At 40.8% G+C, this 72,089-nt stretch overlaps 3 protein-coding genes across 4 annotated transcripts; 1 reads left to right on the top strand and 2 right to left on the bottom strand.

The window, feature by feature from the left end:
• Positions 1 to 30,903: 30,903 nt before the first annotated feature.
• Positions 30,904 to 32,986, top strand: LOC131246669 (CASP-like protein 1F2). Its single transcript, XM_058247021.1, has 3 exons — positions 30,904 to 31,237; positions 31,321 to 31,444; positions 32,450 to 32,986. Exons 1-3 carry the CDS (start codon positions 31,014 to 31,016, stop codon positions 32,675 to 32,677), a joined length of 576 nt encoding a protein of 191 aa, XP_058103004.1. The 5' UTR covers positions 30,904 to 31,013; the 3' UTR covers positions 32,678 to 32,986.
• Positions 32,987 to 33,400: 414 nt separating this feature from the next.
• Positions 33,401 to 44,889, bottom strand: LOC131246668 (uncharacterized). The gene is made up of 12 exons (XM_058247020.1): positions 44,717 to 44,889; positions 43,446 to 43,688; positions 42,367 to 42,441; positions 42,234 to 42,292; positions 42,001 to 42,136; positions 41,151 to 41,247; positions 40,900 to 40,966; positions 38,229 to 38,327; positions 37,695 to 37,781; positions 37,064 to 37,218; positions 36,867 to 36,968; positions 33,401 to 33,913 (listed from the first exon to the last, which is right to left on the bottom strand). The coding sequence occupies exons 2-12, from the start codon at positions 43,651 to 43,653 to the stop codon at positions 33,742 to 33,744; spliced, it is 1,257 nt and encodes a 418-aa protein (XP_058103003.1). The 5' UTR covers positions 43,654 to 43,688; positions 44,717 to 44,889; the 3' UTR covers positions 33,401 to 33,741.
• A 4,683-nt stretch (positions 44,890 to 49,572) lies between these two features.
• Positions 49,573 to 63,454, bottom strand: LOC131246667 (zinc finger protein CONSTANS-LIKE 15). Of its 2 annotated transcripts, none has more exons than XM_058247019.1 (5): positions 62,418 to 63,453; positions 53,111 to 53,338; positions 50,523 to 50,809; positions 49,996 to 50,098; positions 49,573 to 49,824 (listed from the first exon to the last, which is right to left on the bottom strand). In XM_058247019.1, the coding sequence occupies exons 1-5, from the start codon at positions 63,246 to 63,248 to the stop codon at positions 49,807 to 49,809; spliced, it is 1,467 nt and encodes a 488-aa protein (XP_058103002.1). In that variant the 5' UTR covers positions 63,249 to 63,453; the 3' UTR covers positions 49,573 to 49,806. The 2 variants fall into 2 exon arrangements, with proteins under 2 accessions (XP_058103002.1, XP_058103001.1); XM_058247018.1 differs by lacking the exon at positions 49,573 to 49,824 and adding an exon at positions 49,849 to 49,890 and having other exon boundaries at positions 62,418 to 63,454.
• Positions 63,455 to 72,089: the final 8,635 nt, after the last annotated feature.

The following is a 72,089-nucleotide window of genomic DNA, read 5'->3' as shown; positions in this document are numbered from 1 at the left end:
CCTTGACCATTCTTATAAAGAAATGCTTACGTGATTGGCGCAAATTGGGACGCGGAGTGCCTACTGAGCAAACTGTGTGGGCCCCACCGTTATGTATGTTTCTTATCTACACTGTCCATCCATTTTATCAGCTCATTTGATGCTATAAGTCTAGAATTGAAGCATATCCAATGCTTAAGTGGACCACACCACAGGAAAATATTGGAATAGAACACCTACCGTTGAAAAGTACTTGGGGACACAGAAATTTTGGATCAAGCTGATATACATGTTTTCCTCTCATCCATTTTCACGTGACCTTATGAACAGGTTGGATTGCAAATAAACAGCACTGCAACAATGGATGCCGTTATCCCCGCACTTTCCCGTGGTGTGGTCCACTTGAGATTTAGATATGTTTTAATTCTGGGCTCGTGAAATAAAATGAGTTGATAAAAAGGATGGACGGTGTAGATAAGACACAAACACAACGGTGCCATAACATGAGCTAATAAAAAGGATAGACGGTGTAGATAAGACACAAACGTGCTATAAAATGAGCTGATAAAAAGGATGAACGGTGTAGATAAGACACAAACATCACGGTGGTCCCCACAGAGTTTACTCAGTGCGCATTCGGCCCTCCCTAAATTGTCCACTAGTGTGATTTATACTCTGATTGGGCTACATATAAGCAATGGCTCGAATAGTGAAATAAAGAGCTTTAGTGGCCCGCAGTGATGTCTGTGTCAAATCAACTCCGTCCATCAGTTGAGCCAGATAATTTTAAGACATGACAGCTTAAAAACCAGGCAGGAACAAAACTGAAGTGGGCCACACGCGGCAAAAAGTGGGATGCGAATATCCATCATTGAAAGTTTTTTGGAATTAATCATAAGTGCTCTCTAATTTTAGATTTGCCTTACTACGGAATGGACCTCATCAAGATGGGCCCCACGGAGCAGTTTTTCTCTCCACTGCACACGTGGTCCAATGGGAGTGCAAATCGCCCATAAGGAGCTACTCGCGCAAATCACGTAGCGATCCTACGTTTGCTTTCAACGCGGTGTTTCGATCCACCTTGACTACAACATGGACGGTGTTTGTAGTCATCTTCTCAACCATCCATCCGCAGGCCACAGATAGAAATTTTATGGCTGTCTCTCGACGAGAGTTTTGAAGCATGGTCCAGTACAACATGTAGACAAATGGGTATGGACCGTTGAAAAATGGGCCATGATTGTCCTTTAAAGAAGTGGGCCATGTATCATGTGTTAAATTACGGGTCACAAATCAGACTTACTGGACACATACATAGATTACACTCATTAGATTACAGTGATGGTTATCTGATACTATATGTTTAGGGACGTGGATTGCATGTGTGCTGAGTAAACTGTGTGGGGCCCACCATGATGTATGTGTATTGTCCATTCTGTTCATCTTTTTTACCATCTCATTTGAGAGCATGAGTCCGAAATTGAAACATATACAAAGCTCAAGTGGACCACACCACATGAAACAGTGGGGATAGTTACATCCACTGTTGAAGTCCTTCCTAGTGCACAGTGATGTTTATTTGTCATCCAATCTGATCATTAGTTCACACAAACATGGATGAAGAGAAAACACAAATATCAGCTTGATCCAAAACTTCTATAGCCCCGGAGAAATTTTCAATGGTCCACGTTCAATGCCCTTAAATTGAGCTTTGATTATGCTTCAATTTGGGCACATTCTTAAATTGAGATAGAAAAATGGATGGACGGCATGGATGAGGCACATACATCATGGTTGGCCCCCACAAAGTTTACTCATCACATGTATTGTTTATGTGTGTGGTTGTGATTATTTTTAAGCATGTTAACATCATTTGATTTAACATGATGTGGTAATGTATACATGTTGTTCCCACTTGGATGGACACATTGTGTTATAAATGAAAGTTGATTAAAGCGTTCAGTCACTTCTCCCACGAAGTAGTTGATAGTTCTTGTCCTTACAATAGGAGCAGCACATGATGAGAGCTGAGCATTAGCTAGGATTGACATGATCAGTCCAGCGGCGTAGAACTAAATAGGATCAGCCTTATATAAGATAATAGGGATAGACCCTAAGACAGTATAAGCCTTATACTTTATATTGTTATTTCAATTGTATGTTAGTTCCTTAGGTGACTTAACATCTGCTAATATTATGTATATATGTATGATGGTAGAGTGCACTACTTCATCATGCATCTCATGATCATGAGTATATAGAGATGGGTTAGTTAAAGATTATACGTGATTATATTACAGTGACTGTCAACGAAGAACTTATGCAACATGGCTAAATAAATGTACTATCTAATTTTATTGTATCGAAGCCTAAGGAAGTTTTCCAGTTGAAGTTTCTACCTTTCAATACCTATTTATTTTGTGCTTCATAGGCATGAGATACCAAGCTTTTTGGGACACATTTCTATAGTAAAATAAATGATTTTGAGTAATTTAATAACCATTGCACCTACTGAAAATTATCTCTAAGGCTATATGCTTGTCCAAGAAGGCTCCAAGGAGTCTGCACCACTCCCTTAGGATTTATTTAAGTACTATATGCATTACATTTTTTCCTTTGTCTGACTCTCTGCCAGGCACTGATCATTAAGCACCAAGCGCTGAGGTCCTTCTCACCAGGTAACAGACGCTAATATGCAGTTTGATGGATTAATCTTTTCACCATCTTTGATATATGAGACTACTAACAATGTTGGAATGATCAAGTTTATGTATGCTGCAAGATTACATGGCTATTTGAAACCCATGCATCTTAGTATACATGATATGTATCATTGTCTATTATTCAGATGCTCAATTTGCTATATCAAATGCCTATATGTAAAAGGCTATTGCTCGCACATTAACCTCATTGAAGATCTGGACACTTTGAAGATGAAGTCTTAATTTACATCTCGAAATATATTCGTTTCCTGAATCAATGAAAGCCTCTTGACAGAACATATTTGAATGCGTATCCTTATAGCAGAGTTAATAATATCAAAACCCTATTATAAATTAAATTTTTTTGTCAACGTGAATATTTTTGAAATATACATACACATTAAATATTAAATATTTTTCTATCTAGTTTTGATTAATTATGTTTGCATAAGAAATATGTTTCAACCAAACTTGGAAAGAAATCAAATGCAATTGGCCCATTGGGATTTGTGCACAAGCACACGTGAAATGACATATGCATGGTCAATTGTGAGTAGAACAATGGGAAGTGGTTAGAGATAGAATTTATTGTTATTAGTCTACCTTCTTCATAACATAGGCTACGATAATTTTAGATGTTTAATACTAATTTCTACTGGACAACGTTACATTTGCTATTATGGGAAGGATGTGGTATTCTCACAATAAAAATTTTCCACTGCCAACGGTATCTAATATGTGAAATCTAAAGTCGTTTGAATGAAGGGCTGCTGACATGGAAACTCTCTCATTTGATGTCAAATATTTACATTTTTTTAGTATTTTGTGCTGATTTTTTATTTCTTTTTTTGCTTGTAATTCTATAACTATTTGCCTTTTCCTCTCTTAATAACAAGTGATGAATAGTTCATGGATGTATATAAAACAATATCCTGTAGCACTTGGACTACTAAACTGAAAAGAAAAGAAAAAATTCTAAGGATACAAGCATGCAAGTGTCAATGACATTTGACCAACTCATTTTCGGCCTAGACGTACATTGTGGGGTCCACCTGTTTAACAACTTGGATCATGTGACCCTTGCTGCACACGTGGATTTGCACATGACACAGTTCTCTATTGAAATCATATATAAGGTTAGAGCTTAGTTATGAAACTTTTATTATAATTCTAAATGCAGACAAAGATATATAAGTGGATGGAAAGCAAAGAGAGATTTCTTTTTTGATTGATATGACAGAAAGAGTTCTCTTCTCTCCTTTAGTTGGGATCACATCTCTGCCGTAAATAAGATAATATTAATTCATAGAATTTTCATGAGATGTTCTCCGGTGCTCTCCAAGGACTGCTACTCGTTGCATTGGAACAGTTCATTAATCTAAACCAGATCCAACCCACAGTTTGGGTCTTCCATGAAAACATCACACTGATTTCATAAATATTAACCATTTGATAAATGGCCTCTAATACTATTGGTCAAGATCATTTATACAAAAATAGGTTTATTTAGAAATTTGATCTGTTTACCTTTTAGGGCCACCATGGATGTTGCTTATGACTTGAAATAACCACTTTTTTTAGGCAATCATAACCATGAAATCCGACGCTAGAAAAAAATGATTATAAGAAAAGGGCTAAATAAAAGATGGATTAGATCATCTTATCATAGCAATATGGCATGAGAGCGTACGAAATGTCTTTGGGGCTTAATGGACAGCTCAAATTATTTGAATAGACTGTCCAACTGAGCCTTTCCAATTAAAAGTACTGTAATTTATAGTGCTCAAAGAGATCATTCCTCAATTTTAATCATTATCGCTGTTAGAAAAAGAAAAAAAGAAAAAAGAGGAAAATTTTACATATTCATTTCCTATTTTGCATGCTCATTGCCAAAATAATAATAGAAAACATAGTAGATTTAGCACTAAATCTAATTTTTGCTACGTTGTTAACAACCAAACAACAAATATTACTGGGAAAAAAAATTAAAGAACTAAATCACCATGCATGAAAGTTGTGCAATTCAAGCGCACTGAATATTCCTTCATGCTGTCTTAAACCACAAGAGACTATATGGTTGAAACTGTAACTAGCTTATTTTAGTGACAACAATAAAAATATATAGAACAGTGATGCATTGTAGAAATTTATAAAGCGTTGTAGATACACACGAATCTATCTAGATAGCAGCTAATTATATGGCCTGCTTGGTTGCTTGGATTTTTATTAATGCATTGGAATCTAAATCACAATTATGTTGAAATTAAGGTAATTTAGAATCCACAATCGTATTCGGTTGAAATGTAGTAGAATGATAAAATCTTTCATTTGGGAGCTTGTATTTAGAATACATTGGAATTCTTTAATATATTATTTTTTTTCTCCGCACACACCCACACACCCCACGTGGCTGTGCACTCACGTCACAATAGGTCCTCGAACCCACAAGAATTCTTCAATATATTCATAGGACATAGATTTGATTGGCTAAATTAGCTTTCATTATATATATAATGGGATATTTCAGATCGAGTTGGGTCGAGTTACTAGGTAACTCAAACTCGACTTGGTTTGAGTTTGGATTGGGCGAAGCCCTACTTGGTTTGGACTGACTCACCCATTCGGTTAGAGTCAAGTCAAATCTGAATGAGTCGGACGAGTCAAGTTAGCCGGATCGAGTCGTCCGGTGCTCACCTCTACATAGAGTCTTATACTCTAATACAACAATACAAAGCCATGGACACATACATCCACATGCATGCCAAAGTACACCTGATAACCTCCTCCAAATTTTAATATAAAAGCTAAGTGCATGTTAAGATTCAAACCCCATAACAAATTCAAATCAACCCTAGGTATTGGAAATTTGAATTTAATATCGTCATTAATATGCGCACTTTGCGAAAACAAGTTCAACGGAAATAGAACAATAAAAGAAAGTGAATTTAATATCGTCATTAATATGCGCACTTTGCGAAAGCAAGTTCAACGGAAATAGAACAATAAAAGAAAGTAGAATAACCAAGTAATAAAGTAAGCAACCACATAATAAAAAATATTTTACGTGGAAGCCCTTTGTGAAAAAGAAAACAAAGCGGCAGAAATCAACTATAATAAAAACCTTAAAGATAAGTACTTCTGTATATATAATACTATCAATCTAGGAAAGAAACTCTAATCATTGATCGTAGCCCTTCAATCTTCTATTCCTGCTGTAGTTTCAAATTTTCGGCTTGCTCCAATCTCGGCCATAGACATGCTCAATGTTTAGTGATGGGAATCCACGGATCCTAATGGGGTGGCTCACAACACAAAAACTGCACTTGTAGGACGATTCTCATTGCCCAACTAATGGGCTTCTGCTTGTTAAATGGGAGACGTTGGCGATTTCTGTCTCGATCGTCCATTGTTGGGCTGTCGAATTGTCCAATCGGTTCTTCGGCCATGATCTTCCACAGTGGGCCCAAGAGATGATGAATTTTCTGTACATGGAAACGTTTATGGTGGAGATTCATTCAAACACCGTAATTGACCCTAACAAAAAAATGGGCCGGGTCTGGGCCTCTCAAAATCAAAATTGTGAATAGATTTCGGTATGGTGGGCTCGGGCCAATTAGTTGATAGATGGGCATAGCTGGGGCCAAATTGAATCCAGGCCCAACCGTCGGACTCTTAAACATCCAAACGTACCGCTAATCGACTGATAACCTCAAATTAACGGTTGCAACACAAAACAAAAGAGGCCCAACAATGCAAAATCAGGACCACACATTCAGAGCTTTGCAGTAAAGCTGGATTAATGAATATAATGGGTAAAATTATCATTTTTGCTACTATGTTGGGCCCTTTTAATAGCATTCGACGGAGCAGAGCCTGATAGTGTGGGGCCCACCCTTAGATGATTATTAAAGTAACTGATTAATACCTATACTTAAAGATGATAGCTTTCAAAAACTAAGGGTGGAACCTGGATCCGATACCACCGAGGCTTGGGCTTGAACCCAACCATAGAACTAGACAGTCCAGGCCATCTGGGCCCAGATTGAATTGACCTGGGCCCACTATGCAATGTTTAGATGAAGTGGCCCATCTTCTTGTTACCTACTAGTACCACCAATCTGAAATTTAAATGGGCTCCACCTATTTCTTTGCTGGGCTCATCTTCAAGGCCATGGCCTCACCATTGCCTGTTTTTCTAGTGATGTCATATTAATGGGCTTAAGCCAGCCCCATATTTTATTCTTTTCCTGTTGAAGCCTTCTTGAGGCAATTAAAAGCCCATTTCAGGTGATACTCACTGATCATCGTAATCCTATTTTAGGATTACCTGGTGGCCCAGACGTCCTTTTAGGCCCAAATATCAAGCCGTTGGCAGAAGCTTTGAGACTTGTGGACCAACCTAGACCCACCCAGCTTTCGTCTCCGATGGCTGGAGCTCTGAAGCTGCTTTGTTTGGGCCTAAGCTCTGACATTGCATGGGTGGGCCTGCAGTTCTTCCGCTGATTTCTTATGATACAAGTGATAACTAGATTGCTATAAAGATACTTTTGTTTCGGGTTATCGATTTGGTCGAGTCGAGTCATTTAGCCTATCTCGATTCAAGTCCAGTTCTGCTTTGGGCTGGACTTTGGCCGGCATATGTGGTACAAGGGCCTGGCCTGAGCCTAAAAGTGAAGCCCGTTTATTAATCGGGTTCGCCCGAGGCTGTATATCAACACTTGTCGGCCTCAATGGCTCATGGCTACCAAGCATATATTAAAATTTTCACAATTTTTTATTTTTATTCTTCAATATATTTTTAAAAATATTTAATAACTAATTAAATAAAATAACTTATACTAAGTAATTAACATTTTCCTCCCCAGTTATTAACTGGCTGGCTAAGCTTGTGCTTGTCCATCTTAGCTAATAATGGGCCTACACCGGTCTTGGGCTCAAGTCTTACTATGTAGTCTAGGCTTACATAGACCTTGGCCCTATCCAAACCTAGCCTGTTGATAGACTTGGTCCGGTCGGGTCGGCCTAAACCGGAAGCCAGCTCATTAACGTAAATACCATGCTTTTCGGATACGGATTCGGTTCTGAAATGACATCACTACATTTTTTGGGCCCACAATGATGTATGTGTTGTATCCACACCGTCCATTCATTTGGAGAGATCATTTTACGGCATTAGCCAAAGAATGAGTCAGATCCAAAATTCAAGTGGGCCCATCTGAAAGACCCTGATCGGCCATAGGTGGACCAATCAGTGACCGCTTGTATTGTTATTTGCCCGATAGCTAATCGATCTAGCGCCATGAGAGGTTATCTTTAATCCCTACCGTTGGATCAGGAACGGATGCTACTCATCAACACCTGACATGTTACAGTTCCGGAGTTGCATCCATCCTTCCATCTAGTGGGTCATCAGATCTGCATGTAGTCCTTTGTACATGGAACCGATTGATGATCCTATCCATCATTTTCTCCTATTGAATCTATTTGAAGGACACGATCCACATGAATGGAATCATCCAATTAGTTTGATTTTCAAATCCGAGCCATTCATTGAGAGGACCTGCTAGATGGACGGCCTGGATTAACGGTAAATTTGTCCTTTGAGCAGTTCGTACCTGAAACAACTATGGATGGATTGTGGCCCAGAATATTATGTTGATACAGAAATCCTAACCATTGGATCCGGGGAGTCATGCCATTGGATTCGGCTGATGGATCTGGACCGTTGATCTCTTCTGAGATTACAACTTAGGTGTTTGAATGGATCTGGACCGATACTCTCTCTTCGATAGTTCGATTTGAGACTCCTTTCATGTTAGGCCATGGTTCGGTGATCGAAACCACCGATCTGATGGTCCTCACAATCAATGACTTGCCCTAAGAAAATTCCAAAAATAGACGGTTAAGAGAATAGGACAGCAGTGTCTACTGTACCAATTTAAGCGCTTGTACAGTTCATACAAGTGGGGCCATTTTTCACCATTAATCATATGGGCCCCATTGTCAGTGGTCCATGAACCCAAAATCTCCCGATGAAAAGGCCCTCAACCGCTAGATAGGCAGCCCACAAAAAAACGGTTGAAAGTGAATACATCAATGGTCCTCATTCAAAAGGTCAGATGGTCCATATCCATGATAATTCAATCTAAGGAATTCTTCGTCTGTGGCCCATCCATAGTGACGGCCATTACGTCAGCGTTTTGGATCACTATAAAATGGGCCCCACTGGTACAAACTAGAAGCCCTAACCTACGGTAGCAGAGCATTGTCTCCATCTCAAGAAAGAGAGGCGTGTGGGTATTAATTCCTAACTGTACAAAAGTGTACCGTTCCAGTACCAAAAGTAGAAAAAATGTACTTGTTCTACCACCAAAAGTAAAACAGTGTACTAGTTCTATTACCAAAAGTAAAAAGAGAGCGTATATGCAATTGGGAATTATTTGATACTCTGTCAGTGTTTGATGGGCCATCGTATCCCATCCAGTGCACGTCGAGACAGGAAGCAGATTGCCGATGACCCCGACCACATAGATATACCTGGGCCGGGTTGTGTGGGCCCACGGACCGTGACAAATCCACTCCACCCATCTGTTTTGAAAGACCACTATAGGATAAGATTCTAAAAATCAGGCTCATCCAAAGCTGAGGTTGGCCATGCCAAAGAAGCAGTCCACAGTTGAAACCTTGAGCTGACTATGATGTTTATATGCCATCCAAACCGTTCACAGGGTTATAACCACTTAGGTAAATTGTATGAACAAATAAATTAAAGTATTTAATAGAAAATTTAAATATCATTATCCATAAAAAAAAATAGATGGCGTCAATTTCATGATAATATATGATATTAGATACAACCAAATAATTCATATTTACATATAATTTTGAGTAAAAAATTGAAAAAATGACTAGATCAAAATTAATAGGAATGACAAAAAATAAATAAAAATTAAGTTATTCTTCAGAGAGAGAGAGAGAGAGAGAGAGAGAGAGAGTAATACTTGCCGAAGAGAAATACTTTTAATCTTTTACAAAAAAAGCTAAAGAAACATCAAGAGAAATACTTTTAATCTTTTACAAAAAAAGCTAAAGAAACAACCAATGATGATATGGAGAAGTAAATGAGAGGCTTGCCGTATTTTAATAAAACTTGAACACCACTATCCCTCTTGTTTCTCAATATATTTGACATGTTGAGCATGGTGGGATTTACCGTAATGTATTTGTTTTATATCTACTCCACCCATCCCCTTTTCATCTCATTTTAAGGCATGGGCTAAAAATGAAGTAGATCCTAATCTTTGGTGGACTACACCATAAGAAATGGTGAGATAATTGTGCCTACCTCGGGTGGATCCAGACGGGCATGGATTGGGTACTACCCCACTAGGAAGCAGATTCCCCGCGGAAGGTTCCTGCGCTAGAATGCAAGGTGGGGCTCACTGTGATGTTTGTAGGAAATCCACCTTGTCCATCCATTTTGTGAGCTCATTTCAAGACTTCACCAAAATTTAGATGGATCAAAAACTCGTGAGCCACATGAGATTAAACAGTTGGAATTTGGTTACCACCATTGATATATTCATTTGGCCACAACAGTTTTGTATCATGTTAAATTTTTTTTTGTGTTTTCACTTCATCCCAATGGGAATTACCTTGTAAATGGTTTGGATGACCTATAAACATCAAGGTCGAGCCTGAAAAGGTTTCAACGGCAAGAAATTATTTCCCCAATTTTTCCTCTTGTGTGTCCCACTTGAGTTTTGCTACCACCTCATTTTTTGTGGAATGTCCTAAAATGAGTTTGCAAAATAGATGGACGGGTTGGATTTCACACAAACACCACAGTGGACCTCACGTTGCATCCCGACACCAGAATTTACTGCAAAAGGCTTTCCTGGATTGTCTCCTAGCACTCCGCGGCTGGCAGTAACATGGACACATAAAGTTCCTGTGCTGGAAGCATAGGTGGGGCCCATGTTTATGAGAAATTTTCCCCGAACATCTGTAACGTCCTGAATTTTAACTGTTTTAGATTTTCAAAAATCCTTGAATTTTTTTAATGTAATTAACTTATATTATCACTTGCTAACCATTAGCACTTAATGTTAGTTTATACACGGGTGGTGCCAGTAAAGAACCACACAAGTCCGATTAATCAACCATAGAAAGCCAAAGAATCCGGCCGATCACTTTAACATCAAGTTTGGCCCCATGATTTACTTAAATAGGGCTCAAATCTAACCGACCCATCGCTAACTAATCAAGACAATCATAACTAAATTAAAGATCCAACCGAAGTCGAGTCAGATAAGGCCTGGATCTTGGCTAATAGACCAAATCAACCCCGTCACTCTTTTAGCCTAAAATCGATGGTTTAGAGTAATCATGACCAAATCTCTACTTTCATTAGTTATAAATAGGCCACACTATGAACATACTTAATCCAAACCCTAATCATTGCCCACGAGAAATCTCAATACCTAATTCATTTAAGAAATGCCCTGATTTTCTGAACAAGCTCTAGACCGCTTGTTAGTGGGCCACTAGTTCCAAAACTATAGAATAATGTCCGTATTACTGGGCTCGATGTCCATCGCGGGAGTCGGACCTGGGTAGTGTCCTGAGCCGCTCAATTTGATCTAGAGGACGAGTGTATAAGAAGTGTAAATACCCTAAAGGAAAAAGTTGAAACTTAAGTGAATTGGGTCGTCCACTCTTATGCAAAGTTGAGGATTTCGGACCGTCAGTTTACGACCAAACTTCACATATGGAGTAAGGATATTTTCCTACTCATATCCGTTTAGCCACTACCCCGATCAACCATTAGTGACCGTTGAACAGACTTCTAATCATATCTGTTGATCGGTGCATTCAAATGGCAGGCCGATCATGTCCATACGTAGATCATCATTAAGGCTAACTATCCTATGGTGTATATCGACATGTACGCCCCATAGTAGGCCCTAGAGGTTAGAAAGACCTTTCCATAGGGCTAGTATAATAAAAACCTAGCCCTTGGGGCCATTTACACCAAATCTAGCACTATATAAGGGCTTCATTTAGGCACCCCTCTTCCCATACGAATTTTAACAAGAAAAAAAGGGAGAAAGGAAGAAGAGAAAGAGGAGAAAAGAGGAGAAAGAGAGATGGAGAGCTTGGAAGTATGAGGGTTTATGCACCTTCATCCTCTAATCTCCTCTATAGCAACATTGTCTTTCATTGGTGTCGATTCGGCGACGATTGAAGGTAAGTATTGAGTTATGTTTGTAAGTTTAGGTTTTGTGTTTAATTTCTTCCAATTCTTACAAGATTATATGCTTATTTAGGTATTTCAACGATAATTTCCTAACATCCTAACCCTACAGGTGCCGTGAATCGAGCGGTTCGTCACAAGGTGCGGACTATTATCCTTAAGTGGCTAAGTACCAATTTTAGGATGAATTTAATGATTATGGATGTTAAGGTTATGTGCATGAGTAATCTAGAGAAAACCTAGCTAATAGCTTACATGATAGGTCCACCCAACTTGTATACAATGATTAATTGTTGTTTGATTGGTCTTCAACATGTTTGGGCATGAAATTAGGGTTGCATGTTCATTTGCGCCTTTAATTTTTGCATAATCTTCCCTGTAGCATGTATGATTGCATTATTTCTGGCTGTATTTATCTGTAATATGAATGATGTGTTGTTCTTAGTCTCTTAGGTAATCCAGCATCACACGTACACATGTCTAATTTATGCTATTATGAGTAGTTGCATTTATTTAAATGACCCGAAATTTTATGCTTAATGAATTGTACGAATGATTCCACCTGTACTAGAAGATAAATTCTTAATTGTTAGAAGTGTTATAGAATGGAACCCATTCTCGGGGTTAGTCAAGGAACTGAGATTTGTGAAGGTGGTTTCGTTAGTTGGACCATCTTGTGACTAGTCCGACTGATTTAGGCAGACGCAAACGAGAGACGGTTGCAGGACTACATGGGTTGCTTATACCCGATGTCGTGCGTTGCGTGTTCGCCTGAACTTGGGCGGTCTAGTCCACCGACTGACCAACTATATTTGTTAACTATGTTTACTCACGCCTGTTTGGAACTTGGAACACCCCTCGCCCACTAATGCCCACTGACAACAGGTAGAAACTGATCCACAGTCTCGTGAGCTGGGTATAGTGGAATGAGACACTATGTCTAAGTTGTCGGCCTCTGATGAGGTGACGAGCCTCCCCGTAGTGACCGTTAGCGATCCCGTTTTCTAGCACTCCCCATGTGCTTGTAATCGGGGGTGAGTACTACGATAGGATTAAGGATCGCGGGGTCTTGGCCTCACACGTTTAGGGGTCTTGACCTCGCAAATAGATGAGGGCATTGATATCGTCGGGATGTACCAGTTTTCCCAACCTGTTGGATGAACGAAATTAATTAAAAATTCGGCTAATACATTATTCACACATTGCATTAGATAGGATTTGGTGACTCGACAGTTGAGGTCGCAATGAGGGAGTGTTGGTCATGTGCGACCGCGAGGCGAAGTCGCTCGAGGGAGTGTTGTGAGTGAGGTCATGCATCATACATAACTCATGCATACGCATTAACAAAGACTAATTAGCGATTTATGAATTTATATTTTTTATTAAATTCATCATGGAATTGTTATTTGATGTAACTTATGACTAATAACACTCACTGAGTTAGCTACTTACTCCCACTTTGGGACGGTGTTTTAAAATACCAATCAGATACGTTATTAGATGCAAGTAAGGTGGAGCTCAACGAGCCGAGCGTGGTGAGCATGGATGAGGAAGAGAAGCTTCCTAATTCTAACTTATGGGCGAATCATTGTAGACTGTGCGGGTTGATTATAGGTTGTTATGAAGTGGATCTAGCGCACTATTTCTTTTAGACATTTATTTTATTAATTTTTTGGGTGACGCCTAGAGCTGGGCATTTGTGACCCGATCCGGTGGATCCTACCCGATCAGACCCGATCCGACCCATTCCGAACCGAACCGAATGCTTGGATCGGGCCTGATCGAGTCTGTCCTTCTAGATCCGATTGTTCGCCGGATCGAGATCGGGAAGTGGGCACTCCGGACAGACCTGATCCGAAAACTCGATCCGAATGGATCCGGCCCGATCCGGAGTGAAAATCAATATTTTTACTTTTTCCTATGGTGTGGTCCACTTGAGTTTTGGATATGCATCAATTTTGGGTTCAACCACTAAAATAATTTGAAAAAACGAATGGACGGCGTGGATACACCACATGCATTCATGGTGGGCCCCAACAGAGTTTACTCGTCTATAAGTTACTTGCACGGCATGTCAACAAATGAGAAACAACTGTATTACGTGCTGTGCATGTCAACACTAGTAGGCTGCAAGTGTATATATTAAAGTGACGTAACCAAGTTTCATGAGCCCCACCATGATGTATGTTTTGTATCCACACCTTCCATCCATTTGGAGAGATCATTTCAGGGCAATATCCAAAGAATGAATTAAATCCAAAGCTCTAGTGGACCCCAGCATAGAAAGTAGTGGGGACAATGTCGCCCACCATTAAAAGCTTCCAAAGGCCACAACAATTTTAGATCAACGTGATATTTGTGTTTTCCCATATTTATGTCTTTTTCAACTTTTGAAGATGTTGGATTTCAAATAAACATTACGGTGGACCTCAGGATAGTTTCAACGGTGGGAATCACTCTCCCCACTGTTTTCTGTGGTGGGGTCCACTACAGATTTTTATCTACATCATTCTTTAGCTCATGCCCTAAAATGATATCACAAAATGGATGGACGGTGTGGATATAACACATACAGCGTAATGGGGCCCACAGAACTTGGTGACGTTACTTCAGTAGCCCGATGGGACAACACGCAGCAGCTAGCGCCTGGTAGCGGCAGGTAAGGTGTAAATACGTGTCGTGCAAAGACTAGGGGAGACATGAACTGTAACATCCTGGATTTTCACTGTTTTGGATTTCCAAAAATCCATCAATTTTTATTTTTATTTTTTAATTTTATTTAATTAACCTAAATATTACTTAATAACCATTAACACTCAATGTCAGTGTATACAGGGGTGGTACCAGTAAAGAGCCGCACCAGTCCAATTAATCAACCGTAGGAAGCCAATGAATCCACCCGATCACTTGAACATCAGGTGTAGTGTAACGTCCCGCCCAACCAGAACAGTGTCCTGGGGCGTCCACGTAGGATTTGCCGCAGGACCGTTCGTTTAAACTACTCATGGTTTGATGCCACAACTAAATTAAGTTAGGATTGGCCCATTAGAGTAGACTGGTTGGGTTGTGATTGGGCCAAGTACGGGCCGTCAAGCCAAATGGCCATTTACATTTGGCAGCAGCCCGTGCGGGCTATACCGTGACATGGGAAGGTCAGAAAATTATAAAAATTTAGGGGAGCATAGATCTCACTGGGCTCGGGGACCAACGCGGACCACGGATCCAGTGGACACCCAAAAATGAAATCTAGCACTTGCCAGATGCGCCCCACCAATGCCAAAATTGGAATCTGGCACTTGTAAATAAAACTGAAATGTAAGACATTTCAACCGTTGGATTTGTTCATAATTTATGATGAGGGTCTAATGTATTTTTTTATGCCCGTCCACAAACTCTGGGACCCGATCGTGGAACGGTGACTGTTAATCGCAAATTGGACCCGTGCGACCAAACCCATTATCCGATCGACTCCAAATTTTACATGGCGCTTCAACGGGCCATAGAGCACCTATCCTATAAGTTTCATGGCCAGAGGGCCACCAGAAATGCCCCAATTTTCTAAACGAGATCTAGACCGCTCGTTGGTGGGCCATTAGTTCCAAAACTATAGAATAATGTCCATCTTACTGGGCTTGACGCCCATCACAGGAATCGGACCGGGGTACTGTCCAGAACCGCTCAACTTGAGCCGAAGGACGAGTGCATGAGAAGTGCAAATACCCTAAAAGAAGGAGTTGGAACTTAAGTGAATTAAGTCATCCACTCTTATGCAAAGTTGAGGATTTCGGACCGTCAGTTTGCGACCAAACTTTACCCGTGGAGTAAGGATATTTCTCTGCTCATATCCGTATAGCCGCAGCCCTGATCGACTATCTGTGACGGTTGAACAGACTTTTAATCATATCTGTCGATCGACACGTCCAAATGGCGGGCCGATCATATACATATGTAGATCATCATTAGGGCCAATTATCCAACGGTGGGTGTTGACTCCTATACCCCATAGTGGGCCCTAGAGCTTAGAAAGACCCTCTCATAGGTCTAATGTAGTAAAAACTTAGCACTTGGGGCCATTTGCACCAAATTTGGCATTATAAAAGGGCCTCATTTGGGGCACCCTTCTCCCCATACGAAATTGCCCTAGAGAAGGAAGGAGAGAAGAGAGAAAAGGGAGAAGAGAAAGAGGAGAAAGGAGGAGAAAGAGAGAGGAAGAAGAAAGAAAATGAGTATGTGGTAGGAGGTGGGGCCCAAGGAAGCTCAACCTTGCAACTCTTTACCCATTCTCCAAGGAAACCTCCACCAAACCCACCCATGCCAAGAAGTGGAGGTAAGAATGGTATATTTCCCTTCAATAGAGCAACTTAGTGTAGATTTATAGGCATTAATGTTGTCTTTTTTTATTTTGATTTAGGAAATGGTGGTTTTACCCAAATCCCCAAACCCTAAGATCTCAAAGAATGAAAATCTCTCCTTAAGGTGCGGACTATTATCCTTAAGTAGCCTAGCACCGATTATAATAGGAGTTTAATAATTTTGTTTATTAGGTATGATGTATTGAAAAATTTAGAGAAAACCTAGGGATGACATGTTGTTGGAATTGTATGAATTAATGTTTATTTCTCCTTGATGTTAATCTTCTCTCTCTCATGATCTAGTGTATGGAGGATCACATGCTCATGTTTGGTTGATTTCTTTTCTCATATGTGTTGCTTCATATTGTGTATGATTCATTTGCTCTTATGTATTTAATTCCTTGAGGTGTAGAAAGTGCTTAACTTCCTCACCATCCCACACTACACACATACACCTTATTCATGATATTAATAGTTTGCTTGCTAGAGAAATTTGAATTGTATGTTGAGTAACATGAGAACATGGTGTTGAATATGCTTGCTATTACATTGGTAGTTGGCATGTTATGAGTTACTATTCCTACCTTTGGGTTGGTCAGGAATATGAGGAGAGCGAAGGTGGTTCCATTGGTAGGACCACCTTGAGGCTAAACCCATGGGTTTGGGTGAGTTCGTGTGGGCGGCAGTAGTTAGACTACATGGGTCGCTTGTACCCAATGTCGTTCCACCACATACTTACCTGGGCTCATGCGGTTTAGTCCACTGGCTGACCCACCTAGTTTGTGTAACACCTTGAAAATCGGGGTCGTGCATACGCTCGACTCCCGAGTTCCCGGGGTCACTTATAATCAGTTTTCATTAATATGCGATAAATTCAGGTTTAAAGGCGCAGCATGGAATTACTTGAAACATGTAGCACGATCACAACTAGTCTGCTGAAATGAAAATAGATCATTATATACATGTCCAAAATGATATAAAAAAGGGCCGTAGCAAGCGTTGCCTAACAAAACCACAAAAAGGAATATCATGCCCAAAAGAATAGGGCTGAGTCCACAACTCAGCGATCCAAATCCTGTCTACTAGGCCGACGGGAAAACATCCATCAGCTAAAAGTAAGAGAACTCGTCCTCCTCCTCGAGGCTCGCATCACCAGGCTCCACGAAATCTGTATCACCTGCATCTATGAACGGGTCTGGTTGGTGTTTTAAAACACCGTCCCAGAGTGGGAGTGAGTGATCAACTCAGTGGGTGCTATTAGCCATAAGTTGTAACAAGCATCAATTATAATAAGAATTTAATGAAAAGCAATCAATCATAAACATCTATCACGTCTTGTTAATGTGCATGCATGCAGGATGATATGATGTATGCCCTCACCACAACGCTCCCTCGTGCGACAATATCTAACGATCGCCAATGCCAACACTCTCTCAGTGCAACCTCGACTGCCGAGTCGCCAACCTAGCTAATGTCATGCAATGATGATATTAACCGGGTTCTTAGTTAAGTCCATTCATCCAGTAGATTTGAGAATCTGATACACCCCACCAAGACCCCCCAATGCGTGAGGCCGAGGCCCCGCGGTCCGTGATCCCGTCGGGTTCCTCATCTCCGACTTCAAGCACATGAGGAGTGCCAAAAGAAAGGGATCGCTCGCGGTCACTACGGGGAGGCGCGGTACCCCAGCGTAGGCCGACAGCTCGGACACAGTGTCCCATTCCACCATGCCCGGCTCACGAGGCTGTGGACTGATTCCAAGTGGGTTATTGATGAGCTACAATGGTTGTAGGGTGTCCCAGGTTCCATACAAGTGTGAGCAAAACAGGGTTAACAATCATGGTTGGTCAGACAGTGGGCTAGACCGCACGAGTCCAGGCAAGTGCATGGCGGAACGACATCGGGTGCGAGCAACCCATGTAGTCTAACTACAGCCGCCCACACGCACTCGCCCAAATCCATGGGATTAGCCTCAAGGCGGTCCTACCAACGAGACCGCCTTAACTCTCCTTGTTTTCTTGACCAACTCTAGGGTTTGGATGGTGGTTCACAACATGTCAACAGACAGGGTTATCAGCTAGCAAAATCATCATCATGTTCTCACACCTCAACATATAATTCAGATTCTTCTAATAAGCAAGCTAACATAATTTAGGAGCAATGGTGCAAGTGTGTTGTGTGTGTGTGTTGGTGAGGAAGTTGCTCACTTCCAACAACTCATGGAAATAAATTTACATAGGAAACAAATGAGGCACGCATGTTATAAGGCATTGTCATATGAGCAATTCCAACAAAACATCAACAAGTGATCATCAAATTTCACCAAGTCATGTAAGAAGCAAGAACAACATCTTGTGAGGAAATCAAATAAAACATACGATTCCATACCCCTCTAAATAAGCATAAATTCCTAGGTTTTCTCTATATTCTCTAAATGCATCAACCAAGAAATCAAAATCATTAAACTCATATTGAAATTGGTGCTAGGCCACCTAGGAGTAATAGTCCGCACCTAGGGTTCGTTGGAGATTCGGAAAACGCCCTAGGAAAGAGGGCTTTTGGGGTCGGACGGCCGGATTCCCTAAAACAACCATTTGTATGTTAGAATCCATGCTAATCTCTCCTCAATACATGGATTTCAAGAAAAAGGGATGAGGAATTTTACTTAGACGATCAACGGAGCGAATGTGTGGTTGTGATGGAGGGTTTTCTTGGAGAAGAGGTGGAGAGTTGCAAGGTTGAGCTCCCTTGGGCCCCACCATCAACAACACCCTCCTTCACTCTCTTCTTCCTCTCTCTTTCTCCTCCTTTCTCTTCTCCTTTTTCTCTCTTCTCTCTTTCATTCTCTAGGGCAAAATCGTATGGGGAGAGAGAGCCCAAATGAGGCCCTTTTATAATGCCAGATTTGGTGGAAATGGCCCCAAGTGTTGGATTTTTACTATACTAAACCTATAGGAGGGTCTTTTCAAGATCCAGGGCCCACTATATGGTATACATATTGATATACACCGTAAGATAGTTAGCCCTAATGATGATCTACGTATGAACATGATCGGCCCGCCATTTGGATGCGCCGATCGACAGATATGATTAGAAATCTGTTCAATGGTCACCGATGGTCGATCGGGGCCACGACTATACGGATATGAGCAGGAAAATATCCTTACTCCATGTGTGAAGTTTGGTCGCAAACCGACGGTCCGAAATCCTCAACTTTACATAAGAGTGGACGACTCAATTCACTTAAGTTCTAACTCCTTCCTTTAGGGTATTTGCACTTCTCATGCACTCATCCTTCGACTTATGTTGAGCGGTTCTGGACAGTACTCCGGTTCAACTCCCGCAATGGGCGTCAAGCCCAGTAAGATGAACATTATTCTATAGTTTTGGAACTAGTGGCCCACCAACGAGCGGTCTAGAGTTGGTTTGGAGAATCGGGGCAGTTCTGGTGGCCCTTTAGCCATGAAACTTACAGGATAGGTGCTTCATGGCCCGATGAAGGGCCATGCAAAATTTGAGAACGATTGGATATGGGGTTTAGTCGCACGGGTCTGATTCGTGATCAACGGTCACCGTGCCATGATCGGGACCTAGATTTTGTAGGCGGGCATAGACAAATATATTAGACCTTTACCGTAAATTAAAAAAAAATTCGATGGCTGAAATGCCTGAAATCCTAGTCTTATTTACCAGTGCCAGATTCCAATTCTGGCATTGGTGGGTTGCATTTGGCAAGTGCCGTTGGGACGGCCTGAATAGTTTATTTCTGGGTGTCCACTGAGTTCATGGTCCGCGATGGACCACAAGCCCAGTGAGATCTATGTTTTCGTAAATTTTTAGATTTTTCTGACCTTCCTCGGCTGCTGCACAGCCTATACAAGCTGTCGCTGAGTACAAACCGATCATCTGACTTGATGACCTGCACACGGTCTGATCGTGACCAGACTGGACCACTCGTGTATAAGCTAACGTTGAGTGCCAATGGTTAGTAAGTGATAATATAAGTTAATTAAAAAAAATTTCAAGGATTTTTGAAAATTCAAAACAGTGAAAATTCAGGATGTTACAGTTTGTTAACCTTGTTTGCTCACATATGTATGGAAACTGGAACACCCTACCACCGTTGTAGCCCATCGATACTGGATGGAATATTAATCCACAGTCTTGTGAGCCGGGCATGGTGGAATGGGGCACTGTGGTCGAGTTGTCGGCCTACCTGGGGTGACGCGCCTCCCCATAGTGACCGCGAGCGATCCCACATTCAGTACCCCCCATGTGCTTGAAGTCGGGGATGGGGGAAACGCGACGGGGTCAAGGATCGTGGGGTCTCGGTCTCACACATTGGGGGGCCTTGGCCTCGCAACTAGTTCAGGGCATTTGATATGTGGGGTGTATTAGATTCCCAAATCTGCTAGATGAATGGACTTAACTAAGAACCCGGTTAACATCATCATTGCATGGCATTAGCTATGTTGGCGACTCGGCAGTCGAGGTCACACTGAGGGAGTGTTGTCATACGCAATCGTTAGATGGAGTTGCTCGAGGGAGCGTTGTGGCGAGAGCATACATCATATCATCCTGCATGCATGCGCATTAATAAGACTAGATAGATGTTTATGATTGACTGTTTTTCATTAAGATCATATTATAATTGATGCATGTGATAACTTGAGACTAATAGCACCCACTGAATTGATCACTCACTCCCCACTCTGGGACGGTGTTTTAAAACACCAACCAGACCCGTTCATAGATGCAGGTGACTCAGAACTGGAGGAGCTTAGTAAGGCGAGCTTCGACGAGGAGGATGGGTAATCTTATTTCCATTTGATGGACGACTCTCCATCGGCTTGATGGCCAGGATCGGGATTGCTGAGTAGTGGACTCAGCCTTATCATTTTTTGGGATATAGTATTCTTTTGTTGTTTTTGTTGGGCAACACCTTGTGCGACCCATTTATATTTTTAGACCTGTATATATGATAGATCTCTTTCATTTCAGTAGACTTGTGTGATTATGTTTTATGTTTCAGGAAATTCTAGGCTGCGCAACTAAGACGAATTAAATGCATATTAATGAAAATCGGTTAATAGTGACTCTTGGGAACTCGGGAGTTGAGCGTATGCGCGACCCCCGATTTCCAGGGCGTTACATGAACGGCTCAAATGAGATTACAATTACATGGCCCCACAATGATGTATTTATGATATCCATATCGTCTATCTATTTTTGTGATCATTTTAGAAGATTTGAAAAAAAATTTTAATGAATCATACCTAAAGCTTAAATGGACCACACCGAAAATAGCCGCTAGGATAATGATTTTCACCGTAAATAAAAAAAAAAAAAGATTCGAATTGTACCCAATCCGACCCGACTCGGTTTCCTTGACCGAGTCAGAGTCGGTTCGGGTCAAGCTAACCATGCATCGGATCGGATCGGGTACGATGTCCCGGACTCGGTCTCGGATCGGATCAAGTTCAGGTACACCCATGTACGTTTCGAACCGAATCGGGTTGGCCCCAATCCGATCCGACTCGGTTCGATGCCCAGCTCTAACGATGCCTTGTGCGACCCGTTTGATATTCTTATAGACTTTTATTTCTTAGTCGCATATATTCCAGTAAATTAGTTGTGGTTGTGGTTTATGTTCCAACCAATTCCTTTATTGCTCATTTAAACTGATTTATGTACAAATCATCATAATTACGATATAAGCGACACCTGGGAATTTGGAGGCCGAGTTCCTATACGGCCCCTGAAAACCCGGGGTGTTACACCCCACCATGACGTATATGTTTTATCCACGCTGTCCATCCATTTTTTTCATATCATTTTAGGGAATGATCCAAAAAATGAGAAAGATCCAAATTTCATATGGACCAGACCATAGGAAATAGTGGTGATTGAATGCCCACTATTAAAAGGTTCATGGGGACAAAAAGAAGTTTGGGATGAACCTAAAATTTATGTTTTCCATTCATTCATGTTTGTGTGACCTAATCAACAAGTTAGATGGTAAATAAACATTATAGTGGGACTAGGAAGTTTTTAATGGTGTGCGTTCAATCGCCACTATTTTCTTGTGGTGTGGTTCACATGAGATTTGGATCTGTTTGATTTTTAGGCCAATGTGTTAAAATAATCGGGGAAAAAAAAAAGATGAACAGTGTCGGATAAAACACATATATTATGGTGGGGCACAAATAGCATTATCCAATCCCTCCTCACTAGTGGCAGTGTCAGTAGGAAAATGTGTGTGGTATGCGGATTTCATGCAAAAGCCTCATGCAGGAAGTTTATGAGCAAGGATTCTGTGTGGGGCCCATTATGATGTTTGCAAGAAATCGAATCCGTCCATCCATTTTTCGAGCTTGTTTAAGGACATGCGACCAAAAAGATCTAAAACTCAAATGGGTCACATGAGAGAAAATAGTGGGTATTCAGTGACCTTATAAAGGTTTTGGATGGCATAAAAATATTAAGGTGGAGCCTAGGAAAGTTTCAACAAAAGGAATTCCTTTCCCCACTATTTCATCTCGTATCGTCCACCTGAGTTTAAGATGCTCCTTATTTTTTTGTTGTATCTCCTAAAATAGGTTCAAAAAATGGATGAAGGCTTTCTTATAAACATCACGGTGAACCCCACCTTGCATCCCAGCGCAAGAACTTCTTGGGAAAGACTCTAGCGTAGATCCGCATGGGATCTGCCTATGTCAGCCAAAGAAGGGTGGCTTTGTCAGTAGCTCTATGGGGCCTGTTGTGATGTATATGTTTCATCCACACCACCTATCCAAAAGGGGCAGATATAAGGCTCAAGTGTGGCACACTAAATTGGGTGTCTCCTGTTGAAAAGTTCTGGGGTCAAAGAAGGCCATGAGATCAAGCCAACATGTGATTTTACTTTTTCATCTAGGTCCGTGTGACCTGATGAGGCTATATGGGACATATAACTTATATAGAGGTTATATGGGACATAAACGTCACATTGGATTCTATCAAAATTTCAACAATAATTATTCAATTTTCGTCGGTTTCTATGGTGTGGTTTACTTGAGTTTTACATGTGCCTAATTTTTGGGCTCACATTCTAAAATGATTTGAAAAATTTGATGGACGGTGTGGATCTAACACAAATCATGGTGGGGCCTAAAGAAGTTCAACATGTTAAAAGTTGTCTAATGTATCACGTATATTATTCATAAGAGAAAAAATATCTATTTTCCAATTATAAAAAATCAATGAAAAATCACGTAGCACTCTCCAAATTGCGTTAACAAACAACACTTAACATGGAACATTTTTTCAATTTCGCGATAAATAATAATTTTCAGATTTAATAAAGAGGCCGTACGAACATGGACCATTAAGAAGATGCAAGGTGGGCCCCCGGGCTTGTAACGTGATTGTCGGGCATGGCATGCCGTGTTGGCCACACTCGAATTTCTTGTCAGTGCTTGAAGGACCTGCAACGACCCGGAACTTTTTCCGATTTAGGGCGATGCTTGTAAGGACCTCCTATATGAACGGTCTTGATCATGAGGTCAGCTTGGTTAAGCCGGACGCGGATTTCCCGCGAAATCCTTTAACAGGAAGTTCAGCCTGGGGAACCTAGGTGGGGCCCACCGTGATGTTTATGAGAGATCCATCACGTCCAACCGTTTTTTGAGATGATTCAGGGATATAAGGCTGAAAATGAACCGGATCAAATACTCAAGTTGTCCGTACTAAAGGAAAAGGTGGGCAGGGAAATTCCTACCGTTGAAATCTACCTAGGGTCGACAGTGATGTTTGCATGCCATCCATACCGTTCATAACATCGTTACCACTTGGATTAAGTGAAAACACAAATATTAGCCTAATTCAAAACTTTTTTGGCTCCACAAATATTTCAACTGTGAACGTTAAATCCTCACATTTACGGCCCACTTGAGTATTGGACCCGGGTCATTTTTGACCTTAGGTCCTAAAATGATCTCACAAAACGTATGGACTTGGTAGATTTATCAAAAACATTAAGATGGGCCCCACCTAGGTCCCCGGCCTTTCGCAGGAAATCCACGTCCGGTTAAAACTAGGTGTATACCGTGCATTTACAACGTGCACGGAATGGGACTGCCTGTGGCACGACGTGGCCCAAGCTCTGTGGAGCCCACTGTGATGTGTGTTTTATCCACACCGTCCATCCGTTTTGGCAGATTATTTTCGGGATCAGGCCCTAAAATATCTAAAGCTCAGGTGGACCACGAAACAGTGGTGATTGAAAGCCCACCATTTAAAGCTTCTCAGGGGGCCACAGATGTTTTGGATCAAGTTTATATTCATGTTTTCTCTCCATCTAGGTATGTGACCTTATGATCAGGTTAGATGGCAAATAAAACATCATGGTGGGCCCTACAAAGTTTTAGACGGTGGAGATTTAATCCCCACTGTTCATGTAGTGTAGTCCACTTGGATCTGCATCATTTTTGGGCTAATGCCTTATAATGAGCTGGAAAAACGGATGGACGGCGTGGATAAAACACATACTTCACGGTGGCCCCACAGATGTTGGGCCACTTCGTGCCACCACAGCCGGACGCGGATTGCGTCCTACCCCCGCCCGGACGGTAATCCGTCCGGGCGGGGCTCTGCGTGGCCACCTTGATGTAAGTGTTTTATCCACGCCGTTCATCTCTTTTTTCAGATCATTTTAAGGTTTAATCTAAAAATGAGGCAGGTCCACATCTCCAGTGGACCACACCAAAGGAAGCTGCAGTGATAATGACACCCACCGTTGAAACCTTTACAAGGGCCACCGTGATGTTTTTTTTTTTTACCATCGAACCTATTCATAAGCTCATGTAGACGTGTATGAAGTGAAAAAACAAATATCAGCTTGATCCGAAACTTCTTCAGCTCCCAATAAATTTTTAATGGTGAAAGTTCAATCCCGACTTTGTGGTTAACTTAAACCTTTAAACTGCCTCATTTTTTGGATAATATATTAAAATAAACTAAGGCAAACGATGAACGGCGTGGATAAAATTATTTCATGATGGTGGGCCCCACAGAACCCTAGGGTAGGACACAATCCGCGTTCAACACAGCCAATCCAGTTCCGTGCAGTGCACGTGAAGTGAAAACGTCATCATCAGTCGTCACTTGTAGTATTACATGCTACGGTGCTCCAGGAGCCACTGGAGTGGAGGATTTGTCTTCAGTGTCCATCATAGATAAGTTCGGAGTTTCTCCTACGACGATTAATTAAAAAAGATAAAAAAGATAAAAGAAACACAGACGTATCCTAACGTACGAAACTACAACATTAAATAAGGATTACTTCTACGTGCCGTGTTTGCCTCTGTACCATACTCTAAATTCTCTTTCTCGGCAATTTCTCGGGAAATTTTCATGAATTTGTGGCTTTTTTTTTAATGATTAAATATTTAAAAATTATTCACGGGGGCTTTTTGGCTACATGTGGATCGTCCAATTATTGATCAGGACCGTTCATTCAATGGTATCATCGGAGGGAAGGCATGGTTCAAGAATCGTGCTGATTGGATGATCCTAACACTTTGAATGGAGCTAATTTCTTACGACCGTTCATTTTTTATGAGTCTTAGATCACATTATTAGAATCGTTAAATTAAAATGATACTTTGAAATTATAAGGAATACAGAGTTGGATCTATTGAATAGATGATTTAAGGATGATGATTGGACTTAATTTGTCTTTCATTCAATCCTGACGGTCCACTTTCTACAGTATGGTTCGGATGTTTAGGACCGCTCTTCTAAAATGTGTATTCTTTGTGTATGAATGGGCTACTCAATCAATGAATGATTGGATAGATGAGAAAAAATCAAGTGGAAAATAATGATTTTATCAGATTTTCAGGTCAGGCTAGGTTGGGATGGGCCCCAGTCCAACCTATTTTGGGGCCAGGCTTGGGCCTTTTGCTATTGGGTCCACTCTAGTGGAGTTATTTGATACTCTGACAGAGTGTGATTATGATACTCAGGTATCGAGACATTGTATAAGTAGCATATATTGAGTCAAGATAAAGCGTCCATATTTTGGGACTTTTGTAGATGGATCATATATGCTAACTTTCTAATTATTTTTAAATCCAAACCATTGCCAAACTTCCACTTTTAACTTTTTATTAAATGTCCAACTCTCAGCCAAATAGAACACCAATTACTATAGTTTTGGATTAAAAAGCGATCTAAATTGCAACCCACGATCTGGATAGTTTAATTTAAGTTACATGTTTTACACGTATGCAATTTTATAGATCTTGTGTATCATCCATCCCACTGCCAGAGTAGCAAAGGTTTCCACTTTCTTATAATCAGTTACGAATTTTTTGGATACACTTTCGCACGTGTCAAAGAAGACTGGGATAAGCATATCCACCTGATAAGCATACCCTGTTGCAGAAGGGTACAGAGAAGCCAGAAAAACAAGGAGGTTCATTAAGGAAAGAAAACGGTGTTCGTTCGTCACAGTTTAATTAATTTTTGTCCACAAGTCACCGTTTAAATGGTGGGCCCCACTTTGATGGAGGAGGATAGCCCCAAGATCACATTGCCGCAGAGCAACCAATCACAGGAATTTCTCAGAAGATTTTAAAATATTGAAATTTTCTAGAGATATTATCAACATCACTTTAGAACATTAGCCTAAAAATGCAGTAGATATAAAACTTAAGTGGACCACTCCATAGAAAGCAGCGGAGACAATGACACCCACCGCCCATCTTTGAAACCTTTTTATGGCCCACCGTGATGTTTATTTGCCATCCAACCTGTTCATAAGGTCACACAAAACATGGATGAAGGAAAGCAAAAATATTAGCTTGATTCAAAACTTCTGTTGCCCTATAAAGTTTTCAATGGTAGGCATTTAATCCCCATTGCTTTATGTGGTGTGGTCCATTTAAGCTTTATTTCTCTCACATTTTTGGACTCATGCCTTAAAATGATCTTATAAAATATTTGAACGGTGTGGATATAACACATACATCATGGTGGGCCCACAAAACTTGGTGATGTAAACATACTACATAGGCTGCTTTAAAAACTCATTCCATATTAAACGTGAAATGGACAATCAAGATTAAGAGGAGAATCTAAAATGGAATATCATTTTAGAACATCTAAAAACGGACAATCCAGATTAAGAGTAGAATCTAAAATGGACAATCATTTTAGAACATCTAATAAAATGAGCTGGAAAAGAGTAGAATCTAAAAAATGGACAATCAAGATTAAATGTTCAATGACCACTGTTTCCAGTTGTATGGTCCATTTGAGATGTGGATCTCCTTCATTTTTGGGACCATGTATTAAAATGAGTCAAAAAAAACTAATGTACAGCATGGATATGCGCATGCATCCAAATGATCCCCACGTTCATGGTAACACCTAATCCGCTCCCATTTTATCCTTGATTCTAGGCCTTGGGATTCATAATTCAGGTGGGCCACACCATGTAATGATAGGTATAGGATTTCCACTGTAGCTTTGTGTAAGTTTCATCAAACTAATCAGGTATACAAAAATCAGCCTAACATAAAATTTAGACAGGCCATTATATGTTTTACTAAGTAATTTTACATTGTTTCCATTGATGTCGCCTGCATATGTTTTCGATATATATGATATTTTGTGTTTACGGTTCAAATCAGAGTTCCCACCTGATAGATGAAGAGGATTCACATTTGTATATGGTGGGTCCCACCAAGCTTGGGGTGAGACCAATTTATATATACATATATATATATATATATATATATATATATATATATATATATATATATATATAGCTCAATGCTCCGCTATGCACCCATTCCGGTTCCATGAATTCTCATGAGAACTTTTTGAAAACTCATCACACATGATGTGAGCATAAATTCTGAATGGCGTACTTGATGCAATACCGCATGAAACCCTTATGCCTTTTCATCCCCACTGTCTAACTCTCCTGTGTATGTGCGGAAGTCTTTCACATTAAATTCTTAAATTCTTGTGCTGGGATGCTAGGTGGGTCCCACTAAGATGCTAGTGATAAATCTATGCCGTCCATACATTTTTAAAAATAATTTTATAATAAGAACCCAAAAAGAGATAAATCTAAATCTCAAGTGGGCCACATAGTGTTGATTAAACTCTCGCCATTAAAATTTTCATAGGGATACCAAAGTTTTGGATCAAGCTTATATTTTTTTTTTCCCCATCATCCATATGTGTATAACCTAATCTACAAGTTTTACATCAAATAAACATCACAGTGGGCCTTAAAAAAATTTTAATGGTGAGAATCATTATCACCACTGCTTCTTGTGGTGTGCTCCCCTTGAGATTTGGATCTTCCTCATTTTTTAGATAATGCCCTAAAATGATAAAAAAAAATGGATGGATAGTGTGGATAGAACTTATATATCATGTGACCACTCAAAGCTCCTACCTATTCATAGGCAGAGACTGGCCGGGGTAGGACGCCTGTACACGCCCAATGATCAGCTGCGCACTAGTTCGACTCGTGGGAACTTTTTTAAAAAAGTCATCATACATATGACGTGACTTCAAAATCTAAACGGTCCATGTGAAGCAACGCCTCGTAAAACCTCCCAAGCTTAATCATTACCTTGATCCAAAACTTTGGTGGGCCACGAAAAATGAAAAGGCCATTAAAAATGACAAAGTATATTTCCTTGATTTACATTTCTCTTTCTATGGCCCAGAATTTTGATTCAGGTGAAATTTTATCCTTAAGGCTTCGTGAGATTCCAGGAACCATTAGGATTAGACATCTATGATACGTGTGCAAAGTGACTTAGGAAGCGGATTACTGGACGCGGATCAGATATCCAGAGGTTGAGTGGCGGGGCTCGCTACAGAAGTGACGTCACCAAATTGTGGACCTCGTTACGATGTATGTGTTGTATCTACAACGTACGTCCATTCACTTGGAGATATCATTTTGAGGCATAAGCCAAAAAATAAGGCGGATCCAAACCTTTAGCAGACCCTACCGTAGAAAACAGTGGTGAGATTGATGCCCACGGTTGAAACTTTCCTAAGGCCTACTATAATGTTTATTCAAATCCAACCCGTTCAAAAGTTAACAAAGACATTAGAGAAAGGAAAACACAAATATCAGCTTGATCGAAAACTTTTGTGGCCTTTAAAAGTTTTTAATGGTGGTGTCACTCTCCCCGCTGTTTTCTATGGTGGAGTCCACTGGAGCTTTAGATGTGACTCATTTTATTGATCTTATCCTAAAATGATCTCTCCATATTAATTGACGGCGTGGATACCAAATATGCATTATGGTGGGGCCCACAAAACTTGGTGACGTGACTTCGGTAGCATTCTCGCTACTCAAACTGGCCAGTAACCAATCCGCGTTCGGATTAGCCACGGATAGGTTCCTACCGAAGTGACGACATCAGCTTATGTGGGGCCCACCATGAAGTTTATGAGAAATCTTCCCCGTCCATCCGTTTTTCCTTATCATTTTAGTATATTAACCTAAACCTGAGGCAGATCCAAGTCTCAAGTGGACCACACCACAGGAAGCAACGGTGATAATGATTCTCATCGTTAAATATTTTTTAGGGCCCACCGTGATATTTATTTGACATCCAACCTGTAGAGTAGGTCATACAGACTGAATGATGGAAAAAAATAAATATCAGCTTGATCCAAAAATTTGGTAGCCCAGGAAGTTTTTAATGGTGATAGTTCAATCAACACTGTGTGGCCCACTTGAGTTTTTGATCTACATCAGTTTTGGGTTCAAACTATAAAATTATTTTTAAAAATGTATAGACGGTGAAGATTTATCACTAACATCATGGTAGGACTCACCTAGCATCCAGCGTAAGAATTTCACGTGAAAAGGCTTCCGCGGTTTAGTGAACGTGGGACGTGCGCACACCACCCCAGACCGGAAAAGACTCCGTCCACGATAACCGAAGATAGTGCAGCTTTCCTAGATACACCAGTCTCCTAATATGACCGTTCATTCACCTATTATCCTCATCCAACGGTCCAGATGATCCTTTCTTCTCCCAGTGCGAAGCATTTTAGTTTGAACAGGAAAGTCGGTTTCTATCCTCCCTCAAATTTGGATCTACCGCAAAACTCCAGAGAAATGCTTTGATGCTTTGAGGACTCGGATTGTTGATACGCAGCAGTTAGATATTACTCAAAAAAATTACTTAGATAGCATACAAATAACTCAATCTAAACCGTCCTTATTAGGTCAACAGTCATAAACTGTCCAAAATTAGTCTTATTTAGTTAAAAAAAATTATTCATTGGACAATTAGAAATAAAAGATATCCACTGATCTTATTTCAAAATACAAGTGCCCACGAATCAGAGATTATAATTGTTCAACCAACATAATTTTAATATTTTACATTAAATGCAATTTTATTTTATTTTTTTCCACAATTCAGTTGGTTTAATATTAAACTCAAAGTGTACTATTTGTAAACACATGTGTATCAACTGTAATACGTAACCGGAGTATAAGATGAGTCCTGAAAACCCATCACTCTACTTCCCCGAGAGATTCTTCTTTCCCACATCTTATAAATACCTCAAAACCGATCTAATTTTCAAAACGCGCCAGTTCCTTTCTTCTCTTCTGTTTTCCTCTATCATCTTCTTGTATTCCTCTCTCTCTGCTTTAATCCCAGCTTCTTCTTTCAAGATCTTTTAATGGAGACTGATACGGTGAAAGTGGAGCGAAATGAGATTGTGAAAGTGGAGCGAAACCCACGTCAGATAAATAACAAAACCTCTGTTTTGGCGCAAATCCTGCTGAGAACGATAGCCTTTGGAGCTACATTAGCTGCGACCTTATTAATTGCTACCAGCAAGCAATCCATCGTTCTCTATGGATATCCAATCAATGCGGAGTACTCCTACTCTCCTCCCTTCAGGTAGATTTCAAATGTGTTGAAAACCCACTAAAATTAGAGGATTTTCCTCCAAATCTGTGGAGTTTAAGGCTTCTTTTTTGCAGGTTTTTTCTGGGTGCAAATGCTCTTGTATCTGGCTACTCTCTCCTGTCCATGCCCTTTGCTTTCATCCTCAGTCGTCAAAGAACAGACCTTTGGGGTTCTTATGTGATGTTTTTAATGGATCTGGTAAGTAGGTTTTCTGAGGCAAGATAGGTTCTTTCATCGTCACCGTCCATACCTTTTTAATTAGAGATGGGGCCATTTCTCTTGAAATCGGCTCCTTTTCTAGTAGTCCGCGGACTACTGAAGTGAACTCATTAGTAGGTCCATGCTCTGTGGATGAAACCGTTCACGAGGCAGATCGCACTGCAGATGTGCAGTTTAAGTCCACAAATGATCCTAACCGTTCGATCTTTTGACATTTAAGTCCATTTTTTGGTCGCGGATTGGGTACTACCCCTACCAGGACCTACCTGGAGAGGTACGGTCATGTCAGGGGTTCTGTGGGGCCCAACGTGATCTATATGCTCTATCCACGCCGTCCATATATTTTGAAAGATCATTTGAGCATGAACCCAAAAAGGAGACAGATCGAAGGCTCAAGTGGACCACGCCACATGATGCCGTGGGGATTTAAAGCCTACCGTTGAAAACTTCTTGGGGCCAGAAGTTTTGGATCGAGCTGATATTTATGTTTTCCCTTCATATAGGTCTATGTGACCTTATGAACAGTTTGGATGGCAAGTAGGCCTTAGGATCAACGGTAAGATTTCAATCCCCACTGCTTCATGTAGTGTGGTCCACTTGAGCCTTCGGTCCAGCTCCACGGTGGGCCCCACCTAACTTCTCAGTGGCTGAGGACTCAGGATCTCGAGTGTGTCAACCGGGACCCACATGCTGAGTGGTCAGATTATCGGAACTAGACATGTTTTCAGTGGTTCTTATTCAACTCTAACAATCAAAGGTTAAGATCATCACCGAAGTTGATTATGGAACAAGAGCTTATTTATGGTAGTAGCATAGACGGTCCAAAATCATTGCACCATCTAAGCATGTGGTTCTCAGTTTTGACTGTAACCGTTCATTATGTGTGAAACAGTCTTACGTCATGTGGCAAGGAAAAGGCCCACCATTTAGATGGTCCAGATGGGTTGAGACTGATGTGGTTGTTTTGTGTGGTTGATGATGCAGATGATGATGGGGTTGACGATAGCAGCATCTTCGGCAGCAACTTCAATAGGATATCTGGGCCGTTACGGGAATTCACACATAGGGTGGACCGCTATCTGTGACAATTTCGGCAAGTTCTGTAACAAAGTTGGGATCTCTGTCATCTTCTCTTTCGTGGCCATCCTTCCTTTCATTATACTTACTCTCATCTTTGCTAAGCCTAGGCAAACACGCCTTGCTACCTATTAGATTCGCTAAGTATACGTAGACATTAACTATTAGATTCGCAAGTATACGTGGACACTTATCATGTACCGTACATTTTATCAATTATTATTAGTCTTTATTTATCATCATGTCAATCCATACATTAGGGCCTGTTTGATTTTATTTTTTTTAAAGCAAGTGTAAATACCCTGTAAATGGGTAATTATTATCATTTCATATTATCATTTTGCCAGTTTGATGAAAGTTTGAAAATCCATCGGGTTTCTGTCTTGGAAACCAGTTTAAAAGTGTTAGTTTTAATGGTGAATGTTCAATTATCTCTGTTTCTTATGGGGTGGTCCACCTGAGATTTAGATATGCTTAATTTTCGGACGTAGTCCTAAAATGGGGCAAAAACGATCAAGGTAGGCCCTAATGCAAGGGCAACACCCCTCTAAGCTTAGTGGACACATAGAATGGAGAGAGAGAGAGAGAGAGAGAGATTTTTCCGAACCCAATTCGGAAGAGTATTAAAACCAGGCTCAGACCCGACCATCGAACTCCTTTATGGGCAGATCGGGCAAGGTAGGGTTCCACCCAAAGCTCTTAAACGGGGGTGCCTATCTCAGAACCCAGTATCTTAAACAGGCCATGATTTCGATTCCGGAACCCTACTCATTGAGCTGTGCCTAGACCCACTTTAAGAAGTGATAGTTGGGCCAGTGGCTGACCTGATTTATACTGCAGAATTGTAAATCATTGAGCTATGGAAGCACTTGTACATTAATCATACCTTAAATCTCTTATTCAAGATCTAATTAACACTAGCATTGAGCAATGCATGGTTCTGAGATAAGACTTGGATGCAACACAGCATGCAGATACTAGTCATTTCCCATCATCTTTCCCCATTTAAAGATGGTCGGTGGGAATCTATTGGCATTTCCAAGTTCAAAAAACTTCAAAATCCATTCTGAACCCTTCTCAGATTAATGTGCTTGGTCGGTCGAGGTGAAGCAAAGCCATCTTTCCCCATAATACGGTCCCCAAAGAAACTGTAGTAGAATAAAGGATTCCCATACCAGACCAAAGCATGCCATGCAGTGTCATTCAATCTCCACTGCATCCTCCTCCTCATCTTCGAGATGTTCCTTGAGTGTTTGGATCTCAGGTTCAGATTTTTCACTACCCCATGACGGGTCCACCTCTGGCATTTCATAGTCATCAGGCTTCAAGGATAAAGGAAAATCCGGTAGGTCAGGCAACTCGTGGGGAGACCTGCATCAGCACCAAAGCTATGGGAGTTAGTCAAAAGAACAACAGAAGGCACTTCCCAGCGTTGGTTATGTGGATTTGCTAACAGATATGAAGGTGGAACTATATATGTGCAAGTGTAAGTATGCGAGATCTGAGCTTTCTATTAGGTGGACCATGCAGATTGTGGCCCATCCGAGTAAAATGGCCTGGTTTTCCAACTCAGAAGATGAAATTAATGTGGCCTAGTCAGCCTGAACTTTGGTTGGGTCAATTGGGTTCAGGTTGCGGCCCTAGTCAGCCTGTTCCACCACAGATAGAGGATTGATGGCAAGCTGACAGCCAGTCATTCAACTTCGGCCAAGCAATTATGAGAACTGTTGTGAATGATTAGAAAAACAGGATTCTAAAGCCAACTTCCTCAAGGCTTTGATGATGATATACAAGATATATGGTCGGGTCAGGGTAGCCCAAGGTTAGCCTGTGACTACCCCATGTATTAACAGGTCACATTGGTTGGCCCAAACCCGCCCATGACTGGCCCTAGTTACAGGAAAATGAAAATAGAGAATGGTGATGGAGAAAAAAACTAGGTTAAAATCATGCACAATTGAAATTTACAAGAATTAAAATATGGTAGACTATAGCAATGATACCCCACTAAGTTTTCAAAGAAAAGTTGCCATGTTGAAGACTTGTCGATAATTGTTTTAAGAAGAAAAGCTTCATGGGTCTTTCCTGATTGGTGCCCATGGCTCATTAATGCAAACCATTAGACTATTGAATCCCACTGGGGGTGGGCCATGCTCCAAAAATCTCTAGATTAGAAGATCCTATTAGCTCTTTTTTTCAGGAGAATGTGACCATTGTTGAATTTCTCTTAGTCATGTTTGCATTGCACAAATCGAACATTTACGGTTGCATTATCAAGGAGATTCTTGGGGGCACGGTTGCACTCCTATACGAATTTTGAATTTGAGCTTCATATCCAAACTCTTCATGATTCTTTCCACTTTCATTTATGTTATGCATTGTATATTGGTGTATGGAATAGTCTGTGTTTTTTCTGTTTGAGGGAATTTACAAATATTCCAGTGTAGATTTTTATTAACTCCCTTAAGTGTCCTCTTTCCCAATTTTTCAACAGTAAAACATGGTATCAGAGATATGGTGTCCCGCCATTGACATTTATTGATTTCGTCTTCCTTGCGTTTCTGTGAAAATCTGAGCATAGATCCTGAAACGTTGGTGAGGTGCACCTCTTGGTGTCTTTTTAGCTGTGGTAGGAATAGGGAAACCTTTATGATTATGATCACCACCCAATTGGTACAGATGGTATCATCCAGTCAGGTCAGAAACACTTCGTTTGAGTCATTTTGATTTTCCAGTGATTATAATGAACTGAGTTTGATGGTTTATGTAGGTTTTGGTGATGATCTCCATTTCAAGAAAAAAAAAATTTGAAAGTTTATCTCCAGTTTTTTAGTTATTCGATCTTTTCAGGGTTTCTTTCTTATGAATATTAGGAAGGGATGGAGTTATTCTTCTTCTACTTCTTTTCGTTATAGGAATCATGTAGGCAATGCCAATTACTTGGGACAAGGCTTAGATGCTGTTGCTGATAATGTCGACAGATCATCGAAGATTTGCTTCATGTGATTCTAGTGAGAAACGAAGATATGTTTTGAGCGCTTTGGATTTACCTGATGCCATTCCAGTGAGTTTGATCATTTGACTTAGAAGGGTTGATGTTCGGAACCGTGTTTGTCTCCCATGTAATGGAGATGGAAGCTCTCTGACAGTTGTTTGTCTTTTCTTTTGGGGTTATTCTCCATTCTTGTCTGCTTGTTTTGGTCTTTATGCTGTAAATATAAAGGATGGGGATAGAATTGTGCTTTTTATTTGTTGGAGGGAACTTATGGTATTTCATGTCTGTTTTCTATCTATAGAATACACTCCTTTGAGGGGGACAAAGTTCTCTTTTCCCAAATTTATGATGGGAAAACAATTAAGAAAGTAGGATTCCTATGAGCTTCACATTCAATCTAGGGTGCATAGGATAGTTCCAGTTCCACGAACGCATGCCCTGACAAGGGGGAAAAACTTACATTTGATTTCCTTGATAAGAGTGGCATTGGAGAACGGGATTTATGGAGCAGAACCCAATTGGTTGGGATAAGGCTTAGAGAATAATGATGATTTGGTTTCCTTCCCTATCGATGGTAATTTGTGTAATTCCTTTAAATCATTGTAAAATTATCCTCCCTCATCTGTCTTAGTATAAATAAAGAAAACCCAGAACTAAAACTCGCATGAAAGCTCTCAACATTACCTAAATAGAAATTGCAATAATTAATTATGATAAAGATATTAAGAAAGCCCGCACGGACCTCAATGATTAAGTCCAGCAACCTAATAGTTTTCTCATCGACTCAACATCTCAAACAATATATATGTAACCTCATTTATTTCTAGATTTCAGGAATACAGAGTGGGAGCCAAATCCATGTTCCTGTCCATATCAAGCCATTATAACTTCCAAAATGATCTTACTACTTGTCATTAGAGTCGGAAATGCGCTGGGACGGCCTTCGCCCAGCCCGAGTCCCTACTGCTTTCGGCTGAGCCTTGAGGCCCATGGTTGAACCTGGACTTGAGGTTTACACCGGATAAGTAATTGGACAGAAGGCTTGCATCTACCTACAGGCCATCTCAGCCCCTGTCTGACTTATTTAACATTGGTGAGATGAATATTTGGATGGCAGCACAGCTCAGACTGAGCCTGGCCAGGGCTAGGCTGAGCTTTGAGGTTCTTGGCTCATGGGATGGACTTGGACATGCTTCAGTCTGGCCAAACCTAGACCATTGTCCACCCTAATCACCGTGACTTTCGGACAGGGAAAATCCTCTTTTAGAATATGCCTGCATGCTAAAACAAATAGAAATGAACCAATGTTCAAAGTCTGAAAACTCTTACTTTTCTTGTTCAAAGAGGTATGCATACATCTGAGATTTCTTAGATGCAACTTCAGGAATTTTCTGATGTAAATGCTTCATTGCACCCCATACTGGAGGAGCTCTGTAAAAGAATCCAAGAAAAAAGAACAATAGTTCCCACAAGCTGCGTATTACAAAAGAGTTGTCGTGCCTTAAAGTAAACAAATTGAAAGCAACCTGGTGACTGGGACGTCAAGGCAAAAGCTTAAGCAGGCTCTCTTGCTATCAATGAGAAGCTCATCCGCAGCAAGAAGACAACACACAGCACTGATGTGATCGATTGGTTTGTTACCCTTGTCAAGGATCAAACCATGATAGTAGTATGCAGCTGCCTGATGATATTGATGAAAGAATGAGAATCATACATAAGAAAAAATAATAATAAAAACAAAAAAGAGGCATTATATAATGCTTGGCCAGAGTTGGTATGGTTGGGATTTCAGTTTGTACGAGTGGGGCCTCTGGTTCAGTGATCCAACAATGGAGATGTGATGGATCCCATATGTATATCCCATCCACAAAAAAATTACCAAATTGGAAGATCCTGACCATGGGAGCTTTGGCCCTTTTTTTTTGAAGGTGGACTGCATTGTTGTATTTCATTTCTTTCTTAACCATCCGTTCGATGCCACAAGTTGCAGGGTTAGGATTTCCCAGTGTGCTAGGTGTTTGTTCATGGGTCATCCAAAGTGGGGCCAATCAACATCCCCCAACCGAAAAAGAAAAATGAATGAGAATCCGCAAACTGAAATTTACTGAAAGAGGAACCAATGGACCCTAATAAGACATGGTTAGATTGCTGCAGCACCTTGGCCTCCAAGTACTTCCATTTGATGAATAATATATGTTTCTTTCCATATCCTTCGCTGACACATCCTGATAAGCAATGGTGGGCCTGACAAAGAAAGAGAAAAGAGTAAATCACAACAGAAGGATCGTTCATAAATGCATGTACATTTGCACCAGTGTGCTTATAAGAAGCCAATGAATTCATTAAGGAATATATGAGTTTGTTTTATTAAGGAGCTAATAAATTCGGCACCTAAGGTAGTTGTTGACTTCTCCCACTGAAACTCTTCTAGATGTTCAGTTAGTTACGCAGATGAAACTGGATTAACATCACCAAGTTAAAATAATCCCATCAGAAGGGTGTTTCCACACCTCTAAAAAAGGGTTGTGCTCCAGTGGCACCAGATAGAAGTGGGGCCAACATGATGTATATGTGACAACCAACCCATTCATCAGATGTGTCACCTTACGTTACCCCCTTTGTCCAAAAAATAAGTGCAACTTTCATGTTTTACTTGGAGCAGGTAAAGAACATTATGGTTCAAATACTAACCTGAGCAAAATAACTCACTTGCTCACATGCCAACCTCCTCTTTACAGACAAAGTAGCTTTTTGGCTTTCAACAGCCATCCCAAGCTGCATTTCAGTTCCCTGTATTTGACATCAAGGTCTGAATGGATGAACATAAGCAATCTGACAATAGTTGTCCAAGAAAAGCTCAAATATTGCAAACGAGAAAGAACACAGAAAGCTTTTCCATCCATGGGATCTATCTGTAGTTGGTTTTTTTTTTTTTTTTTTTTTTTTTTTTTTTTAATAAACGTAATTGCTGCCAGAATAAAATATAAATTGGACCAATTGAAAAGAAAGATTAGCTTATAAATTAGAATACACACACACACACACACGTATATATAGAAGGTACAAAACAAAATGTATACATGACTAAACAGAACTCAGGATGTGCAACTTTTTAACCTTGGTAATAAGAGGAATTACAGAAGTCATGTATCAGAAAGTTAATAGCTTCATGATGCGCTATTATGTAGGCCAATGGTTCTGTCATCAAGACTGTCAATACAGTAGTGGTCCGAACACCAGATGAGGGTTCCAAAAAAAAAAAAAAAAAAAAAACCATATTAGTGAGTTATAACCCTTTCATTAATGGCCACAAATAAACAGTTAAGAAAAATACAGCACCTGTCTGAATAAAGACCAAATATCAGACAGCTAGGTTCTCAAAAAATTGTGGGTTATCCATGGTCACCAGCATTGAGTGCCATAACATCGATGGTCTGTTTAACCATGGACCACACTTGTAAAAAATGGGGGCACCAGGACAATATTCACACTGTAATGCATCAGCACTTTATAATTCCTCTTGTAACAAAAGTTATGTATATCCACATGGAGCTTTTCTACCCCAAATGCACCTCTGCATGCAGCTACATGTGCTGACTATTTGAAATATCAAAGCTGCGTATCAGGGGGACTCCGCCATGTAACTGGCCTGGCCCAAAATTCAGGCCGATCCATTCATCAGTTGTCCCAAACATGTATGAAAATGGGAGCAAAAAAAAGACAATGTTCTAAATATGAGGTACACACGCCACCCACTTGATGAGTGGACCAGCCTGATTTTTGGGCCAGGTGCAGATTCAGTTGTGGTGCCCTGTTCTGTTTAGAACTCTCTTTTATTCCTTCGTTTCTTTTCTCTTGGCCTCTCTCTCCTGTTCCATTTTTCTTTTAGTTAACTTCTTTCTAATATTATTCTTTAATTTCTTAGGCCCTGTTTGAGTAGGGGGACATCTAAACGTGGATACAGAAAATCCACTTGGAAATTGGTCAATGTGGAAAACAGTAGAAATAGAAGAAGGACGCATGTCAGAGTACGGTTTTTTTTTTTTTTTCAGGTCGATTTCAGTGGAAGTGAACCTAAGGACAATGGTGAACAGCCAAAGGCGTCTCACATTATCATGGAAATTCTCATGGATTAGCTTCTTGAGAGGGAACCTATCATAAAGGTCAATTTCCATGAGTACTTTTTACAATGTGAACAACAAAAAACACAATATTCGTGGAGGAAAAAAAAATCAATTTCCTAAGAACCTTCCCTCCCAAATAGCCCCTTAGTGGAGAGCATAGTGCACAGTGCCACTTGCTCTTCCTTGTACACCAAGAGCCATGTTTTGTGCAGACTTATGCGTCGACTTTAGATTCCTCAATTTCTTACAAAATCATCACAACAGATAATTGAAAGAAGCAAAAAAGCTTCATTGGCATCCTTTAAGTTTCCCAAGAAACTATTACAAGTCAGAATTTCAATTTTACTTCATGCTTTGTGATGTAGGACCCATTCAAAATTTTCCATATTTTTCTTAAGAGGCCTCATGCTTTAGGGTACCACTATCATACTATGTCGAACCACAAATACCAGATCCTACACGGAGACTTGTAAGATATGGCTTACCAATCTCGATTCTGTTACATCACATTTTCTGAAGCAAGCAATTTTCTCATGGTAGTAAGGTATCAGACTGAACAAGCATCCGTATCCGTATCCATGTCCAAGATTTTTTTATCACTTCCATATTCCAGCTTCTTATATCCATTTGTGTATATGGACCTACATCTAGGCATCATAGATCCAAAGGCAATCTAAAAAGGAGCTCAAATTTCCAACAAGGATTGCTAATGTGCATGTTGCTACCTAAATTATCAGAACTGTTGTTTCTGGTGGGCCATTCCATCGATAGGCCATATCTTGAAAATCAAAGAGACATGACTGTGGAAGCCATTCATTCAGCACCTTGTAAAAGGATGGGTCAGAGCAAAAGTCCACATTCAAACAGTTTCTCAGAAGAAATAGATCGTTACAATTGTCCTATCACTGCAATTTCAGCCTGTAGCCCATCCAGATGATGGTCCACCAGGTACATGCTCCTGATCACAAGAAATATCCGTCACGTGTACAGTGACCTGCACATTACCATTCCTTGATTTAAAATGAAGTCACATGTGGGCATAGTCCCATGCTATAACAGCATTCCTGTGAAATTAAAAGAAAGAATCCTAGATAACTGACACAGATGATAACCTTTGGGCTTCATATAGTTCTGTAAAAAAACTTTGTTTCAAGAGTACATCAACCAACATCTGTGATATGTGTTCCTAGCAACACGATCAAGGCATCTCAACTCTAAAGATTCAGAGAGGAAAGTACCAGGCCCAGTGCTTGAATGGAAATAGCCTCCAGCACACCCTCCTGCAAGTCTTTCGGCAGTCTCAACCTAGAGATTTGATTTTCAAGAATTGCATATTTACACCAATCATGTAGGCAAAAAACCCAAAAAAGTAGCAAGCATTAACATCTACCAGCAAAGTAAAGAAAGATTTTAAAAAAATAAAAAAAGTAATAATTCTACAAACAACCAACAGAAAGCAATTAGAGGATCGGTAATTCTGATCACATACTTCACATTCTGTGGCATTTGAACCAATATATACCGAACACAGCATTGTAAGTACCCTGATGCCTTCAGCAATAAATCAACAGCAGTCTTCTTGCAGTCTGGTAATAATGTTTGTCAATGATCAGTAACTGTTCAGGGAGTCATAAAAAAGCTCGATCCAGATAAGAAGATCCTTATGGTTCTTCATGGTTGGTTCAATGCAATTCACTGTCGCTTGGATCTGCAGTAGGTGTTCTGGATCATCATCCATTTGGTGAGTTCTGCAAAGGATGGGCCATGGAACAAAACCCACAACAGTTGGATGATCATAGCTGTCTGATTAATTGACCGTTAACCTTTTTTCTACTATCAGCTGCTATTTGAAGGCCACAGATTGGGTCGCTAAGACAATCTGACCGTTGTAGTATTTCAACCACAGGACACCCACCACAGGGCGACCAGATAAACAATCTGGATAAAAAGACCATAGGTGGTGACTGGTTAGTGACAACTGACAGCATGTGTTCCTTGCAACCAACCAAAGATGACCCATATGGAGAATTCATGATATAACATGAAAGGAACGGCATAATTCTCAATCCATGGGTCCTCAGTATGGTTGGATTAGTATGGTTGGATCCTCCTATCTCGGCAATTTATTTTTATTTTTTTGCATGATCCATCCATAGTGTATCCATGATGGGGCTTGAAAGATCGATAGCATGGATCACTGAACCATGGGCCCCTACTTGTAGATACTGAAAACCCAAGGATATATGCATATCTTCAGTTTGAGAGACCATCTAATTTGTCATAATATGATATAGTATCTCAAGTTTTCGGAATTATACTCATCGAAAAGAAAGACAGACCTTCAGATACCTTCCTTTCGCACACATCTTTGGAATCCTTAGGAATGAGCATTGTATTTGCCTCCGACAATGATAGCATCGCCATCATGTGGACAGTTGACAACAATTCATACCAAGAGCTTGCTATACAGATTTCCTACTAGCAAATTTCAATGTTTCAATATCAAAATAAACAAACAAAACAGAGACTGGATGAAGAGAAAATGAAGCAAATTACAGTATTACGTTCTTACTCTTTTATCATCTCCTAGACTTTTCCACTTGAACTCCACCATTTCCTCGAGTCTGTACTCTACAAGATGCGTTATCGAATCGTTAAATGCAAGGAAAATGAAATCCAACAAAATGATTGATCTTTTTCTTTACCTTTCTTTGTCAAACCAAGCAAGAAAGGCATGTAGTCTTCAAGAGATTGCTGGAGTTCAGAAATAGCAGATACATCTGCAACAATAAAAACTAGAAATTTTTATATATTTAAAAATATATATATATATATTATCATTCCATACAGGTGGGGGGCCACCTACAAGTGAACCTGATCATCTATGAGCCCCACCATGACCAAAAATTATCATCACCGAACAATCTCACCATCCAATCAGTGGAGCCTTTATTATTGCATATGAACCACTGCTATATTATAAATTTAGGCCATGCATTTGAAGGTCAACAATTGGATGGCGTGGATCCTCTGATGGAGGAATTTCTTGGCAGCATCATCCATCCCCAGTAGATCATCTGGTGGGCCCTAGCTGCACACGATGCTGTCCCAAATGAAAATGCCAATAAAATGCACCAAGCAAACATTTAACAGTATAAACCGGCTTGTTGCATCCAACCACCAACCAGGCAAGTGGACCCCACCTTTCCTTGATCTAGACTGCTCATCTGGTGGGCCTCATCATGAACAGGGCATGCCTCAACAATCTCCTCCATAAGAAAATTTCATCCATACGATCAGAGGATTGTTCCTCAGAGAACTAAATAGCCGATTTGCGTGCCATGACCAATCTAACACTAAAGATCATCTACGATTGGCCCATCTGTAATGGCATACACCAGATGATCATACTGAGTGAAATAGATGGGCCCACACAAGCCATTTTCCATTTTGCACCATTAATGATCACATTATGGAATGATCCATGCCCAAGAAGATCCTAACCATCCAGCTGGTGGATGGGAAAAGGATGATTACAGCGAGTAGCCACCATCCAACAAGGGACCCCAATCAGACGGTCAGGAACATCCAATGGGGGATAAATTGTCTCCCCAACCACAGTAAGGCTCGAAGTATGAACAGTGTGGATCACCAAAAAAGTGGGCCCCACATAGGCAATTCATCATGTAGATCAAATTGCTTGATTAAATATAATGCATTTCATCAAACATGTTATTAACAAAAAAAAAAAGCAGAAAATCAAGAGTCTCGGATAAAATCAGACCAGTTCCCTCCGCCAACAACAAGATCCGATTTCGAAGTGCCAATAACCTTTCCGAGAGATCTCGAGATATGAGCCCTCTAAGAGGCCGTAGAATGTCGGTTTCCATGGGAATTTTCATCGGCGGGATGAAAACAACTACTTCTTGGATACACAACTTCTTCTTCCGCCGAATGTCGTATCTCTTCGAGATGGAAGAAGTACATCCCATCTTTGTTGATGAAGAGATATTCCAAACAGGACATCCTATAGCCAACAAAAACAGAAATCAAAATCAACCCAAACAGGGAAAACAGACAATCAAAATATACAAACATTGAAAGAAACTCTAGAAATTAGCATTTCTACAAAAAAAAAAAAAAAAGCTGAGGAAATTGAAGTATTGAGACTGTAAAAGAGAAACCCTGCATTAGGTTGGAGAATCAAAATCCAAGAATGCTACTTGGGAGGTGCCCATCTGAAGCACAAGAGCTCGCAGTGCGGGAATGCTGCAAGCGCGAGTGAGATCCGAGCCGTTCATCAGGACAGCACCATGTTGGATATTGCCAAGCCAGAAATTCAGGAGCCCACTTTTCAGCCAGGCCACATAAGTGTGAGAAATGGACGGTTGGAAATTGACAACCCACTGTCCACATTGGACGGTCGTGTGAAGCTCACTTGAAGAGTGAGCATCAGCAGCAGGGCCCAGCTGATGAACGGACTGGATCTTGCAAGTAGCACTTCCCTACAAAATGAGAACTGCTAAGCACGTTGGAAGCGAGGAGGTATTGAAGAGGATCTGAACCATTCATCAGGTGAAGCCCCCCACGCAAATGACCCAAGACCAAAAACTGGAAAACTCCACTCATAGTGGGCCACATATGAACGGCGATAGTTAAAAATGAACGGTACACATTCAATGCGCATCGCATGGACCACATAACGAGTGGACCAGCCTAATTTTCGGGCCAGGGGATCTCCACGGTAGGACCCTTCTGATGAACGGTCCAGATCACTGAAACGTAGCCACATAGGCGCACGTTAGCGATCCAGGAATCACTCGCCTTAGCATTTCTTCATTTCCAAAAAGAAAGAAAGCCAAGAAAAGGAGAGAAAAATCCAACCCTAGAAATCAATTCTGAGGAAATTAGAATTCAAGAAAAATCAGAGAGAGAAGAGAAGTAAAAAGTAGAAGAGATTGAAAGAAATGCCAGAAATTCTTATCTCATGGAAATCAAATTCCACGGAGAGAGAGAGAGAGAGAGAGAGAGAGAGAGAGAGAGAGAGAGACTTACGAGGGGTGTGGAAGGAAGGGGGAGAGAAAGAGGAGAGGAGAAGGTTCGTAGTTTGTTCTTGAGGAGAGATGAAGAGATTGCATTTTCTTATTATTATTATTTTTTTCTCTTTGAGAGAGCTTTTCCCGAGAGAGACCTCTCACATGGGGTGCGGACGCTGGAGGAGGGAGACGAAGGGGATTGTACAAGAGAGATGCTTTGATGCTCTGGCGGCGTGTGACGGGTGATACGCCGGTAATTAGAAATTAGTTAAAAATTGCATACGTAGAATACATTTAGTCAAATTACACGGTGTAGACGTGTCGTGAAACTAAAAATAACATAATTTTATTATCTGACTATGGGATTGGTGGAAATTTATTGGACGGTTAAAAATGAATAATATCCAACGATCCTGTTTCCACTAATTAGTGTCCACGAATCAGAGAATGTGATCTTGCGAATGGGATTTTGCAACACAACTTAATCGGTTTGATTTGAGTTAATATATGCCACTTGTACAATTTCTAAGTGCCAGCGCGTATGAAGCGTTATACGGAGCCTGAGTATCATATAAGTCGTTATCGATCGAAGAGCAGATCTCGGTTCCCGCGCAAGTGAACGGGAATCCTGCACAACAGCTGTTGCACAGAGCAGGTAAAGGTCCGAGTTCTGTGGGACCCATTGTTTTGTAAATGTGAAATCCACTCCGTCCATCGGGTGAGAGATCTCATGTTCACTATGTACCCCAAAAATAATCCTGACCCAAAGTTCAAGTGGTTCACACCAACGAAATCAATGTTAAATCATGCTTGAAACTTCTGAGTACATGCGGTGTGGCCCACCTGAGTTGTGTGTAACCGTCAAGCATTATGGATACGAGCCATCTAGTTAGGCGCATGATTTAAACCACTCGTCTATAAACGTATATCCCAATATACTTTTATAATTTTAGAGTTGCTAGCACATATACACTAGGGCCCAAAAAGGAGGAACGGTCGAGATCTCGTTCGGGAGAGCAGGACTCTGCAAGTAAGCCGTTGTACAGAGCGGTTTTCCGTACGTATCGTCGGACAGTTGGAGGTGGATTCTTGTTTGACCTATCGTACGTAGTTTGCATGGGGGTTCGAAAAGTATGAATTTTCGTTGCCATTTGAGGAGTCAACGGCTCTCCAAAAGAGAGAGAGCTCTAGTCGTACGTACTGGAAAGATGTGGGACCCACGTATTTTATAGACAAAATCCAATCCGTCTATGAGATGAAGCATCTATGAAATCCCCCATAACCGAAAAACCAGACAGATAAAAAATCAGAGTTATACAGAGAAATGGAACCAGAAGAGGGAACTCTCACCCTTGATTTTTACAGGGGTCCACATCACTCTCAAAACAATTTGAATTTTTTTCCCTATCCTTCGTCTGGAATTAATGAATGGTCTAAACGGCCTTGATTATATATAAACAATGCGATGGTACGTCAATGGTAAGAAACGGTGGGTGTTCCCTCTCAAAATGTTCCCTGTGATGTGGCCCATATAAGTTTTCGATCGAGATAATTTTTCTGGATCTAGAAATTTTCTGAGATTATTCATCTTATGAACGGATTGAATTTCATGATCACCGGGCCCACATCTGCCTAGTAGCATCGTAAACTTACGGTGGTCCCTGTACCACTGGAGCGAGCCTTTCGGTGGATTCTACTGTCTACAGCTAGAAAGATACTTCGAGGAGCGGCCATATGGTACCAGTACCACCACAACTTTGTGGTGGTACAGGAATTATGTGGGCTCCACATAAAATTAACATCCGATCTACCACATACATCGTATGCTTCCCCTCGTTATCACTCTAGAAAACCAAAACCAGGCCAATGCAAAAGTTAGATGGGCCATAACGCATAGGATAATGTATAATCATGACTTAGACTTCTAAATTCACGTGATGTGGACCACTTGGATTTCTAGATAGACTTATATTTTTATAATATTCTTCATTCTAGTTGGTAACATCTGATGAATGGATTAGATGGAAAATAAAGAAATTTTCTGGCTCACACATAGTGGGGAAGATTTTATCGGTTAAACATCACCTCCCGATTGTTCCTTGTTGTGTCGTCCAATTGAATTTTCTTTCGGATTGATTTTTGAACTCCTGAACTAACATCAAAGAGATCATCAAATGGGCGTGGAGGATTCGATAGAAAGTTTAAGTGGGCCACATCATAGAAACAATGCCAAGCCACAGATAAATAACAAATCTTTATCATGCCAAAAATGTATTGGACAGGTTATATGTCACATAACATGCTAGGTTGGAAGTTAGTTGGACGGTACTTATGGTCCAATCGGTTGGACTGGAGACCTCTTTTATTAGTTGGTATCCAATCCGTTTATGTGATACGTTTTACTGCAGATGGATGGTACACTAAAAAAAATACAATTAAGATTGGAAGATCCAGTCAATGAACCATAAAAAAGAACTAAACAAGATGGCCCATATTCGAAGGAAAGGAATTACAAGATCAAAGGGTTCAAATATTTCAAGCTGATGGTATTTTGTTTTTCTTTATTCTTTTTTATGCCCTTGCACGATGGTGGCCCATCATATAAACGGTTTGGATGACAGAAATATGACCCAAGACCCAACAGCCACAATCCCTGTGTAAGAAAGAAAAGATGTACTCTAGCAGAACTCAAAGATCCGGGACGCGAATTGGGTGGATCCGGTCGGTGGATCCCTGATTATAGGGCCCACCATTATGTATATGTTATCCATGCCATCCATCCGTTTTGCTAACTCATTTTAAGGAGTCAGCTCAAAAATGAAGGGGATCCAAATATCAGGTGGACCACACCACGAGGAAACGGTGGTGATTGAGGTCCTACCATTAAAAACTTCTACGGGCCACAAAAGTTTTGTATCATGCTGGTATTTGTGTTTTCCCTTCATCCAGGTCTGTGTGATGTTATCGACAGGTTTTGTGGCAAACAAACATTACGGTGGGCCCTAGGATGTTTTGAATGGTGGACGTTCAATTACCACTGTTTCCGTGATGTGGTCCACCTGATATTTGGATCTGTTTCATTTTTGGGATCATGCCCTAAAATGAGCTGAAAAAACGGATGGACGGCGTATATAAAACAGATACATCAAGGTGGGCCCCACAGTCACGATCCACCAACCTCGGTGATTCCCCCGATCCACCGAATCCGCGTCCTCAGAGCACAGACATGCCATGCCATTGCCAACTGAAGGGACACGCCATGATATTTTATAAGAGAAATTGTGATGCTCTGGAAGAATATGGTGCTCTGTACTCAAGCATTCTGGACTTGTGCACGTGACAATGCTATAACTAAAATTAAACCGTCCAAATTGTGGTACCCAACAAAGATTAGACAACCGCCCACAAATTATACAGATATGCTGCCCAAACTAGCCGATTGGTCGATATCTATTGGACGGCTAATCGCAAAATGATCAATGACCATTCTCCTCTTGCGGGCATCCAAGTGCAGATGCAATGATTTTTGTTAACGGGGAGTTAATTTGATATTCCATCATAACCTCTTATAATCTGAAAGCGGATTGCTTGTTGAATAACCTTACTGAGTAAACTGTGGGGCCCACAGTGACGTACGTCTCTTATCAACGCCAACCATCCATTTTACCTGCTCATTTTACAGTATGAGTCCAAAATTGAAACACAAAAAAAAAAAGCTCAAGTGGACCACACCACAAGGAAACGGTGGATATAATGACATCCACCGTTGAAACCTTCCTAGGGCCCACAGTGATGTACGGTGGGTATAACAACGTCCACCATTGAAACCTTCCTAGGGCCCACATTGATGTTTATTTGTCATCAGGTCACAGACACGGATTAAGGAAAACACAATCTTCAGCTTTCTCCAAAATTTCTGTGGCCCGCGAGAAGTTTTCAACAGTAGGCGTTGAATTCACAATGAGCTGGTAATACGGATGGACGGCATGGATAAGTCACGTACAGTGGGCCCCACAGTTCATTTTTAACCGTTCAATAAATGCCCACCAATTCGACATTCAGATAATCAAATCACTGGAGGAATAAAGTGGCGAGTTTGATTTTAATTACTCGCATGCCACGAATCCGATTTCCAAATAATTTCTGAGTTCCAGTGTATCATCCACCACTCTGCCGGAGTATTAAAATCACTTGTTAATAGCATACAGACGGACGAAAAAAGAGGCCCAAGTTTGACTGACCAAGGCCATTGGTTTGGCTGACCCCACCATTAATCGCAAACGGTGTACATGGGATCTTAGCAATGAGGCCCAAGTTTGACTGATCAAGGCCATCGGTTTGCCTGGCCCCACCGTGGATGTAACATGGCCCAAAATCTCATTCCTAGGATAACCCGGTCAGCACAATTTTTGCTTTGCAAGGCATACCAGATTAACTGATTTGTGAAAATCTCCAAGGTGCCAATCCATGGAGTGACACATGAATGATTTGATTAGCTGATGGGCCCCACCTACTGGAGATAGGGGCAAAAACGCATGTGGGTAGTAATCCTCTTTTATACATATAATCATACATTATCTGGGGAATGATACAATGACACGGGGGGCCAACCCACAACCCACGTAACATCACCATGATCTGAACCGTTCACCAAGGAGACCTAAAGCCAAGAAATTGCTTCCGTTCGGATGATCGAAGCAATGGGCTCCTGTTTTAGTTTTGTAACCATCACCTTACAGGAAACAAATCAGATGTTCAAAACCGCATGATTACCATCAGAACATGACCAATATCCCCAACAGCAGCCCCATCGAATCAACAGTCCAGATAATGCCAGGATCACATGGGTGGCCCATGTTTGGAATCGCCCATGCTACGTTGCAATATCATGAAATCTCCTGATACTTGGTGCAACCAAACGCACCCCAAACCACAGAATTAAGCCACACCCCACAGCTAAAGAACCACCATCGAGGACTGCAAATGGGCCCCACCCAATCATATCTCACCACCTAAAAACTGGCATAACTGGGGTCCACCTCCCATCGTCCAGATCCTTGGCATTCCTAGGGCATTCTAGACTCAGATCGAATCTTCTGCCATGATAACTCAGTGACAATAGTAGAACTGCATCATCATAATGAAGTGAAAAGAATATCATTTTAGTTAGTAGAGCAGACAAATGCCGATTGCCTGCATTCCAATTTCAAAAGGGAAAAAAAAACACAAGCAGCAGACAAATATTAACAGCACAACACAAAGGAAATGAAAAGAAAAAAAATACATTCAGCTGCTTACTTCGACATCAGCAGTTTGGTTTGACTTCACGAAACGACCCTTTACTCGCTTCCTTGTGTCAGCCCTAGCCTTCCTAGACTCGTAGCGGATGTGCTTATCATATCTGCTTGCAACACAAGTTAAGAAAGCATCGAAAGTTTCAGCTAATGAAAGGAAAGGCATGCGAATTAGATGAACTGTAAATGCTGAGCCCAAATTTAAAATGCAGGCATGATATGATGGCTTGCGCTTGGAAAATACCCCAAAATCCCCGACCCAGAGTATACCATCAGTCCATTAAATATCAACCATCAGCTATTAATTGTCCACTTGCAAAGCACTGATACAATGTCTAGGATCATCTGATAGAGGAGATATTGGGGCATGGACCAACCCACCATGTCCTGGGTTACTAAGAAGTGGACCCCACCAGTATGATTGTTGGATCCAGCAGGAAAAAGAAAAAACATGGCTTCTTTTATTATTCAGGAATCATATAAACATGAGGGGGGAAATAGCAAAAGAAACAGAGATGAGAGGAATCATGCCTGCGGTTTTTCCGTTTCTCCTTGTAACGTAACATGGCATTGCCTCTGTTCTGTGCCAACAGTTCCATGTCAGCCTGACTCGTTGCTGGTTTTGCAGCTTCACCACTGAATGGAGAAGGGTGTTTGCTGAAAAGGAAGTCTTTGCTACTGCTATTGGCTCTTGGTTCAGGGAAAGTGGTGGCTGATGGCCTCAATGGAAAAATGTTGCTTCCAGATGTTGATGGCACTTGGCTTGCTGGTTGGTTCAAATTATTCTGCCATTTGCTGATCGGGCACATCATACCCAGCTGCAGGGGGGGGAAACTAAGAATAAGAAGCAAAAGATATAATGAGGGATATGCAGACAACTTTTCTAAGCATGGTTTTAGGAATTGTTCCAGTCGACTCAGGACTTGGGCTATATGGCCCATTAGATATTATGAGGAATATGTAAACAGCCTTTCTAAGCATGGTTTTTAGACTCGTTCGAGTCGACTTAAACGGGCAATACTCCCTCCCTCCGAATGAGTTGACTTGAACAGGCGATACTCCCTCCCGCCCTCCCACTACACCCACAGTGGGGAGACGATCTCTACTTCTTTAGGGCAATTGTTATCATCTACAACTACACCTGTTTTACGCAATTCATAAAACACCCAAGCTCTGTTGGGTTTGTGTGTGCGAAAATCCATTCAGTCCATCAGGTAAGAACCCTCATATTGACCATGGTAGAAAAGAACAGCCCAATAAATTTAAAAAATAATTTTAAAAAAGAAGAAGAAGAAGAAGAAGAAGAAGAAGAAAGAAAGAAACCTCAGATGGGCCACACTAATGGAAACAATGTAAAAATTGTGCCCAAAACATCCTAAGTTCATGTGGTGTGACCCACCTGAGTTTTGGATTATGCTATTTCTTGTATCTTATCTTCATTATTGTGAGCCACGCCTAATGATGGGATTTGATGAAAAATACGCTCCATGGTGGTCCCAGAAACAAACCTATGGTCGGCATAACATCCCCATTGTTCACTGTGGTGTGGTCAATAAGTTGCCCATCTGGCCAATTTTTTTGGTCCCAGGGCCTAGCATTGAGGAGCACGCCTGATAGACGGAGTGGAGGATGTCACATAAACAACATGGTGCGCACTGGATTGAGAAATTGGGGGAGACTCAGCCTGACTTATCTGCATCAACTCGACTCGGGATCGAGCGAGTCAGTCCCTGTCGCCCAGTCTTTTAACCATGTTTCTAAGCCCAGGGATCCACACATGACCCCACATGCTATCAGGTCAGCCCTGCTGTTGTGTGTGTGTGCGCGTTTGTTGCGTGTGTCCATGCACCTGTGTGTGTATGTGTGCACGGGCAAAGAGTAAAGACTCTTTCATGAAGAGTTGAATGAAAAAACTGAAGATCTTCTGCATGGAAATATTTTCTTGCTTTGGGAGTGATTCCTCGAAATCTATTGGATGGGATGCTCAACACAAGCATGGTGTGATGATATGCTCACACAGGAGTTCGTGCTTTGTATCGAGTTGGTGTGATGCTAACCCCATCAAAGTATGAACAATAAAACTACATTTCTGACATTTAAAGGCATTCATTTTATTCATTTGTGGTTCATTGTCCTGCATCAAGTGCACAAAAGTGTATGCATATGATTATGACCTCAATACGTACGCCTGTTATGCATGTAATGTCTCTGTCTAAAGCAAAACACACACACACAGACCCTAGCTAGAAATATGGAGGAATATTTCCTGTGATCCATCAGCAAAAAGGCAATTCCAAAATGTTGTCAAAAGCTCATCATCACATTCAAAAGTATATCATTCCTCAGTGTGGGTGGATGTGTAAATAATAAAAATTTAAAATTTAAAAAATAAAAATAAAAAAAAGCTGGGTTGAACCTGCAACCTTAAGGTTGCAGCTAAGATTACAATGAATGTTTCAAGATGATGTTGGACCCATTTTGTTTCTCTGCTCAATCTTGACAATCCATTTTTCATGCGGTTGATCGGATGTTTAGGATGATCTAATTGGCGTGATTTTTGCACCGTGGCCTTCTCCTAATTGAATTAATGAATGAACAGTTCAAATCGGTTTTAGCTCATTCCATGTGTCATTTAAAATCTTTGGGGACATTGCTAATGTGAAATGTCCCCATGAAGGTGGGAACATTAGCAAAACCCATATGCGTAAGTGTGAAGAAAAATAGTCTCCTCTCTTTTCTTCCTCTACACGTCTTCCACAGTGTAGTCTCTTGAGTTTAATAGGATGCACTATTGTATTCAATTGCAGTAATTAGTTCAAAACGTGGAAATGACCAAATAGTAACTATCTTTGTTCGTGTTCATATTGAGGAACTAGGCTCCCAATGGCAATTAAATTTCATGAAGGACATGAAAATAATGTAACTGAAATTTGAGGGCTACTTCCTCGTTATGAATACTACAAAACAACATTGCAGATTCATCATTTCCTCTCGATTAAACCCAATGTTCGCAATTCAATTCAGCTGTGCATCCAAATGCACACTTCAAAGGAAGATGCCTGCAGCAAAGAAATCAATTCCAATTTCCAACAGTAAATGTAAATTTAGAATGAGCTTACATTTTGAGATGAAATGCGTTGCACATCAGTTGAAGAGATATCCTCATGTGCCGAAGAGCAATTCATGTCATATATGTCTTCTAAGACTTTCGTAGTTGCTAAGGAAGTTTCTTTCATAAAGTCATCATAGCTCTTGATAATAAAACCTGCCTCATTTGTACCATACCCAACATCTAGCGATGCATTTTCACCATGTTCCCTCGATCTTCCTAAATTAAAATCCCAAATCTGCAAGAATACAGAATAGAACTGAATACATGGAGGCAAGAGCACCCTTTTCATAATTGATTCAACTGTAGAATTCATAATCGCATGACCATGTTGACAAGAGTGAATGAAAAGATCTTTGATAAGCATACACGTGCAATAAAGCTTGTCTAAACGGCAAACATGTGCCAACATGGCTTGACAAATCCAAGATCCAATCCATCCATCAGGACAGCAGCAATACATTGATGCCCCAGCCCAAAGAATCAGGTTAATCCATGTGTCAGGTGGACCACAGTTTGTAAAACAAATATATGGCTCCAAGAAACTTGTATGAAGTTTTCCAATCCATCCACCCATTTCCAATATTTGGGCCCAAATGTTGATTGGACAGATTTTATTTTGTGAAAACACCTACAAGGTCGGACCAACCAAATGGATGGGTTAGATCCCGCACATGTGCCATGCTCGCATGTTGATGCGGACACAGGTGCATTCAAGGTGTACCAACGAAGAAAGCGCCAACCACAAGTGCCGTCCTTGTGGATAGGCGAATATTGAGGAGCTGAAGACCTTTCACATGTGATTGGACATATAGAAGACCCCACTTAGGGAAGACACATGTGAAGGAAGATTGGAGAAAGAAGACCGAGCGCACAAAATTTCTCATACTTATGTTATTTGTGCATTTTTGACTTAGTTAGGGGTCTTTTAGTAATCTTATATCTTTATTTGCTTATTCTAGGGGTATTTTAGTAATTTTATGTCTTTATTTGCTTATTTAAGTGGGGTAAAGCCCTAAACACGAATTTCAACTATTGATGAATGAAAAGCAAACCCTTTGGTTGCCTCCTTCCTCTCTTCTCTCTAATGGTGCTTCTTCTCTCCCCTTGATCTTCTTCTTCTAATTTCTTCTTGTGCCCCTCCAACTTCCTCAAGGTAATAACTTTCTTTCTTCTATTTTTTTGTTTTGGCTAAGTCCTCTTCGATCAAAATCTTGAGAACCGATCTAAACCCTAAATCCCCAAATTCTCAAATCCCTAATCCGAGAAACTTCTTGGTTCTTCGGACTAGTGATCTTCATTGATCGATTGGGTGTGACCATGCAAGATCGGAAGGTCTCATCCCTCGCCGGATCCAACCTAAGTAGTAATTGAATTCCATACTCCATGGTTGTAGTGATGGCCCGCTCCATTGCATGTTTCCTTTATGATTTTCTCAGTTATGATGATTATTGTTAGAATTTTAGATCATTTATTCCTTTTATTTCCGCTGTTTAATTATTTCCATGAGCATGCATCATAATTAGGGCTGTCCTACGTCACATGTGCTGCGCGTACAAGAGCTTTACTGCACGTGCGTATGCACTTAGCAAAGCTTGAATGAAAAAATGAGAGAGAGGGAGAGTACTGGTAAGAAAAAAAAAAACTTAGCATGACAATTCCATGGTTCAGTTGTCCTTTATTATTAGAGTTTTGTTAATAGGAGGTTTACTGATTCCACTGCATGCAGATTGCAGTGCCTCTGCACATCATCCCATGTGCCAAGCTGGCACCCGTGTGGAACATCCGAGCTGTCCATCAGGCAGGCCTCAACATGTAGATACCCGTCCAAAAATCTGTTTAAGTCGAGTTAAATGTGCACTACATATATTGGCTGCATGAAAGACAATAAAAAATTGGAATACCAGTTTAACTTCTCATTCTATAGCATCAAAAGGCTCTCAGTAGAAGAGCTTTGAGAGATTCTATCTCTTCAACAGGTCCAGACATCAGATTCATCCATGTCCTGGTCATTGATATTCCCAGGAGCTCTTCTATTAAATTCCTCCTAACAATACCCAATGGAACAGGCTACCTTTAAACAACCCTACATGTCAGATATGACACGGCGTGGGTATTGGTTTGGGATCTGTGTCAGCTAAAGCTCAGCTGTACTCAAATGTTTTTATATTAAAAGAACAATTAAAAACAGTAGATTTGGGGTGCAACTAAGGTAGATTGGGTCGGGTTGAGGGTCAACCCAATCCCGACCCTACCTCAATAAGACCAAACCTGCAACCCCACCTGATCCGAATTCCAACCCGAGGTGCCCAATCATGATATTGAAAAATGGTTACATAATGGTTGGAACATCCATTACTTTACGGTAACAATGGGACCTGTTACACAATACAGGGTTGTAATGCCTGTCCTGGAAAAAAAAATAAAAAAGAGGCCCATAATGGCCCTATAACAGCTGTTACAAGCCCGTAACGGTCATATATGTGACCGATACATTTTCTTCCTTTCATCATCATCATCATTTAAAGCCTCATCCCAATTAATTGGGATCGGCTACATGAATCTTATTCCACCATTTCACTCTATCAAGGGCCAGGCCATTAAGTCTTTTATTACCACCTCCATCCACTTCCTTTTGGGCCTTCCCCTTGCCCTTTTAGAGCCTTCAACTTATACTAACTCACTCATTTTAACTGGTGTAGTTCTTGGTCTCCGTTGCACATGATCGAACCATCTTAAGTCTACTTTCCCTCTTCTGAATCTCATTACCTATTGGAGCTACTCTTTAAGTTCCCTTGAATGCATTCATTTCAAATTCAATCCCCCCTTGTCTTGCCACCCATCCATCTCAACATTGTTCATTAATTGCCCAACATTTTGACCTATAAATCACAGCTGGTCAGTCATATGGCCGTTACAATATGAACTCTAACAGCCATGACAGCCCAATAATGGTCCAAAATTTTTTTTTTCAAAGGAAGAAACTGAATCTGACCGTTACAAGCCTGCATAGATCCATTACAGCCCCATCATGGCCCTGTATTGGCTGATATGGCATTTACCGCCCCATGTTGCGTTAAAGGGTCCCACCATTTTCGTTATGTAATGGCCGTTTTTAATACCATGACTGGTACACAACGATCACATAAAACTCCAGAGGCACATCTTCATTTCTTCCACCCAGCTTGAATTTTATGGGCAACATCTGTCTCGATCTCTTCGCTCTCATGAATTATTAACCCAAGGTATCGAAAGTGGTCATTTTCTAAAACTTTTTGGTCAGCAATCTTAACTAATTACTCCGATGTAGCACATCACTTACATGGAACACCCTAGCATGACTTTGGAACGTCATATTGTTCATGATGAAATTATGGCATAAATCTGACGCCAGCTGCCAAACTAACGCAACCCACCTTTATCCAGGCCGAGGATGGGCAATGAGAGCACAAAACTCTCACGGGTGCAATTTAATGGACTATTGAATAGGCTGATTACAATCAAGCATTATCTAATAGTCTGATACATAGGTTGATTATAAGCAATGAGTTCAACACATTTCCTTCATATATATATATATATATATATATATATATATAATGACCGTTACAAGGGTGCAACGGTCGTCATAGCCCGTATCATAACAACCATAAGGCTGGCCATCACGGCCACTGTTACTGCTATTGAATACCTTGGCCTAACCTAACCCAAGTGTGCTCAATCTGAACCCAACCTGATTTCAAATCAGGTTGGTGTTTTCCAACCCAAGACACGAGGACCTTGACAGCTTCAGCCAGCCCGACCTGAACTTGGGTTGGGTCATCTGTGTCCAGGTTGACCCAAACCTAAGTTGTAGCCCTACATTAGATATTTAAGCATTGTTATCATGTTAAAAATACCTTACACATCAGAATCACCATCAGCATCTAAGCCTTATCCCAGCTAATTCAGGTCAGCTACACGAATCCCTTTCCACTATTCCACCCTTTCATCATCATCCAAGCCTTATCCCAACTAATTGGGGTCGGCCACATGAATCCTTTTCTGCCATTCCACTCTATCAAGGGCCACTATTCCACTCAATCAAGGACAATATCCTCATTTAAAACGTGGGCCATCAAATATATTCGTACTACCTCCAACCATGTCCTTTTTTCATCTTCCCCTTGCCCTTTCAGAGCCTTCAACTTTAACCAACTTGCTCCTTCTAACCGGTGTAGTTCTTGGCCTCCTCTCCTTTGCATATGGTGAAATCATCCAAGCCTGCTTTCCCTAATCTTATTACTAATTGGTGGCAACCATAAGTTCCCTCCAATGCATTCACTTCTGATTCTATCCTTCTTCATCTTGCCATCATCCATCTCAATATCCTTGCTTCGGGTACACTCATCCTATGAACATGTTTTTCCTTGACTAGCCAGCATTCCATCCCATGAAGCATGGCTGGTCTTATAGCCATCCTTTAAAATATCAAACTAGTAAATATACCATATATGGTTATATCCCCTATGCATTGAGATTTGGGAGTCGAGCAAATCCAAAACCTAGGCCAATACAGTATCCCGGGAAAAAAAAAAAGGCCAGTACCACTGCCTATAACCCAATGACATGTGGGATGTGCGAATTTAAGTCCACTAGACCCTAGAAGCAATGTTTAGTAGCAATGAGGTGAGGACCTTTATGTGGGATTTAATGCAACGGAAGATCTTCTATAAAGCCTACTTCCATTGTTTTCTTGGAAGTGGAAATAGGTACAGTTTGGTCAACATCCTAAGTTCCATTCCACACTGAATGTATGACGCATGGGATATGGGATGTGAAACATGCTTGCCCCAAAACAAAACCCCACTAAACACTTGGTCTCTAAGCAAGAGGGATGGAGAAGTGCAAGAAAGTAATGGAGTATTGACATATCTCCCTTTGATGATTTTGATGTTGACAGAGAGAGTGGAGCAAATAGCTAATCAAAAATGCATTAAATGTTACTTGGTGCTTGTTAACGGAAGTGGATATGACCCACCTAGTTCTTATTCTCTTATTATCTTTTGTTTATATAAATTAATATATCTTGGGTATTTTTGCTTTGGTTACTTAAAGGATATAATTGTCATATTGGATTTGTTTAGTTATCAAAAGGGAGAGAGTGGGTAGTACTACTCAATAAGGGCTTTCGTGTTCTAGGTTTTCATCTTCTTCCCTCTTTACTTCTCCTTTTCTTCTCTTCTTTCACATACTACAGTGGCATGCTACAGTGACAAGCAGCTTGTTCTACATGGTAGCAAAGACTAATTATCCAAATATGTCTGATGTTTCCATTGCCTTGAGGTAAGCATGCTTGTACTGATCATCCTATCTCAATGCTCTTTTTAAAGATATCTCTCATTTCGACGCTTGTCTCCCACTTTTCATAAATTTGCTCTATCCTCATCCTATCATTCTATTCCCAAGTCATACAAGGAAGCATTATTACATAAGGAGTGGAGGCGAGCAATGAAAGAGGAAATAGCAGCTTTTTATCATAATAACACTTAGGAGATTACCAGTCTACCTTCCGAAAAACATGTTGTTGGTTGTTGGTTGGTGTAAACAATTAAGTTTCATTCTAATGGAGCAACTGAACGTTTGAAAGCTCGCTTAGTTGCTAAGGGATATACTCAAACCCTTGGTCTTGATTATACTGAAACCTTCTCTCCCATTGCCACGATCAATTCCATTTATTTTGTTCTTTCTGTGGCAGTTAACAATGGTTAGACCCTTTTCCAATTAGATACCAATTAGATTTCCAATTAGATGTCAAAAATGCCTTTCTTCATGGTGATTTCACGGAAGAGGTATATATGGAGTAACTACCTAGATTTGTTGCTCGTGAGGAGTCAGATAAAGTGCGTAAACTAGAAAAGGCGATTTATGGGTTGAAGCAATCACCACGTACATGGTTTGACAAATTCGATAAAGTTGTGTTGAACTATCGGTTTGTTCGAAGCCATGCTAATCATTCCATCTTCATATGGAAAGGCACCTCATCTCTTATTGCGTTGGTAATATATGTTGATGACATTGTCGTTACAAGAAGTGACAATAAAGGGACTAAGGAGCTTAAGAAGTATCTTCAGAAGCATTTTCTCACAAAAGATCGAAGTCATTTTCGATATTTTCTTAGTATAGAAGTAATCAGATCAAAAGAAGGAATTAATCTATCTCAAGAGAAATACGTTCTAGACTTACTTGTGGAGGTAGAACTTCCTAGTACTAAGCCAGTTAATACACCAATGGATTTGAATCACAAACTTGTTGGTGATCAAGGAGATGTATTCAAAGACCCAAGGATGTATAGAAGACTAGTGGGTAAATCATCTATTTAACCATTACTCAACTAGACATTTCTTATATTGTGAGTGTGGCGAGACAGTTTATGAGTTCTCCAAAGGTACCTCACATGGATGCAGTTATTCGAAATTTGTGATAGCTTAAAAAAAGCATCAGGTAAGGGATTTTTGTACAAATGAAACAATCATCTGCAGATCATAGCATACTCTAATGTAGACTGGACAGGTTCTTTAGTGGATAGGCGCGATCTATTACTTAGTACTACACGTTTGTCGCAGGAAATCTATTCATGTCAAAGAGTAAAAAGTAGAGTGTCATAGCCCAATCAAGTGTGGAAGCAGAATATAAAGCAATGGCTCACATGACGTGTGAGTTAATGTGGATCAATAAATTGTTACATGAGGTGAGGTTTGCAGTGAATCTACTTATGCAGTTGTTTTGTAATAATCAAGAAGCACCCCATATTTTAAACAATCTAGTTTATCATAAGAGAACTAAACATATTAAAGTTGACTATCACTTCATACGTGAGAAGGTCTCCAGTGGTGAAATCTTTATGCCAACTATCTGATCTCAAGATCAACTTGCTGATGTATTCACCAAGGCTCTTGGCCATACTCGCTCAATACACATATTCTCCAAGTTTGGCATCTACAACATTTATGCTCCAACTTGAGGGGGAGTGTTTATGAAAGCGGATATAACCCATCTAGCTCTTATTATCTTATAATCATTTATTTATGTTAATTAGGATATGTTGAGTATTTTTCCTTTTGTTACTTGAAAGATATAATCGTCATATTGGATATATCTAGTTATAAAAAGGGAGAGAGGGGGAGGTCCAACTCAATAAGGGCCTCTCTTTTCTTTTCTTCTTTCACGTGGTACAATGCAATGCTATAGTTTCATGCGACAGTTACCTGCTACAGTTCTATGCGACAATGACCTGCTACAGTACCATGTAGATTGTTCTATAGTGCCCATATATGGCACCTTCTAAACTTAATATAGAAGTGTTGAATGCCTATGTAACCCGAGTATTGGTACAAGTATGAAAAATGTCGAGGGTGGGGTTTAATGGATGCATATGTTATCCGTGTAAATGTAAGAATATCAAGCACGTCGAGGTTTGGGTTTGCTAGACGCCAATGTTAACCAAGTACAGCCACAAGTATCAAGCATGTAAAGGTTCAACCAATCCTCAAAATGAGGATTATCAAGACATGGATACGGCAAGGATTGTTTGAGGCCTGTTTGGATCGTTGACTACCATAGTAATGTAGTGGAAAACTCACATCGTTACACTTTACCATGGATTGGATAGAGCCAGTTGTCAAATCATGGTAATCCTTCGGAATCACCGCAGAGACTTGGATTGGAGGTGTGTTGATGTGACATAGTTTTGTGGGCCACAACATGATGTATGTGTTATATCCACACCGTCCATCCATCTTGTGAGATCATTTTATGGAATGAGACAAAAAAAATGAGGCAGATCTAAAACGGAAACAGACCACACATAAAGCAGCGGGGATTGAACACCTTCCGTTGAAAGCTTCTTGGGGTCCACAAAAGTGTTGGATCAAGCTGATATTTGTGTTTTCCCTTCATCTAGGTATATATGACCCTATGAACAGGTTGGATGGCAAAAAAAAAAAAAAACATCATGGTGGACCCTAGGAAGGTTTCAACAATGGTCATCATTGTCCCCACTGCTTTTTGTGGTGTGGTCCACTTGAGCTTTGGATCTACCTCATTTTTTGGGTCATGCCCTAAATGATATTGCAAAATGCATGGACGGTGTGGATATAACACATATTGAAGAATTTATATTCAGGTGCATCTAACCATGATACACACTTTACATGCATATCCATGGTCAGAAGTGGAACTGCGAGAGTGGCATTGCGTCCAACAAATACCTCGTTTTACTTCCAACTACGGTGGTAATGATAATCATTACCCATTTACAGTACATTACGTTTGTAATCACTAATCCAAACAGGCCCTCAATGCTCGTAAGTATCATTATGTTAAAACGCTCTCCCAAGAATCACAGGAGTTGAATTCATTTCACCCTATGCACACTGTTCACTACATATACCAAATCATCATCATCTAAGCCTTATTCTAACTAATTGCGGTTGGCAACATGAATCTTGTTCCTCGATTCAACTCTATCAAGGGCCAATTCTAGAAGTCATTAATTCCTGATCAACAATCCTAGAGTTCATATTCCCAGTAAATATAGGTTTAACCCTTAGAAAAGTGAAGGTATCTTATCCTTACCCTAATCCCATTATCCAATTTGGTAATCCATATTTATAAAGGATTTGGGTACCATATACGGATGTGGATATGATACGAATATTCTACCAAATTTAAAGCATTTGAGCATCTCATAGAACATTCTACCCATCTTTTGATTTCGTATTTAGGTAACAATGTAATTGAATCTAACACACAACAACTCCTGCAATTTTCTTTTTTAACAAAACAGTGGAAAAGGTGGGAAATTTTGAAATGAAATGACTCTGATAGGTGTGATGCCCACAGTTGTAAATGTGCCAAAACACCCTGTATAAGCCGACACAAAGGAAATGACATTTTCGTTCCACCTGCCAACCTTTTGGTAACATATATCGTTTATCACTTCATGAGATCAGCAACAAACAGTATCTACCCCGTCGATCATCCATCTGATTGGCGGCCTGCAAATTGATAATTAAAACTAATGGTTTGCAATTTAAGGGGAAAGTTGGGCACTGATCTGATAGTCATCAGCATCTGATTGGGAAGATTCTTGGGCTATCCCCCATCCAAGGGGGCCACACCATATGTACCATTAGGATCACAAAAAAGGTGGGCCTAACACACACAGCTCGTTTGGCCAAGCAAATCACTGCATCCAATGTTGTACATTTCCTCTACAAAAACAAGACCCCATCATTGAATCATGAAAAATATGAGAAGGACGTAAGAAGCAAAACCTGACTGGCCTGATTGGCAGCGGCGGTGGAATTACACTCCCACATCAGCAGTGAAGAATACGACGCCTGCTGCAGCATCGCCTGCTCCGCATCCGCCGCCCCATCGCCGCCATTCCCCAAATCGGGCCCCACATTCCTGCCGGGCGTCGCCGGACTCAAATCGCAGTTTGACACTGCATCACCACCGCCATCCTCGCCCCGCATCAGGTCCTTCTTAAGCAACTCCACCAGCTGCTGAAACATCAACTGCTTGTACTTCCCGCCACCGGATCCCTGCCGTTGCTTTACCGATGGGACCTCGCTCGAGACCACCATCTGATCCCGGATCCCGATCGAAGGATCCTTGAAGACCCACGCATCATCGACGGACAGGATCGAGTCCAGGGTCTCCCAATTGGAGAAGGACGAATCACGACGGTCCGTCGGCGAAGGCGAGAGCAGGGAATTCTTGTCACCGAGATCAACGCCCCAGATCGAGGCAAGCTCGAGGGCGGAGGGGCATCCGGAGAAGCCATCGACGGGAGATCGGGCGTGAGACCCACCGGCGGAGCAGCTGCCGTGGGCGTCCCAATCGCATTCCTGGCACAGGAAGAGGTGGTCCGTCGAGCAGCGGACGGAGGCCGATGCATCGCCGCAGTTGTCGCAGATCTGAGAGCGAAGGTGCTTGCTGGAGAGGGCGTTCGCGGAGTGCACGTGACGGTCGCACGTGAGGCAGAGCTTTGCCGAGTCGGCTCGGCAGTAGAGAACAGCGACCGAGTCGGTGCAGAACTCGCATGGAGGAGGCGTTTCACGACCTCGTCTGACGGTAGCCGGCGTCTGATGCTTTTCCATGGTTTTCTAGAGATCAGACGATCTGACCTTCATTTGATTGAAGAAGCTGCTGCTGCTGTGAGATATGAGATGAGATGTTGAAGAGAAGGGCGTGTAGCTTCTCTTTATTTTATATCGACGCGAGTAGATTTTCTTTTTCTTTTCTTTTTTTGGAAGTTGGGGAGGTTTGGAGAGAGAGAGAGAGAGAGAGAGAGAGGAGGAGGGGGGGGGGGGGGCACATGAGAAGCATGGGGGAGTTGCAGAGTCTCCGAGAAGGAGATATTTCAGGTGGGGCCCACCAGAAGTGACGAGATATATCGGCGCTTTTTGCTGAGCTGGCACGAGATGGTAGGGGCATCTTTTTTTAGCAAGTAGGTAATATGCCCTTTCCTCATAAATGAGGGAGGAATATCTTTTTTAATAGTTTTGTCTACCGTGTGCGTTTGGAATCCGTTTCTTAAATGGTAGTGGCTCTCTATGGTACACGTCGCATGGATGTGAGAAATCCAGACCGTTCAATTCGTTGGTTTTTAACAGGGGGCATCATCGTCCTAATGACTTGCCCGTAAGGATTCCTTGCAAAGCAATAGAAAAACAAAAGGATTTTCTTTTACTAATGTGATAATTTTCATTATCTGGTTAGCAAAGCATGATGATTTAACAAAGTTATTATTGTATTTTTTTTTTATTAGTCGTTTGATTTCCACACATGCTAAGTGACAGAAAATGGGCAATTATTACTCAACATTATCTGCTTGAGAGAGGAGATTTGTTGTCTCAAAAATCATGTAAATTTAGTGTAAGTTTGATATGTTATTACACAAAAAAAAAATGTCTCACCATGATGGATATGCCTTTTCCACACCGTTCATCCCTCCTATAAGGCCATAAATGAGGCAAATCCAAAGCTCAAGTAGACCACTCCACATGAAATGGTAATCTTAACCAGCTTTAATAACCCTTATAAGGCACACTAATATTTATTTATGATCCATCCTACTCATAAAGTTATATAGACATGGATGATAAACGAAAAAAAAAAAGAAGCAAAAATTAACTTATCCAAAACTTTTAGAGCCCTGAAGAAATTAACAAAGGTAGGTATTCAGTACCTATTATTTTTTTACGGTGTTACTTGCTTGGACTTTGGATCTACCTTATTTTCTAGTCTCATGCATTAATACAAGGTGATAGAATGAACAACGGCTTGGATATAACATATATACCACCATGGGAGCCTCACAGTTCTTGTAATCTTTTTGTATTATTATCTTGTGTGAGAACACCACACTTGTCAACATCAGCTTGGAGATAAGAGCCGCAATTACAGGTACAAATAATGATGGCCAGCTTTATCTCATAACTTAAAAAATAAAACCACCCCTTTATGCCTATTTGATTTCTTGTTTGCTATAAAATACAAAGTAAACGAGTTATCATTGTGATTTTTAAATATTTGTTTAAACAAAAACTTATAGCTCATAAATTGAAAGTTAAATGTGCTTGTAAAAGTAAAATAAATTATAATTATTATATTTTCATCCTATAATACTACCAATTTTCTAGTAGAGTAAAACAAACAATATAACAAGATTATCATTGTAGTCAAATGTTACAATAATAAATAATTATTATTCATTTACAATTATTTACTATTGTAATTAAAAAACTAAACAAGCCTTTAATTTCATTTCATAACATAAGTAACAAAGTATTGTGAGAATAATATGAAAATTTATCTTAATATTTAAATAAGAACATTAAAATTGAATTCCTATTTTAAAAATACTATTAAAATCTTCATTAAAAAATTATTATTTTTTCTATTGTTTAATTCCATCTATCCAAACATACCCTTAAATGTTATAAGGTATCATTATATATAGGTAATATCCTGTTCACTCCCCAAGTATAGGGTTGTGATGTAGTAATAAACTCGGTAAGACCGAAGTCGAATTCACAGGGACTGATACATGTACGTTATCTGAAACCAAGTAGAACTAGAACTAGACTAAGATGTGATCTAAACCAAAGAGAATTTAAGAAATAATTGCGGAATAATTATCTAAAACTTTAAGGGATTCTGAGGAAGGAAACTAGGGATTCAGAGGATCCACTTGTAGAGATCAGGGAGATCTTATGCTTGCATCAGGAATCATGGAAATCAAACTGAATTTACTTGATCTAAGTTTTAAGAGATGAAAAGTATATGAATTAGAATGGATTCCATCATCTAACCATGCCAGGAGACAAAGCAAACAACAGGATTAAACTAATTACCAACTAATCAACCATGTATGAGAATCAGGAAGGGTACTGTCATCCTACCATGCCCATGGAGCAATGATGGACAACAGGGCTTCCTGACTTCATAAACATAAAAATGGGAAAGAAATATTTAAAGCCATTGCAAACCCATTGTAATTTCAGTCACAACAGACCATTAAAGACTAAGAAAAATATTCCTTATAATAATCAACTTAAAACCAAGTTCAGTTCAGAAGTTTAAATTAAATGCATGAAATAGACTCTCCCATCTCGCTACAGGCTTCACCTCTTAGCCCCAGCTAAGAGGATTAGCCACACATGATATGGACTAAATTCCAATTAAAAGAAAGAAGAAGAAGAAGATGAAGAAGATGAAGAAGAAGAGGAAGAAGAGGAACCAAGACCCCACCTTTGCTTCGTTCACTCTACACGTGCAGCAACCCAGCCACCAGCAGCGTCCCTCCTCTGTACTCTCTCAATCTCCTGGCCGAGCTCACCTGACGTGCAGCAGCAACCCAGCAAAAACTCCCTGACGTGCAGCCGCAGCAGCAGCAAAAACTCTCTCTAACCAAGCCTAGCCCCCTTCTCTCTCCGTTTTTTCCTTTATAAAGATGGAACGCTCCCATGCCAGCAGCTCTGTGGAGTCCCAAAGGGAATAGGATGCGGAACTCTTATGCAGCCGAGTTCGTATGCGCAGCAAAAGCGCAAAACGACTTGCGTTTGGAGAGAATTTGCGCCGTGATATCGACCTACCTGATAATTCTGAAATCTTGGCTAGGATATTGGCTTCCCTGTAGACACATTAGACGGTCTGGATCACTCAAAATGTTAATGATTGTGACATACTACCTCCCGTAATTCACGGATTACCCGAACGCGCGTAAGGCGTACGCAGAGGCGCTGACGTGTTCGGTGGGCCCCACAGAGGTATTTTCGGAGAAATCCACCCCGTCCATTGGATTCATGACGAAATTTCGGTCAAGAATGGGTGGTTTTGAACGTCCATTCATGAGGCCCAAAGAAGAAATCATGCCAAAATTCATTTTGAACATTGCAGGAGTGCCTGCTTGTGGCCTCTGTATCGTACACATGTGCACGCTTGGGTGTAAAATTTTACCAAGGGTTTATAGTATTTGAGGCCCTCTACACGATGGATGGCTTGGATCATCCGAAAAATTACACAGTGGGGCCCACTACCGTCCGCAAAACGGACGTCGTCCGTTCGTTACGCAGCGCGAAACGGCTGCTGCCGTGTTTGGGAAGGAGACGCGGGTCAGCGCTGCTGACCCGCGTCTCTTGGCTCGGTGCGGCTCGGGTCTATGTGTGCTGTGCACACACACATCACATACGGGCCCCACAGTGATGTGTTTCAACAATCTGATCCATCCATTCATTTTCCCATCTTATTTAAACCGTCGAGACAAAAGTTGAGGTAGTTCCAGGTATCAGGTGGGCCCAGAATCAGCGGTTTATGGGCTGATCTGTCAGTTGGGGTACTTCCATAGTGATCCGAGGGCTGAAATTTGATATGTACGGTTAATTTATTGCCCTCAGGCCATGTATGAAGTTTTGAGCCAATCAGATGACAAGAACTATGTGATCTTGCATTTTTCACCAATTTTGGGCCTCTTTAACGTGAATGGCCTGCTTTCCTCGGACCCTTGATGCATAATTCCATCGATCTTCGTCTCCTGGAGTCCGTCCCTTGCCTTGGGTGTCATCAGAGCGTTCAATCCATGCTTTTAGTACCCTTTTCTAGTCCAAGCTCGTGAATACACCCTGCATCACAAACATGATTAAATCAGGCCGTTAAACAATACTATGTTTGTAAATCCAGGTAACAACTGGGTCTGATATGTAATATTTGACCCTCAACATATCCACACTGCTCATCCATTTCATCAGCTCATTTTAGGACATTAACTCAAGAATCGAGCACTTCCAAAACTCAAATGGGCATAATTGTAACAACAGATATGCCCATTTTAAAATTTTTTTAGAACCCATCAAAGTATTCCAATGCCATATTCTCATAGACATAATCTAATGTAGCCTACTTTAAATATGCTTAATTTTTCAGCTAACTTCAATGAATGGAGTGGATATAACATAAACATCATAATAGACCCCATAATGCTAAGGGTTATGAAGGATTTGGTGTCCTTATAGGGACTCAAATCCTCCATAACACTAGTTTTGAAACACCTAAGTCCATGGGACCCAGCATGTTGTATGTGTAGAATCCACTCCGCCATCAAGTTACATCATCGGTTTTAATCTACTGTTCAAATGGCCCCACCACATAGGGCGCCAACCAAAAGTTTGTGTATGGGGGTGGGGCCATCATGGTGTATATCTTTCATCAAACTTGTTAATTAAGTAAAACTTACCTATATAGAGGGAATATACAAAAATAAACCTCGTACGAAACTCAAATGGATTTATATTGTGAACTTAGCACTTTTTAGGGCAATTTTATGAAGTTCCAATTGGTATGGCCCGCGAGTTCCTACTCGGTCTTATCTTATACAAGTATGATTTAAATAATGGTTGCCAACTAATGGACGCAATAATTTTACATATACAATATGGTGGACCCTACATAGCTTCATGTTCCACGTGATGCCTAAGACGTGTTGTAGATTATTCCGGTCCATATTCTTAATCATGTAGCTTTGATTTAGATGGTTGATCATGTTACTTTCTTTTCTAGCACCCCTTTGATGGCCACAAGTGGATGAATAAGATTATCTTATTGGAATCAGATTTATTAGGCCGCGTAAACATCGAGTTTGGCGAGGCCCCAACCCCAAGTGGAGGGTTCCTATTGGTATAGCCCATATGTGACATCGGTCCAACACATACTCGACCGAACCACTTTCGTATGCGAATTAAGTGGATCTAAGAGATTTGTTAAGCATCGGGGTTCACTAATGTGGTGAGATTTAATTGAGCCACGTGTTGCTGCTAGAGATGCAATCTTATAAGCTAGTATATCCTCAACCAAAATGGACACAAATCAGGTAGTGAAGAGCTCACCACTCACCTATATAGTGGGGAGATGTGGCGAGATGCTATTAGCAAAGCCATAGGCCTTTCAAAAATAGGCCTACCTTTTCCTAAAGCTTTTCATTGATTCTGCATGGGCCCATACGTGACCTCATGTGACCCCACCAATGGCATCTTGCCATGTTTCTTTATGGTGTGGTGGATCGAGATCCACTAAGGTGTGTGAAATCCCCGATTGTGGGGCCCATTGTGATGCATGTGCCTTATATTCATGCCTAAAATTCATTTTAAAATTTCATTGTAAAGCATAATTTCATAAAAAATGAAGTAAATCTAAATCTTAAGTAGACCATAATACAAGAAACAATGGTAGTTGACCATTAAATTCTTCCTTTAAGCTACAAAATATTTTGATCAAGCTGATATTTCTGTGGTCTCTTCATCCAGATCTCTATGACCTTATCAACAAGTTAGATAGCAATTAAACATTGTGGTGGCCCCCAAGAAGTGGAGATTTAATCACTACAGTTTACTATGGTTTGGGCAAATTAAAATTTGGTTTTGCATCATTTTTTGGATCATGCCTTAAATAAGTTATCAAAATGGATGGAGGGTGTTATACATCATAATAGGCCCCACAGGGGATCAACCCAAGCTGCCCACGTATGTGGAATATGTGTTATCAAACAAATAGCTTTCATGTATGCTTCACCGAGGCATCTTTAACAGTAGCACGTGGACCAATCAAACCCTAACACATTAGGGAATCTTGAATCCTCTTAATTATATAGAATCTTGCCACATCAGGTCTTCACCCAACTAAGTGTCTCCAGGCTCACCATATCGGAATAAGATCTGATAGACCTAACACGGCTCCTTTTCAGTACCGGCACTATCGATGAGTCGCCACCGTTTAAAGAGTAACAAGATTGTGGTGAACTCATACTTAATGGGTGTCGATTGGCTATTACCCACATTAGTGGGTGTTATCCTGATGGTTTGGGGCCACCTTAATGAATTTATTGTGTATCCATGCCGTCCATCCGTTTTTCAATTTTACTTTAGGACGTGATGATAAAAATTCAGGTGGACCACACCGTCCGAAGCAGTGTCGAATGAACATTAAAAATTTGTGTGGGCCATGAAAGTTTTGGATCAAAATGATATTTGTATTTTCACTTTATCCAGGTTTGTTTGACCTTATCAACAGGTTGGATGGCAAATAAGCATGAAGTTTTTAATGGTGGTCTTTCAATCACTGTTGTTTCCTTTGGTGTGGTCCACATCAGATTTTTATCTGCTTAATTTTTTGGGAGTAGTTACTAAATTGGGCTGTAAAAACAGAAGAACGGCATGGATTAATAAATAAATAAATAAAAATTCAAGGTGGGCCCGACGGTGGGGGTAACACCCACTAACGTTTTATCCCGGTGACACTTGGGCCTGTTTGGGAGCGTGGATTTGGAACCCCCTGGATTCGCAACCCCCAGGATTGGAAACCCCCTGGATTGGCAATCCTCTAGGTGTGTTGGCACCGTGAAGTAATCAACTTTAATTCAAAAATGCCTATGCATAGTATATTTAAGTGAGTTTGAATTTAATTATTAAATCAACTTTAATGTGGGCCATGAAAGTTTTGTGAGATGATATATAATATTTGACACTATGGTTGTGACAAAACCCGCTAAAATATATGTTTTGACCTAAAAATGATGAAATTTCAAGGTCTCGGATGAACCGCAAGCATAAGATCATGTTTGAGTGACTAACCAACGATTTTTAATCATGGATTTTATATGGACAATGTTTGGACGGTTTCTGACAATATTTGGACGGTGCTGATCTACATGAACAATGTTTGGACGGTGCTGATCATCGTTAGTGGGCCATGTGCCTAGTAGAATGATAGTGTACAGTGACGTACATTTAGACCTGCAACTATTCAAATGATTTTAGATGTAATCCAAGCTCTCACCTTGGATTACAAACCCCCTCAATCCTCAGTTGCTTTATGCTGCCAAACAACCATGGGGATTTGAAACCCCCTCTAATCCTCTCCCATCCCCTCCAATCCAAGGTGCCAAACGACCCTTTAGTATAAGGAGTTTGTTCTGCATGCGCCACGCCACGTGTCCGCGTTGGCGGGGCCCATTTTGCTATCATTGTTGTATGATCCAGAACCGTCCATCTGCAGGGTTGGCCACTCATACTGATTGGTGACCCAAAAATCAAATTGGTGGACTTTTCAAAATGAGTATTAGCGTGGATAGGCTATGGCCGAGAATCACGTGGATGATCGGCAGTGATCAACGGCTCCATGATGAACGTGAACACTTTCTGTCCACTTAAAAGGCTATCCGTCAATGGCAAAAATCAACCAGTCTACGTGACTCTTGGACCTTGGACCAGCGACTGCAGTGCGTGGAAAAGATGGTCCTCATCGTCCATCCGTGGCTACACGTGGGGCTCTACTAGCCATCCATGCTTAAATAAGTATAAACGGGAACAGGGAAGGTAATTCACTGGGCCATTAAAATCATGATGGGTGTCTACATTAGTTAATCACAACCGTTCGTCCAGTGGCACTCATGGATAGCTGGGTGGGTTCAAAAAACGGCGCCCATGGGGCTGTCCTAGCCATTGGATCATTGGTCTGAAACAAAAGTGGCCCACATTTCAGTTTCTCATGAAAAATCAAAGGGAAAAAAGTTGGACAGTCCACCGTTGGCTAAATCAAGGGCCCGAACACTAAAAGGTGACGGTCCAGCAGAAATCTTGACACTTCCTACTATCTGTCCCTCGGTCAATCCGAGGCGTCTCTGCATGTAGCTAGCTTGGGCCCACCATTTAAAGGGTGGTCCGTGGTGTCCAGTTGCATTTGGCTCACCTTAGCTCAGACTTGGGAGGCTTTTGGAAAGTAAGTTAGTTTGGATAAGTTACTTATACCACAAGTAACTTTTCTTGGTTTTTACTAATTCACACTTATTATATTTATCAATGAAAAAGTAAAAAAGTAGGTTTGTTTCTAATATCATAAATAATTATCCATCAAATCTGTTTGGCCTCCCTCACATCCACTACCCATCATGTGGGCCAACTTTTGATGTGAACCATTTATTATGTGGGCTCCACCTTTGATGTGGGTCATCCATCATATGGGGCCCACCTTGGATGTAGGTCATTCAACATTATAGCTTGACCTTTAATGGGCACCATTCGTTATGTAGTGCCCACATTTGATGTTGGTCATTCATCACGTAGGGCCCACCATCAATGTTATTGTCTATCATGTGGGGCCCACCTTCAATATCAACGATCCATCATGTGGAACCCACCTTTGATGTAGACCGTCTATCATGTGGGTTCCACCTCTGATTTGGGTTGCCCATCATTAGGCTCGCTTTGAATGTAAGTCATTCATTATTAAAGGCTGACCTTTGATGTAGACCATCCATCATGTGGGGCTACCTCAATATGAGCCATCAATCATGTGGGGCCAGCTTAATGTCCATTGCCCATCATGTAGAGCCCACTTTTGATGTAGATCGTCCATCATGTAGGCCCTACCTTTAAAGTAGGGTTGTT

The sequence above is a fragment of the Magnolia sinica genome, chromosome 5, assembly GCF_029962835.1.
Source record: "Magnolia sinica isolate HGM2019 chromosome 5, MsV1, whole genome shotgun sequence".
NCBI classification, from domain to species: domain Eukaryota; kingdom Viridiplantae; phylum Streptophyta; class Magnoliopsida; order Magnoliales; family Magnoliaceae; genus Magnolia; species Magnolia sinica.
Note: the sequence above shows the minus strand (reverse complement) of the source record. Positions and strands in the feature narration are given on the sequence as shown.

Coding starts and splice junctions, on each gene's coding strand:
- LOC131246669 (XM_058247021.1), top strand. CDS start 31,014: ATGGAGACTGATACGGTGAAAGTGGAGCGAAATGAGATTGTGAAAGTG. Junction 31,238..31,320: donor TCCTACTCTCCTCCCTTCAG/GTAGATTTCAAA, acceptor TCTTTTTTGCAG/GTTTTTTCTGGGTGCAAATG. Junction 31,445..32,449: donor TGATGTTTTTAATGGATCTG/GTAAGTAGGTTT, acceptor TTGATGATGCAG/ATGATGATGGGGTTGACGAT.
- LOC131246668 (XM_058247020.1), bottom strand. CDS start 43,653: ATGGGATGTACTTCTTCCATCTCGAAGAGATACGACATTCGGCGGAAG. Junction 40,967..41,150: donor CAAATGCCACAGAATGTGAA/GTATGTGATCAG, acceptor TCAAATCTCTAG/GTTGAGACTGCCGAAAGACT. Junction 38,328..40,899: donor CCATTCAAGCACTGGGCCTG/GTACTTTCCTCT, acceptor TGTCAAATACAG/GGAACTGAAATGCAGCTTGG.
- LOC131246667 (XM_058247018.1), bottom strand. CDS start 63,248: ATGGAAAAGCATCAGACGCCGGCTACCGTCAGACGAGGTCGTGAAACG. Junction 50,810..53,110: donor AACGCATTTCATCTCAAAAT/GTAAGCTCATTC, acceptor CCCCCCCTGCAG/CTGGGTATGATGTGCCCGAT. Junction 49,891..49,995: donor ACCAAACTGCTGATGTCGAA/GTAAGCAGCTGA, acceptor ATTGGAATGCAG/GCAATCGGCATTTGTCTGCT.